We start from the raw sequence: 60,948 nt of genomic DNA on the forward strand, positions 1-60,948 counted from the left end.
GTCGCACTCCTTCGCGCTCCACTGACTGACAGAAAAAATAAGACCCGGAGATCGGGGAACCCAGAAACTCGAAGAGCTCGCTTTTGTCGCAGTCCAACTATCATTTCTGAAGTCTATTCTATGCACTGAGAGAAATATATGTTGGCATGTTTGAAATAATATCGTAACTATTGATATATCAATAATATTTGACAAGGCATTACAGTGAAGCATGAATACGACTGTAATGTGTACCAAATACTACTATTTTTAAACAACTATTTGTAGATGTTCAGTGTAGTGGTGGTTTCAGTTCCATAACGCCAGAGATCACGGCGCGTTGGCGACATTCGCCATTCGGCGAGTCCAAAAAGTGTACGTCATGCACATTTAGACATTTCCTAGGCAAAGGGCCACCACCTTGCCCAGCCCAGCTCAGCTCCATCTAAACTGGGCTCTTATTCTGGATTCTCCTGGATGGCAGAAGGCATGCGGCACAAGGTAGATGACACCATCTGGATCTGGGGTTGCAACGCTCTTGGCGCTTTACCGGCGTGAAATTGGTTTAACCCACTGGTCACAATTGCACGCACAGCCACAAAACAGATAGCCGAGAATACTTTGGAGCACATTAACATTAACTGAGCCGCGAAAGCGACAAGGGGCAGTCAGCCCAAACCGACCAGGCCAAGACCGAAGCTCCAACCCTCCTCCCCCCCCCACTCTACCTTCTCCTCAATTTAGTGTTATCTCTGTCTCGGTATCTAAACATGTGTGTGTGTTTGCTCTCGGCCCGGCCAAAACAACTTGGCGGCAACTGTCCAGGTACCACTGTACGTACATACGTACATACGTACATACATACGTATATGTACACCTAGATGACAAAACTCAAGTGCGAGTGCCTAGTCGCATTTAAGTGGAGTCGCGGAAGTCATTGCACTTGCAATTAGCCCTACCTTGCCCACACCCCCACATCTAAAAGTTTGTTCAAGACCCCATCCCCCAATAAAAATTAGATGGTGCAGTCATCATACTCGTATGACTGAAACCTCGAACAATCGCGCTCTGAAATCTGGAAAGTCCGATGAGTGGGCCAAATAATACTTGACTGACTTTGAAGATTTTTCGAAAGGGGTGGGTCTGATTTTCCCTAATTACATCTAAAACGCTCCACATATGCTGGTGGTCTGTATAATTTGAAAGCAATTATATTTGTTGTACTAACTGACCCAGAAGTATGAACTAGAGTTTGACGGAAGAAGCAATTCATTTAAAAAGGGTTTTCAATAAAATGAAATATTACAAATCTGCAACCTATGTGTGTGAAGCACTAATGTAAAAGTCAATTGTTATTTTACTAAACCATGGCAGTAATGGCAGTGAAATCAGCATAATTAAGCCAACACTTGGCGAGTGTGTGGTTGGGCTTAAGATCACCTAGATATTAGCCTGACATTTTGTTTGGGCTTTCGCCGCGTAAGCTTCTCGCTTTTCGCTCGATGGCCCTCGTGTATTTCTCCGTATTCCCCATTAATATGGGTAGAAAACTCGAGCCCACTTTATCGGGCCATGGGCATCTGGGCATTTCCAGTCAGCGCTTAGATGCGCTTAGCCTGGCTAGGAGTGATTTTTAATAATCGTCGTAGTCTTTTGGCATAGTCGTCGTCGCATCATCATCATCATCATCATCAAGGCTTTGGAACCGATTAAACGAGGCAGCGTCACCTGCAACTCACGCAGCACAAACAGCCCAGAGCCACAATATAAATACATATTTCTAAACAGTTAGTTACATTAAGAGCCGCAATGAAAACAGTAACTCACTTGTAAAAAAATAATTTGACTCGCACTTGGACTTTAATTTGCCGCAGAAGCCAAAGTCACACATGGAAAAAATCATTGTCAGAAAGTTGCAACCTTTTGAAATTGTAAAACGAAGGCATTTTGGCTGAAAGTATTGTTGTGTATAAAAAACCATTCAAATTGTTTTCACTGCACTAGAGCTTTTCATTTTCTTGTTGTTGTGAGGAGTGTGGGTACAGGGCATAACGCTCTGCTTTCCAGGGGCGTGGGCAAAGGGGGAGGAAAAGGTGGCTTCCAGTCCAATGGCGGGGGAGGTGGTGGTGCTAGTGGCGACTTGGGGCTTGGAGAGGCGACAGTCAGCGAAGCGATGGAGCTACAACAAAGCTCGCCTAGGCAGCCACTCACACGAGAAGCGTCTTCGCTTTTGTCTCTCCGCTCAGTTCCGATCTTTTGATGATAATCAGCGGCTGTCCTCAGGTCCCCCAACTGCCAGCCACCATGGAGTAACCAACAGTAACCATCAGCAGCCAGCAGTTGAGCGCCCCTCTGCACCACCACCAGCACCACCGACACCACTGAACAAACATTTGCTTTTGGCTTTTCGGTGGGCAGCGAGCGTGGAAACAGTTTTGGGAAATCACATGCGACATTTGCTCAGGAAGAGGAGCAGGCAGCAGCCGGCAATCTTCCGCAGATACAGATACAGATGCTCCGCTGGGCGAGCACGATTCCCCGGGGGCCCCAAAAAGAGAAGCTCCCTTCTTCCTCCGCCGGGCATAACATCAACCACCCGCCCTGTGGGCCCCGTTACATGGCAGCCATTCGGCGACAGCTCCACTGAGCTAGCTACTGAACTGCTGGATCGTTGGATTGTTGGATTACTGGCGACAATTTGCTTAAAAAATAAATCACGAAGAACGCCAGAACAGACCACGACGATCTGGGCAATAAAATGCCCAGTCATATTAATAATGGCCAGGCCAATTGCCGCCGATCCTGGCCAGATTGGGTTCACTTTTCAGTTTATAGCGAGTGTTAGTGTGCAATTGAATTGGAAATATATATCTTTCGTTGAACAATGACTGCCGGGCAGTCAAGCAAGCATGTTTTTCAATTAAAAGTAAATGCAAATTATAAATAAGCTTGTTTCATATTTATATTCCCTGCCATCTAAAAATCCAATTTTGTATCCCATAAAGCTTTTGTGATAATTAATTAATTGCTAACCCGTAGTCTCGTTAGCCATCCATTGTCCGCCGCCCACTGATTTTAACTCTGGGAAATGTGGAGTGAAGGAAAACCTATGCCAATGCGGAGGTGTTAACCCCTTCTGCCCCCCGCCGCTCCTGGAAACAGTAGCACCTGGAGGAAAAGTACAAAAAAAAGAAATGGGGGTCTGGGAGACGTGGCACATAACGTCTGCGGAATTGTCAAATGATTTACATCCGACATATGTATGCTAAACTCACGAATCTATCTGCGGCACGATTAGGACACAAGCTCACAGGCTCGGGCTCTCCGATTTTAGATGGTGGTGCAGCATGCTCGTGTCGCACCACCGACTTTTCGATAGTTTCTTCTGGTGGCCATATATGTATAGTATGTAGCTCTAGAAAGAAGTATGTAGCCACGAGAAGAAATAAAACGAAAAAATTGTAATCGTGGTTATGACTAATTTCGATGCACCACTCGTGGAGTCAGTCAGTCTGGCAGTCAGTCAGTCTGTCAGTCGGACGCCGACGATATGGGTGCTTCACTGTACCGCCGCCACGGCTATCCTCACCCTCACATCCTCCATCCCCTGCCGAACCCCCTCTAAGTAATTGGGACCTTTCTCACTTTCACGCGCACAAATTATACGGTCGCGCAATTTTTGGTGTCTGCCCGAAATAATGTACGAACTTTCTTATTTCAGTTGCTTAACGTCGCAGGCCCCCCGCCCCAAATAACAGGAAAAAAAAAGAAATAAGAAATAATTCCCTGGCCCCCGATTAGGCCCTAGCTCATCCAAAATACCCCCATACCCATCCCCATCTCATCGCTTCGTGTTTGGCTAGTCATGACTTCCGCTCTGCACTTTGGCACACATCCAGCCAGCCGGCGATGATGCCCCATTATGTGGCATGTAGAGCGATGCAGTCACATGCACAGCAAAACAATTATAAATCAGCAGTCAGGGATTTTTTTGAAAATCCTTATAAGATCTAACCAAAAATATACCTTAAGTAGTTTTTGGAAAAAAAGGGATATTAAACGCTTGATTAATTACAAAATAATTCATGCCTAATATTCCCCTAAACTTAAATTCTGAAGCTTGGTAAATAGCAATGTAATAAACATATTATGTATCATATTTATTTCCTAAATGTGTAGAATTTCTCTCGGTGTAACGATTGTTGCTGCCACAGTGGCAGTTGCAATGTTCTGCTGCCCACACAACAATCGCAGCTAGACAAACGCGATGCCATCGAATCCCGCCTCGATTGAAGTCCGTTCGAGTGATTAAAAATTCCCTCCACAGCCGCCCAAAAATGAGTGAGGAAACCACCCACTCCCTCACACTCATCACCCACAGCTCACAAACGTATCTCATCTGCGAAGGAGAGTCCGGCATTAATATTTCATACGGGGCCAGGTCGTCTTGGCCACCAGGTCATCGTTATCTGGCCCCCAGCTCGCTGCTTTCTTTTCACCTTCTTTTCAAACTGGCCAAATTAAAAGTTTTGTTTGCGTTCGCATAACTTTTCAAAGACTCTTTGAATGTGGGCTAAAATGCTATGCTGGGTTGGGTGGTTGTGTTCTGGTCATGTGTGTGTGTGTGTGGTGCGTGTCCTCCCTTTAAATTTCCTTTCGGTTCAGGGCGAAACTTTTCAATTCTTTTCCTGTGTGTGTGCTCTGTTTTTTTTCGTATTTATTTATTCCTGTTGTGCTTTTGCCTTGACAAAGGAAAAGAATGCAGGAAGGCTTATCAGTTGGACAGGCTGTATTTTAATTGTGGGCACTCGAGTGGAAACCACATGAAAACCCGGCGTCAGGTACAGCGACCCGCACAAATGGCCAGCAGAAAAATCCTCCCTCTAAGCCCCCAAAAGTTGGATTTTTCAATGGCCAACAGAGAGAGGAAATTTGGGAACTCGAAAACTAATGGCTTATGCTGACCATATGCATTACAAGTTAAGCTTTTTAGAATTTATTTTTGTGTAGACATGCGTTTTGCAAAAAAATATGTGTAGCTCATGTTTGTCTATAAAATTAGCAAATTGCATACAATTTGCTCGCAGTGCATAGCTATTGTGGGTTATCTGTGGCATTTGGTGTTTAATCGTCATGTGACTCCCTATCCGCAAAACCCAAAATTGAGTTTGCACAACAAGTGGACATCGAGTCCATTAGCTAATGGAGTACAACTTGAGAAATGTGAGTCCGCACAGAAGCTGTGTCAGATGGCCAATCTCTTACGGCGAAATCTCGGCGACAATCTGTGTGTGTGGCTCTTCCTTTAAGGTTTTTGGTCTTTTTGTTTTTTGTTTTTTAGTTTCGAGTTTTTCATTTTTGAGTTTCTTTAGCTGTGACTGCTCCCATCCGCCTGTGGCCTGCATTTTGTGGGTGCGGTTCACATTGGCTTTGGATTTGGAGAACTCAGTGCCACCCACTCGCATTTGCATGTGCGGCAATTGCCAAGCCCAGACCGGTGGTCAGCTAGCCTTTATTGATGACTTTTAGCAGCCAAAGCAGCGTCGTTTAAATAATGAGCCCATGGGTCGAGGCCACCAACCGGCAACATCATCATCTCTCTATTTCTAGCCACATGCCCACACCTCCGCATCCATCTGTCAGGGCAAGTCATCAATGGTTCGTTTTGGATCGGATTGGGTCGGCTTGGCCGGGGTTGACTTGGCTGGCTTTGCTGGCTTGGCTTGGCTTGCCTTGCATCGATCCATCTCCACGGGTCCTCCTCCTCCGAGATCAGCTGTCACATTGGGCAATTGCTGTTGTCCGTTCCGTTGCCCAATCTGTGCCTCTGCCATGACTAATCTAGAATTCTCAGCTAGTTACAATGCAAAGTGCCGCGTCATCCGAAGTTCGGCAGTTCGGCAGTTCGTAGGTTCAATCTCAATGTCCAGCTGATTTTGGCCTGGATTCATTATCGATTTTGCGCTGGCCGCTGGCATTTCGTTTGTCAACGCCGCTCAAGCGCGAAATTGCCACAAAAATTTAAAAGTAAGGCAGCTGAAATCGCAGAGGTGCTCAAAATCATAAGTTTGAGGTCCGACTTTTGTGGGAAATTGGGTGAACACGCGAAAAAAAACCTATTTACAATTGCAAGCTGGAAAATTACGATTACTGGGACATATATTGCAATAAACCGTTTTAAAATAATTTTTCAAGGCATTGAATACAAAAAAAATAAGATCATTTATAACAAATGTACATATTTCTCCAAGTGAAGCTCCACTTGGATCGCCGGCGATGAGTTCACGCATATTGGTGCCATATGATTAGTGGAGCGTCGCCGATGCATGACAATCCATCAGATGGCGATGGCGATGGCTATGTGTACCCACACCAGCTCCGATTCCTCGATTCCGACTAAATCTTGGCCCAGGCCTGCCACCAAGCGAAATAACATCATCATCGTCGTCGTCGTCGTCGTTTTTTCTTGGGCTTGTGCCATTGATGACCAGGAAAGCTGGGCGTGGCCGGCATGCCCCGTCAATTGCCCAACTTGGGCAGGGTTTTTTCTTCTTCTTTTCCTTTTTGCTGAGGTGCAGAGGGGCAGGCGCACCCAAAAAAAGAAAGAGAGAAAAAAAACACAAAAATAAAAAAAATAATAATAATAAACCAAAACCAAAAAGTGCGATCGCTTACAAGTACAAAATTGTCCCAGCCTACGCTTTTGGGCACCCCAATAGCCCCATCTCTGTTAGCTATATCTTTATCTTCCTATGGATATCTCGCTCTAGTGCGTGCAGACGCAGCAGCTGCGATATCTGGCCAAATGGGAGCAAGACATAAGACCTGGTATCCCGATTCCGATCCCGATCCCGAGCCCAAGCCCGAGACCGATTCGAGTAGGCCCACAAACTCATTTCATATTCATCGATGTGGGGCACGGCCAAGAGATCTGTGTAGGATCAAATCCAGCAGGAAGTGGGCCCAAAAGCTGGGGGAACCAACCACCACCACCAGCATCACCACCCCTGGATATATATTTAATCATCTCCGGCTAAATAGTTGGACTTGGCCCAGTAGTTGTGCGGCGGTGTCATGCGCCACCTTAACAGCATTTGCCAGCCAGTCAGCCAGCCATTTGTCATTGGAGTCGGGCTAGGCCGCAAGTAGAAAAAATAGTAATAAAATAGCAGGCCCAAAGATTAAACACCGAAAAAAAGGTATTTAATTTTGGGCGTCTTTGTGCTATAAAAACATTAAAAATAGCTCAAATTTGGAATATTGTACTTCGTTGAGCTTGTAATTGCATTCCTAATCAATTTGCATTCGAGTTTGGCCATTTTAATTTTTTGTTATTTTTTGCAAATTTTTATGATGTTACCCCTTATAAAAAATGCGAAAAAATTTGGGTAAATTTTATTTCTTCAGATCATCTCAAAAGTGATAGGGTTTTTTTGTTTAGGTTTTTAGCATCATAAAACTGTATGTCTCTAAGTGATGCGTCTAATTTTAACGAAGATATACCTAAAATACCAACTCAAAGTTACGTAAAAATTGTATATCTTGTTAATGCTAATTTTAAGTTAAAAAAACCGAGTATTTTGTCCATAACTTCGAAAATAGTGACCCAAACATGAAATGTCATACATCGTTTAATTTGTGGTTTCATTTTCTTTCAATTTGTTTTTAAAATTTTCAAATCGGACAAATAAAAATTTTTGGCATTTTTTTCTGTTAATCTTAATGAAAAAAATGAGAAAATTTGTTAAAAAATTTAATTTTTCAAGATCGTCTAAAACAGTGATATGGATTGTTAATTGAGATTGTAAGCTACCCAAAACAGTAAGCAATTTAGTTATACGCCCTTTTTCAGCTGAGTTACGGCCGATATCCTTAAAAAAAACATGTTTTATTGTTATATTGAGTAATTTATGCCGTTGCTCCTTTTTTTTCTGTGTATAGACCAGGGACCGATTCATTCATTATGTGGAAGATCTGGTCGGGGCAAGTCATTCGAATTCATAGCGCAGACTGCGTGGGTTGTCGTCGCTTAAAAGCTAAAGAGCAAGGCGAAACAAAAGATTTTTGAGTTAATAAGCTTCAGGTGAACTGTGCATACCCTAACCTGCTCTGTTGGGGAGATCGCAGCTCATTTGTCATATCCGTCCATCATTTAGGAGGCGGCTACACACCCACAACTGAGATCGCAGTGACCCGACGACAGATCCAGAGATACCAAATATGTATATACTATAGCCCGCTCTATGCCCCGCCGATAAATTCGCATTGTGTGCACGCAGATTGCCATCGGGAGATATCCCAGCGATATTGCAATTAAGATAAGCCGACTTTTGGCTAGAGAAACCCAAAAAGCTAAAGCAAACCAATGCAGACCAGGCCAAAAGAGCCGCTCCCCCTTCGTTCGTGACTGTGTCTGCGGTTGTCTACGGTCTACAGCCTGCCGTCTCCAGTCTACAGTCTTCAGTCCCCCAGTCTACAGTCTGCTGTCCCCCAGCTCAATCCTCGTTCCCAACTCACGCAACAAAAAGCCAGGGAATGAGCCAGCTTCCGGAATTGACCAGCCAGACTTAAACACACTCCTGAGATTTATGTCTGATTAGGTCTAATAGTGACATTAAACAAAGCTCAAGTAGAAAGATACACTATTTCGTATTTTCAGAATGATAAATCTTTTTAAGATTAGTATTATGAATAAGCCCAGGCAACTACGTAACGTCCTTCTAAAAAGTCATTGAGGTTCAGATTATGAAGAAGTTCCTATTCTCTGACTTCCACAACAAGCCGTTGCATCCCTGGGACTATAAATAATAAATGTGAAAATGTATATAAATATCTCTTGCGCATAACGGCGAGATTTTCAAGTTCACCCCCTGCTATGAATATGTTCTGATGTTCCCGATGCGTCTATCTGTCCGATTTCTCCCCGCCTGGATTCTTGAGTTCTGGAGGGGCTGGTCAAATGTGGAGCGCTGAGTCGCGAGAGTCTCTAAAACTGAAACTGAACCGAACCGAGCCGAAACCAAAAACCATTTCGTTATCCATTGCCATTCCAATGTCGGTGTCAAGCCAGCCAACTGACAGTGTTCCATCCAGCATATCCAGTGTATTGCATATGTATAAGTAGCAGCATCCCAACCCCAAGTCCCCCGTATATACCACATCCCCGAGATCTGTGATCTACACGGCGGCGTGGCTTAAAATAACAATACGCGGGGTCTTTAGATCGGAGATCGGAGACCCGGGTCCGTTGTTTGGCCTGAGTTGAGTTCGGCTGCTCACATGTGTCTGCCATATGTTTGTCCGTGGGACAAACGGCCAGAGTGGCCGTGGGGCTGTACTATATGTTATATGGCTATATGGCTATATGACTATATGCTGTATGCTGTATGTGAGCATCTCCCCGAATCCCCACCGATCTCCCAATATCTCCCCCACTCTGCTGCCCAAGATGGCTGCCTTTGTCAATGTTCCATTTGTGGACACACTTGAGATTCCATTAATTCCCAAATATTTTCATTTTGTCGAAAATTTCAAGAAGGCAGCCAAATCAAACTACATCACATATCAAGTGCTGTTGTTGTCACGGGGTTTTATTTATGGCCAAGCGCTACTGTTTCGAATCCCTACCCAAAAAAAAATGTCACTTGGACAGTGATCGCATCATCGCAGCGGGAAAAACGAGACGGAGACAATGACACTTGAATGCAAAAGAGTAAACCCCTGATTCACATACACTTGTGGTCAAAATAGTAGTATTCATAGGAAATTTTAATGTATTTGTCAAGTTAAATGGTATCAAGTTAGCTCTGCAAAACAATAATAGATTATCTAACTTATATACGTGGTTAAATTACTTGAATTCGTTGACATAACATTTCTAATTCTGAGTTAATGCAATACATATTTATCTTCTCATCCAAAAATGTTATCTATTGCATGGAATAGATATATTTTCCAAAATTGTTGGTACCAATTTTGAAGTGGGTGATTGATTGCGACTTCGCCGACGTTTTGGTTAACCGCATTGAAAATGGAAACTGAATGTAGACCGAGCAACCGTTTTCCAAAAAGATCAGATTGAAAAGGTATCGGGTCTCGAGTGGAATCTCCGATTACTGACAGGACTCTAGGACATCGCGGCCAGTCAGGATATTTTCTCAAGTAGGCTCAAGTGCTCATTGCACTTGTCCTGGAATTTCAATTAACCGATTTACCCAAAAGAAGTGCCGACGCTTCGAAGGGGGTAAAGTCAAGAAAGGTTCCCAGGCCTGAAAAATCCAGATGCGAACTCCTTGTAAAATTATCTTCTAAAATAAGGTATAAATCATCCCAATATAATACATTTAAAGTACTTGGAGATGTTAAGTACTTGGCCGCTGTTGATCTTTATGATATAGATTTTAATAAATCTAAATGTGACATAATTTAGGGAAGTAATGTTTAAAACGGATAGTTGTCTTCTTAGCTTAGAAAGCAGCACACTATGGGGACATTCTATGAGACTCCTCTGTTTCAATCAAAAGACAACCTCATTTCCACTGGTGTTCCTTCACCTAGTTGGCCCTACTCCTGCTCCCCGCTCCCACATTTGCATTGGGCCGAAAACAAGGTCCGCCGGGGCAACCACCGCAGGCAATGAGGACAGTCGGTGGTTTTGCGGCCCAAAAGGACGAAAGGACGTGAGGACGAGGGCGGGCCTGTTGTTAGCCTTCATGGCCATCGAATGTATAATCGATCACTTGGGTGGCCAGGACACAGGCCGAGCCGAGTTTGTTGGGTCATCTAAACAAAGCCGACTGAGGCCTTTGGGGCAGAGGAACTCTGAGACGCGGACGGAAGACTCGAAATGTGGCACTCGCTCTCTTTCTCTGGCCGATGTTGTTAAATTTGTTAAATCGATAAACTTTGTTTAGTGCGCGGAAACAAGAAGAAGTAGTCACCCAGCCAGGCGGTCGAAAGTGCGGCCAAGCGGGCGATTGTGATTGCGACCCCGTCCCAAAACCACAATCCACCAAAGGAGACCGACTCCTTAAATATCCAAGCACTGGCAGAAAATCCCCCATCACTTCAGAAACTAGTATATAAATTGATTTTGAATAGTCCAATGTTAAGTTGCTTTAACTCATATGGAAAACTACATATTCTTAATTCCTGATACAGTTTTTGCCTGTGCATATAGTAAACCCTTGAAACTTTCACCCGAAAATGCCATCAGTTCCTTGGATACGCGGCCTTCCTTGGGTTATTTTACTTCTTTTTTTCTTGCCTGGATTGCGTCAATCAACAATTTGTCAACTTGGCGAGCGGACCGCTACTTCTTCTTCTGCCTCTTGGTGTGACATTAACTCACTGCAAACCGCCCACTCCTCCATTCACCACCCACCCACCGCTCACCTTTCAGCAGGTCGTTTAATCGATCAACGGATGGCCGTTGGCATTGAGAATCGAATGGAAAATCGGTGCCACCGAATCGGGTGGCTCAGTGTGGTGAGGGTGAGCGCCTTGAGTGGGTGGTTCCAGTGGTTGACACAGCGGTAGCCAACTGGTGTGCCTGACCCCCAAATCGATCTAACAAAGCTGTTCACGCGACAATTAATAGTCGAAAAAGAATTTGGGAAAGAGATATCTTGGAATAATAATGGAGAGAGTGGCACCCCCCAAACAAAAAAAAGAAGTGGAAAGACTGATACTAAAAGAGGGAGCATAGGGATACAGGCGCTTTTGCAGCAGATAGCGGAGAATCCAGAACCGGTAGCTGTGATAATGGTCAGCCTTTGGCCAAAACAATTTATGGCCATCAAACGATGGATGATGCACTGAGAAAGGAGCTCAGGAGCTGCACAAGCAACCAATCATACATATAATCCATGACTACTTAAGTAGTTTGGATTAACTGATTTTCCTTCAGTGTAGCTAGCCACTTGGCTAGATGGCCACTTAGCCGAGCGGCAATCACGCAGCTAATGGAGCTGGCCAAGAACTAAGAAGTGGCCATTGGCCGTTGGCCAAGTGTGTGCTGGCCACGTTGATGATGGATCGCCGATTGAGCGGAGCTCTGTGGGCCAATTTGTCGACACTTCTGGTGTTTTGGTGCCCTGATGTTTTGATGTTCCGATGCTGTGATGCTCATCGGGTCCTCGGATGTTCTGGTCTTCTTTTTGGTGGTGGGGATGGCAGCCGCAGGACCTCCAGCTGACATAATGATGCAGCAGTTGTTGCTGGCGGGCTTCTGCTGCAACTTCCAGTTGCAACTGCACTTTTTCGGAGTGCACTCTAAATCTCAAGCCTCGCTTCCTCTGCGTTTACGTTGTTTTTTTTTTTTTTGCTTGCCTTACTTTCCCTCCTCGCATATGTCACATGCAATTTAAGAGAGAAAAAACCCCCCCCTGTCAGCCGAAATCGCCACCCCCTTGTAATTGTCGGCAATTCTGCAATTTTCGTTATTGTTAATGGCGGTTTTTGTGTTTTTTTTCTCAGTTTTCGTTTTTGTTTTCATTTTCAGATTTTGGTTTTGCTTTTCTGCCAAGAAATAACAAAAATGGAAGCGAAAATCTCACATCTCGCCGACAATGGATCGGATCGGGTCGGTTAGAGCAGGCGTCCATCGATAGCTGACGGAGCCGGGCCTCCATCTGCATATATTAAAGGTAAGAATATGCACTGACAGAATCGTTTATTGGACATATTTATCTAGTGTATACACGTACGCATATACACACCATTGTTATTATACAACCTATTAAGACTGGAGTTTCTCTACCTAGAAGTAACTTACTTCCGAAAGTAGATATGCAATCATTTTTCTCAGTGCATGCATATGTTATGTATGTGTAACCCCGATGATTGCGTACGATGCAATTGCGAAGGTTCCTCTCAAGCCGCGAATCGCAAGTCTGACAAATTCGCACTCGCCTTTCGTATTCGCGGGTAATTGCGCTACTCTCCAACCCCCTCTCCACACTTTGCCAACAACTCGATCCCTTTGATCTCGCCGAATCGGAATTGGAATCGGAATCTCATCCGCATAACTGCCTTTCAGGGGGCAGAGGTAGCCACCCCCACAGGGTTTTGCCTTCGGCGGCTATAGATGGAGAATGAGGTCAGTCGAGATATCGAGTGAAAAATTAGACTACAATCTGGGAAAATAGTGTAAGCGTACAGCTTTATTTAAAAGTTAAAAAACTGAGAAAACTAGCGAGATAATCTTTAAATGTCTTTAAAGTAAGATTCCGTTCCCTATTGGAAACCAAACATAAACAACTCCAAATTGTAATTTTAACAAACAAACATCCCATTTCATTCCGCCGACCGACTATTCCATGTGAGCGGTTACCGTTCGACTGATAAGAGTTATGGCGATGCCCGGCGACCCCTATTCCGCCTACCCCCTCCCCTTGGCCCACCCACTAGCCCTCACCTTGGAACTTCGTGGCACACATTGTTAGCTCCCCTCCCACTATTTCTCAGCCACCTTGGGGTGGCTCTCTCTTACCCAGCGAAATCTCTCTGTTTGAGTTGCTGCTCTCTCCCTTACCCTCTATCCCTCTCTCGCTTGCTCTCAGCTACCTGTGTGCAACCGGAGAGAGCGCGGCAGGTGGGTGGTGGGGGAATGGGGGAAGGATGGGTTAAGACCAGGGGGGTGGCGGGGGAGTGTCAAACAAATGTGCGAGAGCCAATCGATGACGAACGCGCGTGTGCGACGCCACATATGTGTGCGAAAATGCGTGCGAGTGTGTATGTTTGAATGCATGTTGATGTGTGTTTGTGTGTATGTGAGGCCAAAGCGGCAATATGTATGCAACATCCATATATGGCAGATAGAAAAACTAGGAGATCTTCGGAGACCTAATGAGGGATCAACTTTATGGGATTTAACAGAAAAGTTATCATTAGTGTCAAAAAGAAACTTAAAACATCAGGTAAATTAGCTTAATAATATAATATTTTTTATAAAAATAAAAGAAAAAACCATACTATGTATGTTAAGATAGGGCAAGTAAAGTGGGGAATACAGTTTGAAGTAAGACTCGGACCTAGCATACCCATCCCCTATTGTTAGCCCCCACACATCCCTTTCTCCCGCATCCCACAAACAAAAACAACAAAAACAATTCGCACACACATACGCTTGCAAGAACTACACATACGCACACAGACTCGCACGCATACTGGCGCACAATTGGAGCTCTCATATGTGAGAGTGCGCTGATTCTCATATCAAAGAGCCTGACATTAATGGCAACAGCGACGTCGACTGCGCCAGCGACGCCGGCAGAGCGCGTCCAGTTTTTTGTTTTCTTTGATTCTTTCTTGCGCATATGGATGAGGGGGGTCGGCGGTCCAGTGGGCAACATGTTCGATGTTGCGGTTGAAGGGGTGTGAGGATGGGGCCACTAAAAAGGGGAGAAGATCGTTCATTCAGGGATGCAGTTCGACTCATGGTTGTCACTAAGAAATACCCCCACCACCCCCGCCCATCGTGACCTTTGAGGATCTCCGAGTGCTTACAACATGTTGCAAGTTGCAAGCTCGTCGGCTCATCAGTTGGCTCAAGCGATAAGTGCGAAGCTGCTAACGGCCTCCATCAGACGCTTTTCGGCAGCCGAGCGAGAAGGTTGTGCTCCCAGAAGCGAAATGAATTTGTGGTTCGAAGCACTTACTGAGGATTAAAACAATTTAAATATATGTATATTTTACTTAAAACAGAAGTTATAGATAACATTAGTCTTTACTTTAAAGATAGCATTGATAAGACCACCATTTTTAACATAAGCTTATACTCCAGTTTAATCTTCGATTACAAACTAGAGGTTCTCTTTATTTAAGAATACAATTATCTAACTTTTTTGCAAATGGGTGTAAATAAGTTTTTCTTCACTGTTGAACTTTTCATATGCTTTTGCCTATGAGGTATCGTCACCTACGTGATCCTCTGCCGAGTTCTTTTCATTGTTTTGATTTTAAGCGGGAAAGGTGCGCGCGCGCCTTAAACGCCTGCGGACTTGTGGTTATATGTCGTTGTCCTTGTTTATGTCCTGCCGGCGAGAGGGTTGCAAATGCTGGCTTCCGCAGCAAAAGCTAAATATCTGTATGTAAATCCGGGTCCTCGTCCGTCGATTGACCAGAGTGACCAGTTTGAACGGCAAAACGGCACCACCCCTTTGCGATTCTCGCACGTGTTGTCTCGCTCTCGCGCGCTAAAGGGTGTCGGATGTCCACCCCCACATACGGACACACACACACGAACAGGACCGTAAACTCGCACACATGACCGGCGGCAAATAAACAAACGCCCGGTTGCCACCCAACAACAACCCACCACCACCGCACCACCCAAAAACACCGTTAGGAAAGGGCTGCGTTGGCGTCGGCGTTGCGTCGGCGTTGACGTCGACCGAAAATCAAATTGCCAGATTGGCATTAAAGTGCAAAAGCCTGAAATAAAATTGAATTATCTGCAGTCGCTCGCAGGACATCGTCGCGTTCGGACATGTTCGCCTAAGAAGCTCGCGTCTGGAGTTGGCACTCTCTTCTCAACACACACACACATACCACACACTCTCTCTCCCTCTCTCGCTGAGCTGTGGCGCTCTCTTCTTCCGCCGCTCGCAAGCTTTCGTCTCGCTTGCAACGCGTTCGCTCGTGTTCGTTCGCGCTCGCCAGTGTGGGCTGTGCGGCGTGCTTCAGCGTGTGCCTGCCTGTGTGTGTGCTTTGTCGCACTCTGGTTGTTGTTGCCCGCTGGACAAAAGCTGCCGCGCTGCTGCAGCGAAGTCGCCGAGAGCAGAGGCAGCGAAGACGCGCTCGCCGCTAAAACCTCGCAAGTAGTCGCGTACTTCCGCCGTTACCGTTAGCACCACACACAAAACGGAGCTGCTAACCGCTAGACTACATTACGCCGCCAAAACATACAAAACAAAAAACAAAAATAAAACATCGCTTTTTGCCGATTTACCGTTAGTCGTCGCGGTCACCGATAATACAACTAACTTGGCAACAAAAACAAATCATAATACAAATAAAAAAACCAAAACATATTTTGGTATATACTTAACAAAATCAAAAATATACCTATACACACTTTGTGCAATTTTTTTCAAGTGTCTCCGGCGTGTGTTATCAACAAAAAAAAAATACAAAATCCAATTGGTTAAACGTACAGCCTGCGAAAACCCAATTGGTTTTCCCTTCTTTTCTATACAAATGAAACCGCGTGCGTTTGTGACAACAACAACAAAACTGCCAAACAAACAAAAAAGCCTTTAAGGAAGAAATTAAAAGAGTCCCCGTGCTTAAGGTTCCTATGCTACAATTCAAATCAAAGATCACAAGAGTCTTAAAAGAAATAAAAACCAAGTGACAAGTGTACGAAGAATACGTTTTTTTTTTTTGGAAAATGGCAGCCCTAGAAAAGCCCCGAAAAACCAAGCTGAAGCTGTCTGATTAGGATACTAAAAGCTAGAGATTCCAATTGGTGAATGTGTGATTTTTTTTTTAAAACCAAAAAAACGAGGTTTGTGCAATATAAATAACTTAAGAGGAGTAGGCCTAGGAAGAAAAGAAACAATAACTAGAAAAACTTTAGAAACGTATGCCAATTGGAAGTTGGCATCCCAGTTGGAATTGGGAGATCGGCAGGACATTGCCCTTCGCTGGGTTTGTGTGCCTGTGTCTGCGAAGTTTTGAAACACCTTCGGAAACTGGAAACAAAAATGAGAATTAAAATGCCCGCGGTTCGAATTGCACAAGGTAAGTGGGATTGGGATTGCTTTCAGTTTGGGGCAAAACTTTTCCAGCTGGGATTTCCCAATTGGGCTTTTTTTTTTTATTTTCCGGCGTAGCGCAAACAGCTGACGGAAGTTTTTGTTAAGTGTTGATGCAATTTTTATGGGCTAAAGAACTTAGAAAATGGATTATTTTTAGGACGGCCTTAGAATTTATATATATGTATTTCTTTCATTCATAAAAACTCGCGCTTTTCGATTTGTACTTAAGAACCATAGAATAGATAACAGTTTTTGTAGTTAAAAGTAAGAGGAGAAAAACGTGTTTTATGTTCTATGATCTTCAGTTGGTTAATATTTATTTAACGTTTCGTTTTGAAAGCTAATACAGGAGTAAACATTCCACGTAGATATCGGTTGAATGGGCGGACATTTCTATAGAAATTGGGGCAAAACACATCCATACCTTGCCGAGAATTAGGACTTGTTAGCCATGTGCCGTGTGGTCAGGCCATATCAGTAGACCATGTCACGCCTCCGCCGTACACCCGCACCCATCTTATTTGCCATATGGAAGGTCTCCTTTAGCTCGCTTTTTTTTTTGCTTTTGCTTTTTGTATCTAGTCGAGTTATCGCTGCGATATCGCCATACCTAAATCAGAACTCGCCTAGGTGTGTTTTGCAATGATTTCTCAGATTTGAGGTGTTTTTTTTTTTTTTGCTGCTCGCTGTAGTTTCCAGCAATTACTGATTTTAAAGATTTATATTTCGCCTGGTCATTCCGTAACATTTGCTTATGGCTTTTTGTGATTTCTCGGACGTTGGTCGAGTGTGGAGAGTCGGAAAACGGCTTAGTTCAAAGGGAAATCAGGGCCGTAAAGTCATAAAGCTTGTATAGCGGGCCGCATTCATATGGCTTGGCCATATCATTGTCATAATATGGATTGTCCCGGGCCATAAAGTCATAACTTTTTTTCGCTCGTTTTTTTTTTTGGGGCCCGGTTGGCCCGTTTTTTGCACAGATTTTCCATTTGCCGAGTGAGCAAGCAGTGTTATCAATCTTATCTAGATAGCGACACAGAGCGAGTGGACAGTGACGCACTTGACTCGGCGGCCAGTTGCCCACTCCCCAGTTATATGGGTATCCACTTTTTTTTTTTTTGTTCTTCAAGAGCCCCTCTCGATCCCATCCCCATGTCGTCAAACAATTTTAATTGCTCGCAAAGTTGTTTGCTGTTCTGGGGTTTTTTTTTTTCTTCTATTCGTTTTCGGTCTATTTGTCTTACAAATCAAAATCAACAAAGCGGGGTGGCTCTGCCGCCCTTCTTTTCCAGGTAATATATGGTGATAAGAGGAGGTGGTCTAATTGCTGACGATCGGAGCTTGGACTTGTTTCCAGATGGAGAGCATCGGACTTGGAGTGGTACTACCCATCCTTATCGATATCTGCTGTCCCCAAAATTGCTGTTGTTAGGCCTCTTTTGCGCCCCCGCCCCTCCAATATCCATTCTATCATAATTAATTGCTACAATTTCAATTTCGATTCGGTCTTTTTTCTACGCCCCAAACCATTACGATACTTCTTTTTCGCTTGTTGACATTTTCCGTGGCAGTGGGAATCTTTTTGATCTCCGCAAGCAACAAAAACAACAATATGAGTTTTACAGCATTTCGTCATGCCGCCCATGGGCGGTGCTCTTCTTATCGGAAACATGGGTTAAAGGGGGTGTAGGGTGGGACAATTCTGGCCTGATGAGTAATTTCCGAGAACAAGTCGCAATGTTCATGTACAACAAGTTATTGAGAGTGCCTAAAGTGGGTGGAGAGCTGAACAAAAAAATACCAGAGGGGTGAAAAGTCGGGAGATCTTCTAAACTTGACAGTCTAATTGGACTTGGTTTCTGGGCCACGCCATAAGTGTATTCCCAATTCAAGCATGTTTATTTAAACTTAAACTAAAAGCATTGAACCCAAAAGAAAAAACCGAACTAATCAATGAATTGATGGCAATTACAATATTCGATTAAACAATAAGTTCAGCTGTCGGCCAGTTAATACCTGCATATCCTGCAGACCGTTGAGCTTGGGTGAACAAACATCCTGACGAGGCACGGGGTTCGATATGGCATTCATATATGTATGGTCAGCGGTAATCGAGCGGCACGCTTTTGGGTCTACCGATTGCACCTGCCCACGTGCCCACACTTAACCCGCTGTTAACCCTTAACCCCTCGTTGACTGACCGACCGGGGGCTTGATAATTTACTTTTCATCGATGGGTGGACATCTCACGGTCGTCCTGGCGCCTGCTCTTGTTTTCCTTGGCTCTTTTTTTCCCGTGCTAATTTTAGCTTTTGCCTTTTTTGTACCAGGGTTTTCTTTTAATTTGATTATCGACCAAACAGTGTCCATTAAATGAGCGACCGACCGACCAGGCGACCGCTGCCGCCTTTTTTGTTATCCTGCTCCTGTTTGCCATGGAAACGTCCTCCTCGCGTTTTCAGCCGTTTGCAATTGTTATAACAAATAACAGAGGTGCCCCTGCCACTGATACCCCCACCCCGGAAACCGCCCACTCCCCGAGGGTCCTGCACCCGCAGTGTCAACGTGTCGTCATGTGGACGTCAAACTTTTGTCCAGCTGCGGCCAAACAGTTTTGGATGTTGGCTCCCAAGGGGGGCGGTAGGGGGTAGGGGAAAAGGACCTCGGGCTGAATGCCAACTCTCGTATTTATGTATAATTAAACTGTTCACAGATATAGGAATGAGATATGCTGGAAACTACTGCCCAAAACTATTTGCTACCTTTAGGTTGTTTCTATAAAACAGAAGAAAGTCAGACCATAAGAATTTTGATTTTGCAGCTGGATGCATAGATGTCATATACAGTTTCTTTGGTTTTCCCCTATTTATTTTTCTTTCGGTGTAGAAAACTGCTGCATTTGAATGCTCGCGGGGGGCAAGGACATGGCGGATATAAATTGAAACTGGCCCGTTCTGGGCTGCTCAGCGGGAGAGACGCCAGCGTCGCTCACATGGTCCAGACACCAGTTCCCCCTTACCTACGTATGTATATGAAACCCCCACTGGAAACCCACGGAAAATCCCCCTGTTAAACCCCTTTGTGAGCCCTTTTCCCTACTGCCACTGGCAGCATAATCAGCCACAACAGCGCTCAGCGAGTTACTTCCGCTGCGGCGAGTCTGAGAATCAGACGGCGACTGAAACTGGAAATGGAAACTCTGATCCGCAGGACTTGGTCCAAACTGTCTCGCTAGGTGCATCCGTTTTGGCCAGCCCTGCATGTCCTGGCAAGTCCTGCGAGTCCTGTGTGTGTCCTCTCGCTGCCCTGGGAGTCCTCCCTCTTTCTGCATTCATATTTCACTGAATTGTTTTGCACCAGCCTTTGTTTTCCACTCGCTTTTCGGCTTTTGTTCGGTTTTTGTTTGCCGACTTTTTTAATTTTTAAAGTTTTTCACCGACACATAAAGCGCGCATAGAGTGAATAAGTGTGAATGCTTGGTTATTATTCGCTGACTTTTATTAACCAGCTTTACATTTCAGATTTGGGTTTTTCACTTTACAAGCAGGGAACTCATAGAGGTGTGTAAAATCTAATAGGTGAAAAGAATAGTGGCATTACTAACTAGCATTACATTTATCTTGGACTTCGTAGGACTACTGCACCATGGTAAAAAATATCGTTGAAGTAAAACACTTTTATGAAGCGAAATAATCTAAAAGCAAATATTTAAAAATAATGACATTGTTGTGCAAATCGCAGACTTTAATTCCGCCTAATTCACTTATAATTATTTTATTTGGATAGCCAACTTGGCGTATACTTAACCTTTACCAAGAGCTAACATCCAAAAAAAACCCAAGTGAAACGGGGAATCCCAGAAAATGACTTGGAACAGAAGCTAACAAGTTAATGAATCTTTTACTCTTTTGCCTGCGTTTGTTTTGACGCGCATTTTCTTCGGGGTTTTTCTCGATTTTTTGTGTGCCGGCTTTTCTTTTATTTTTTTTTTGTACTTTTTTTATGACGTCCCGCCCCGCACTTTGGCAAACTTTTCACTTTCAATGGCGAACGCAGGGTGGCTGGCTGGTGCGGCAGAACTTGGCACCTTTGTCATAGTTAAAGCGCCACCCTCCAATTTCCCCCCCTTTTTGTGTCTCTGCAAACACGATTTCTTTTTCTCGCTTTTCTTTCGTTTGCTTGTTTTTTTTGCTTTTCTTTTATTTAACGCGTAGCCGGCGAGCAAAACAAACCGCAAAATGTTCGAAGGCGAACATCTGACTGTGAGTGATGATGGGGTGGAGTATCCTGCCACGCCCCCGCCGCCCACCGCCCCCCCCTTTTCTGCCTGCGCACGCGCTACAAATTTGCCTAGGCGCGAACGAAAATTTCAATGGGTTTTCCATGGCTTGTTTTTTGTTTACTATTACCAGCACATCTGCTCTCCCATCCCCTTGAAGCACGTGCCAAAAGCGAACCGGAAATGCGGAAGATCCCCCAGCTCAAGAAAAGCGGGTAAAAACCCAAAATTATTGCCGGGTAAAAAATGAAATAATTATTTTGCATAAATTAGGCCAAGATCAAATAACTCAGCTGCGCAAAAGATGGGCGGGGCTGGGTTTGCTCGACGAAGAGAAGCTGCAGCGTGATTAGTTTCGGGCCGTGGCAGTCATTCATTAAGATCCACGGGCTTGGCAGCGCCTACGCAGTGTCAAAGAAACCCAAAGAAATCTAAAGAGATCCAAAGAAGCCTGAAGAGACCCAAAGAAATCTGAAGAAATCCAATGAAACCCGAAGACCACAGAGGAAGGAAGCGCGAAGAAGCCTCCAAAGCTCTATGTTGACGGTCTTTTGTCTTCTCCTTTCCCCCGCTCTGATAGTTTCGGCATGGGGTCTTGGTCTTCGTCGTTTCTTTGTTTTTAATTGAGCCAAGCAATTATTATTTTGCTGGCTCAGCGCACTAGCTCATTCATTGATCCGTTTGCTCATTCATTGCGTTTATAAATAGCTCGGGCGACCAAAGCGCCAAAGAGCAGATTGGAAATGCAAAGCCCACGCAATCCGTTGGATTGCCGGACCTCCAAAACCCCGAAACCTCCGATCCGATCCCCCGAGAAGTCGAACCCAGTCGGTGCACACACCCATCTATAAGTCGGGGTACAGTGCGTCCCGCAATTGTGCTTCTCGTTCAGGTTACAGTAGTAAAATATCTTGAAATTATTAAAAGTCTGCCATGTAGTTATTGTTATTGGATTTCTCATTACATGTAAATTTAAATTTAACCCAATATTTATTTAACTCGGATCACTATAAATTTCATAGCGCCACTGTAGCCCCTCGTATATTGGTAACAATTTTCGGATTTGGATTTGGGATCTCAGATTTTGGATTCTACACCGTGGGCCATGTGGGTGTTTTGGCAGCGAATTCAATAAAAACTTCACAGCCAATGAGCTGAAGATGGAGATGGAGATGCTGGCTGGGTTGCTGTTGTTTCTGGATGATTTTGGCATGTGACCAACTCCTCCTCGATGATTGCTGTCGTACTCCAGGTTGTGGGTGTGGGTGCGGCCAAAAGGCTTGGACGAATATATGTACCTCCAGATGGATGGATGGATGGATGGATGAATCTTGGCCTCTTCTCCGTCTCTCATTTCGTGTTTCGCCCCGGCATAATTTAATTCAATGATTACCGATTTAAAACGAAACCAAGATGCGAATCCCAATCCAAAATCCGTATGTGCGTTGCCCCGGCACAAATAAATAAATCAATCAAAGGCCTCTGAACGTAAAGATTGAGGTCTCTAGAGGGATTTCAAAAACGGGGGGACAACCTGAGGTTTTCGAGGGGAACCCCACCTCAAATGCATGCGATGGTTCTTTGGGTCCACGGCACTCCCCATTTCCGTTTGCCAGCGATTTATATCAGCGCTTGGATGGATGCCCCATGCCCCATTCCCCAATCCCCAATCCCGTTTCCCCCGTCATCTTTCTCTCCCTGAGCCCCACGCATCTTATCAGCATAATTATTATCATTAAGATGCCATTGTCACATTGCATTGCACACCTTAAAGTGGAGCTGGATCCAGAGTCATCGAAGGCGATATGCAGCTGGGATGGCTGCGATGCGTTGGACGATGTTGGCTGATATTCCTCCCCCGGGAATGGAAAAAATGGAAAGAACTGGCGAAGGAGGAGCCGTGGTGTATTGACTTTTTCCTGTGGGTGGAAGTGGGACATGCGGAGATTTTCACATAAAATGCTCGCCTTGATTCGGAGAAATTTAAAGCTGTAGTCTTTAGAAGTATTACATTACATTACAATTGGATTTTGTGTCAAACTTTTATATTTCACCATGTTGAAAGAAAGGAATCAGCAATAAGTGACTTAGAATCTATAATGCTTGTTTAATTGTTAATAAGCTTTATCTAATCGTTTGTCAAGAAAGTGAAATCTCTGTTTATAGATCTTTAAACTTTCAACTATTCCATTCCGTATTGCCAAATACAGCTTCTTTGAGAAGCATATAGAGTCATACATATGTCATAGCCGCCTATAGTGACTATCTGATTTTGCCCATCCCAATATATGTATAAATGCGTCTCGGTTTCATTTTCCTTAGGCACGCGTGCGTTTTGCTGCGTTTCAATTGCCTCTTTTCTCGATTCTTGATTCGCTTGCTCGCCATTCGCTGCGCTACCCCACCTCTTCCCCAACTCTTTCCCAGCCCCTTTTGCAGGCCCCCATCTACCACTTCTCCACCTTTTTCCAGCCCACTCTTTATTGGTGTGCGTAAGTGGCTCTCTGCAGTCTCCAATCAACGGTTTCTACACAGAAAACAATGTTTAAAAATTTTCAATATTACATTTGAATAGATTTATTTTTGAAAGGGGTTAACGTTATTATTGGATCTCAACGTAAAAGCAAATAAATATTTCAATTATTATTAATAATTATAGAATGAAATGCATTAATCCCAAGTGTTACATTTGCCAAATGCCATCTTAAGCTTAAAGTGGAAACAGGAATCTTTGTATAAAACTTTAATACTCATTTGAAAACAATCATATTTTTCACTGTAGATTCTCTCCTCGATTCCCAAAGACGCGCTCTGATCTTTATTATCCGTTCGCTGTGCTCTGCTTCGCATTGCTGGCTTTTGCTTTTGTTGACGCCTCCCCTTTATTTATTCATTCAGTTTCCAGTTACAATTCTGCTGATAACTTATTTACTCGGGGGGCTTTGGGGCTTTGGCTTTGGCTTTTTTGACCGTTTTCGTACCGGTTCGGGCCCGATTCGCCTTCGTGTCGATCGGTGGCGTCTTCGTTGGCGATCGGGTGTGTGAGCGAGCGCGTGAGAGAGATGGAGAATATCGGTTGGGGGAACAACAACCACAACAACAACAGGTTTACGAGTACCTCACCCTTTCTTGATACCCTCGAACTGCCTTATCTGCAACTGTATTACGATATTTGTTATTGTCTTGACTGAAAAAGCTAAAACTGCTTCACACCTGTCTGTTTGTCGATCGCCGCTGTCCCCGTCTCGCGCTCTCCACGTCTCCCCGTCTCTTTCGCTCACGGTATAGCCCTCTCTTTCTGGAGATCAGCCCACTCTTTCTCCATTTGGCGTGTGCGTCTGTGTCGTTGGACTTTTTGATTGGCCAGACCTTGATAAAGCCAACGTAAAATGGGAAAAAAATATAAAACTCGGGCCAAGCCCAGCGGTCTCTCGTCCTCTGTCCCACTCACACCCACTTACTGCCCGATCGCACCGTCTCTTTCTGGGCTTGGCCACAGCATCGTCATCGTCTGCGATTTTCGATTGAGATTTTGCGATTTTGCTATTGCGACTGCGCAGCTTGCTCTGCTCTGCCCTGCTCCACGCACACTGAAACAAGCTCGAAAGTCAAAACGCCATTTTGGTATGCCTACAAAAAATTCGTTTTACAACAAACAATAGAGAAAACTACATCTTTAAGTCCCAGTCACAGCTTGAAGTCCCAAAACTTGATTGGCTGAAGAAGTAAAGGGTTAAAGTGCTCGACTGGTCTAGATCGAAATTCAAAGAAATTCTGTTTGTGCCCTTTAACCCCAATGAACTTGCTTATATTAAAATTTATACATATAAAACAACCAGAAATGTGAATTTTTTAATTGTTTCTGTACATCAGCATAAATTCTATGTAATTGCTGTTCGAAAGAAGATCCTAAGACCTTAAAAAATATGAGTTGTGCTGACCTCGGGAAGTCGGAGGTTCCTAATTGAATTCCCAGTTGGACTTGGTGAACTGTTGCCAACTTAGCCGCCGGTTCTGGCCAGTTTCCAAGAGAGCTCGGGCCACAAAGTGCAAGGGCCTCTTCTTTCTGCGAAAATAGCACATGGGAAACTTCCTGCAGGACGAGAACATACACTTCTATGTGTCTGTGTGTGCGTGCGTGTGCGTATGAGTGATGTGGCTGCATATGTGGAGGGAATTTATGCATCAACAAACACACAGACAGCCATGGGTACGGCTACAGATACAGATTCAGAGAAAGATGGAAAGCCAAGGGAAGCGGAGGAGCGCAAATGATGAAGGTGGTGGATCCTTTTGGTCTCTTGGTCCTTTTACAGCCTCATTTGAGGCGGAGAAGCGGCAGAGGCGGAGGCAGAGCGCCATTGTTGGGCGCAAGTTGCGCATAATTGAAACATAAAACGCTTGGACACCAATTCACAAAAGGCCAAAAGCACCCAGGACCGCCGCCCCCTTTTTGCACCGCCCACTTTTGCATTGTGCGAGGCCAAAGAAAAGAGACAATTGTGTGTAAGAAAATGCAAGCAGAGGATCCAACTCACTCTATTTACATTTACATATGCATTTATCCCCATGTGTGCATGTGCGTGTGTATGGTTGCCCAGAATGTGTGTGATTTATGGTGTTGTTGCTGTTGTTTTGAACGATTTGTTGTAAATTGAAGAGTGCCAAACCGCACATTTGAATATGGCAGCTGTGACTGGCTTAAAAGGCAAGACCTGCTGGGGGGTTAAGTGAGAGCATGTGAGGGTTAAGGGAAAGAGTGGAGAGCAAATAGCTAATGGCTAACAAGAAGCTGGAGGAATGGAAACAAGAAAGCTTCGCTTTTCAATAACTGTTACGAAAATACCAAGAAATATAATATTGTACCGATTCAAATCATTTTTGGAGAATAATATACAAACTCCCTACCAGCAGAAGGGAATTGCCAAAGTGTATCCTTAGAAAACCAGAAGGATGTGTCAGCAGATTGGTGCGATTCATGGCTTACAGTGCTCTCTTGACCTCCAGTTTAACTGCCGAAAAAACGAAGCCCGATGATGGCAGAAGATTGAAAATAGAGGAGGTGAAGGCGGAAGTCGAAGGCATCTGAAACAGAAACTGCAACAGAAACAGGAGCAAACTAAGACCCACAGCAGAAGAACACATGTACAACCAGAGAGACACTGAGAAATATTCAGTTCTTATTTCGGGGGATTTTGTGACTTCTAATACAGACTTAATACAGTGTTAGTAGGTTCAACTAGGTGTATAGTTAAGTCGAACGAATACGCAAAGCGACAAAAATATTCGTACGAATAATCTCTGATTCTAATGAAGCCGCAAAAATCCCAATTAAAATCTGTTCATTTATTTCTTGCTGTGCAGCGGATCCGCCGCTCCAGTCGAACGTTTTCGCTACTTTCATTTGTTCGCAATTTGTGTCCTGCCCTGCGGTGTCCTGCTCCTCCCGATTCCCCTCCCCTCCCTGCCTCGCAGCCCCCTTTCAGCTGCCAGTTGCGGTTAAGTTCTCCAAATTGCAGTCAGCAGTCTGGCTATAAACCCCCTCTTTTTGGGTTGGAAATCGGTGGGGTAACATGGACAGCAAATACATAACATCCTCCTCGGCTGGGGGCCGCGGTAGAAGTCTGGTCCTGAGTCTGAGTCTGAGTCTCGGATCCTGGATCCGGGATACTGGAGACTGTCCAATAAGTGGCAAAAACGACGCGTGCTATCTAGTCATCTGCAGATGGAGTTGGGCGTTCGATGGGCGAGCTGTTTCAAAACGGGAATGGGAATGGAAATGGATGGAGTCCTGCAGTCCGGAGTCGATGTCTGTCCGCCAGACATCGTCCAAGGTCCACTTTTGTGAGGATATAAGTTTGGGTAGCAAAAGAGGAGACCCGACTCGACTCGACTCGACTCCAACACGAATCACTCAGCCGCAGCGCATAAAGTTCAAGTTGGGCGATTCCCGGAGAACCGTTGCCAGGCAGCAAGGAATGAGAACGTACAAGTATGGAGCTGTGGATATGGAGCTGTGTCCTACGTAGCTGGATACCAAAAACCTCCTAGCCGGCAAATAAAATCAACAAAATTCAAGTTTTTATTGTTGCCCTGGGGAGGAAGGATTCGAAGGACTCGCCTGCAGTTCCAAGCCAGCACATATGTATCTGTATCCTCGTGGGGGAGGGAAGGAGCGGGCCTGCAAATATATGTATGTATGTGCATCTGGAACGTGTACTATCAACGTCATCGGCCACATTTGGTCGGCGTCTGTCCCTGGCGGGTTTCTTGGTTTCACCAGCAGCAGTTGCAGAACCACCGAACCACCCTGGACCACCATCGCAAACCATCCTGAACCACCCACTTTGCCTCATCTTCATCGGCATTGCACATCGTTTAAGTGTAGCATCCGGCTGTCCGAGTTCGACTTCAACTTCCACTTGTAGTTCGAGTCCGAACGAGAGGACCTGCGCTGCTCCAATCTAGAAGCGAACACCCAACCACCCACCGAAAGCAGCCCACTGAAGAACCCCCCTACGAGCAAACATAACCCGACATTGGGGCGCTATTGATTTTGGCCGGAGTTGTGTGTTGTCCACAAGGGATGCGAATAACGCCCCCGGGGTTGGGGCCCAAAAAACCCGGGGACTAGTGGCGATTGAGTTTGAGTTTCAGATGGATGTGGAACTGGACGAATGGGCTTGAGCGGTCAGTGGGGATGTGTGGTATATATTGTATGTGTATATATTATTCGTATGTGAGTCCGGTTCGGGACTCCGCCCATTCGGCAATTTTGGTAAATGTATGTAAGCCCATGTCTTGAGTGGTTCTGCAAACGGAGTAAGGCGCTCAGGAATTAAGTATTTATTAAAAACATTTCGAACTTTACAGAAAGTGGAAATGGTATCGAAGCTATATTGAATATTTATACATAACATATGTAGTATATCTTCAAGTTGATAGAATCGATTACCATAATTACCCCGGGATGGAATATTCGTGTCGTTGGTATTCGCACTTCGCCAGATAGCAACCGCAATGCATCCTATAAATAAAGGTATACATCAGCATCCTCTCACTTGTGCCCGTGGCATCGCCCGTGCCCTGAAGCCATTTAATTGCCACCAGACGGAACTCCTGACCATTCGACCTGTGGCTGGAGGAGATTAGCTCTTCCTCGCCATCGCCATCGGCTAATAGCCAAGCCATAAAACAATACCAGAAGGCAAATCGAGGTGGGGATCGTGTAACCAGTAATGTAACTGAGACCCTGGACCACGGGCCACATTCGAGTGCATCTTACCTTATTTCTTCAATCCTCCAGAGAGCTACGAAGTTGCAATGTTGCAACTTGCAAGGGAGTTGAGACAACTTTGACTTATTGCTGCGACAGATACAATTACAAACGATTGGCTATATGCCCTGGCCTGCGGGTCTTGCGGTCAATGAATGAATGGCTGGATGGCTGGCTGGCTGGCTGGCTGGCTGCATGAATGAATGAATGAATGGTCCACGCTCCACTCCCGAGACTCATCCATATTTCCAGACAAAAGACTACAGACTTCAGACTTGAGGCTTCAGACCTCAGGGCCAAAGTTTTCTCACCTTTGTCTTTGTCTTTGCGATCGATCGGAAGCGATGCCAATCGCGATTTGTTATCACGGCTAACGATGAACTGCATAGAGCGAAAACAGATTGAGAAACCCTACATATATATACGCCACTATATATCTATATATATATATATCCATATCCGAGTTGTAGGATCATCGAACTCTTTTTCTTCTTTTTTTTTTTTTTTTGTTGTTTGCGGTGGGGATGCGGAATCTTCAGCTCTTGTCCATTGTCTCACTTGGAGTCTGGGGCTGAGCTTATTGCGGTTAACCGAAAGTTGTCTATAAATTATTAAAATTGTCTCATTATTCATATGGAATACAATAGATTTCATTTACGTTTCATTTTATTGCAACAAACAAACAAACAGCAGAGAGGCAAGAGCAACGAGAGCCGCAAGAACCGCAAAACCGGTCCCAGAGACTCAGAACTCTAAGGTGAACTAAAACTTAAGCCCAAACCCAAACCGAACCAAAGCAAACCAAAGCGATCTGAACCAGACCAGGTCCAATTGCCTTTGTTTTGCTGGGCTTGTTTTTGTTTTCTCTTTTGTTTTTGTTTTTTAGGGGCCAACTGGGGGCTTGAGATCTTGGCCAGGCGGCCACTTCAGACCTGACACTGAATGCGTGGGAGAATCTTAATGACACACACCTGAGCTTTGAGCCCTCCAGATGCCAAAGCCTTTCTCGCCCTGTGGTCCAAGTAAAAGTTTGCCCAGTTTTCAAGTTCATAGGAAGGGAGTTGTAGATATTATAAGGATGCCTAACACAAATTACATTTCCATATTTTCGGTCTAATATAAACACCCTTACTAATTGTGAAACTTCTCCCTTCTCTCTCTATTTCCAGGTGAGTTGCTCTCGTGGAGAATCTCCCTAGTTTCCCACCATTTTCGTGAATGTGGATGTGGATGTCATGGGGCTGAGTATTAAGTATATGGGGTCCTTGGCCGCGGTCGCTGTGTCAGTTGTTTTGGCATTTCAATCAGATGAGCTTGAACATGGCCCCATTACATGGGCAGCGCGTGTAATCGTCTGGTCTGGACAAACTCACTCGGCTCTTGGTCTTTTGGCCCGACTTGTTGCCTCTAATTATGTAAGTCAAAAACCCAAAAGCCAAAAGCCCGGACTCGTTAGCTTGTTGGCCGGGTCGGTGTGTTTGAATCCCGATGACATCTCAATACCATGGACGAATGGAGCAGACATGTCAAAACCTCAGAGGGCGCATTGTCAATGTCCGAGGTTGATGTCAGGTAGTTTAGTTGCTCGTGTTCCTGATTCTGATTCTGCAGCTTTTGACTTTGCTTTTGCTTTCCCCGCTGCTGGGAACCTATCGGAATTTTCGTGCAGCGAAACGCAGGATTTTCCAGAACAACTTTGATGCATCGTCGCTTAATTAGCATCGGAAAAGTTGTGGCCAGTGGGCGCGAAGGGGTATCGGATGGGTTGGAATGGGCGGAGGGTACTACACCTAATTAGTGGCCTTGACTGGCTGACTGATGGATGGCTGGGTGGATGGATAGATGGATGGACTGCATCCACGAATGGAGGAACGCGGATGGCATTCAACTTGCCCTAAAATACTTCAACCAGCAAATTGAAAGTACACCTCTCACACACACGCACAAACTTAAAGTTTTGCGCTGTAGATATAACATCTACAAATATTCAAAGTACCCAATATATCATTTTAACAACTGAAATTAATTGAAATGTTTTTTCTGTGATTGATAACGTATCAATGTGTTTTCTTATCTCAAGAATATCTGTTGCCCATTTTTCACTGTGCATTTTATTTGTCATCGGCTGACTTACACCACATTCAAGCAGCTGGAAAGTGGCGGGGAAAAGCAGTGAAACTCGGGGAAATGGGCGGGAGTTGCGGTAATGTTGCGTGCATGTCTTACACAATCCAAATCCCAGTGACGCCGTACGCAAATTTTCCAGCGACGAGGGCGAAAACTAAGTGAAACAAATCGCAGCTGCATCGCAGCTACCTGCATGCCACACACACAGCCACACACGGCACCGCCACCCACTGCACCACCCACCCAGCCATCCCCAACTTCCCCCCCAAAATTATTGGAAGGTGTCAATGCAGGGCGAGAAGCTGTCAGCCGGCTGAATGGGGGCTGTCAGGGGTTAAGCTTGTGCGGCTGGCGGTTGCGGAGTGTGGAGATTCGCAAATGTGCAAAATATATACGAGTGTGTGCCAAATTGTCGGTGGGTGTGTGTGTTCATGGGCCACAAAACCAACACCAAATCCAAAGCCCCATAAATACACACACTTCAGTTCAGGCGGCTTATTGTTGGCCAATAATTTATGCTGACTTGGCTTAGGTTTGGCTTAATATTTAATGCGTGTGCGGCTGGCCAATCCATATAAAATTCAATTATTCATAGCTTGACAATTAAGCTGTTAAGTTACTCAGTCAGATAATTTACTACATTGCTGCAGAGTCAAATATTTTAATCAGCTAATTTACAGACTTCTAGTTCGGCAAAAAGGTTACATTATTCCTCATTTCATAAGGGTACAAATAAGGTACAGGCAAATTTTCCTTAGTTAGTGTATCGATAACCACATCGAGTAATACAAAATCCCTTGCCATCCCTAATTCAAGCCTCTTTCGGTGCACAATGGACCGTGGAACTTAACCCACTCACCCTGCCATTTTAGCCATTGTCCTTTGGTCGCATTCAAAGCTCAAATCCGATTGATACCCGCGGCGAGGATGAGCCACAAACTCTTTGTCCTGTTCGTCCTGTGGGTGGGTTTGCTGGTGTGTATGAGTGTGTGTGTGTCTATCTTTCTGTGGCATGTCCAACTTGCGGCAAGTGCGTGTAAATGCAAATGTTGCCAATGCTCAGCCGAAAATTGGATTGACAGCGAGAAGGAGGCGGAGAATGTGAAGAAACTGGGAACTGGGTGCTTGGAGGCCTCCTCCTCCTCCATCCACTTCTCCTTGGACTTAGTTAAATGCGCTATGTTCGTCCAGACCGCAGACGTGTCCCTATTTGCTGTCCCTGCCCCATTCAACTGCAAATCCTTAATACAAATTGCAAAAGTAACCACGACCAGAGGGCTCAGCTTTTGGTCTGTTCAACATTGGTTGATGTTTTGCTGTTGTAGCTATTGCCTCTGCGGTTGACTCTCAAGTCGGTTGGTCGGGCATTCAATGAATTCAATTGCCGACGACCGCAGACGGCAAGAGTCGTCGCCGTTGGATGGACCTGGACCCAACCAAATGGCACTGGGTAAAAATAAAATAAAATAAAACGAAAAATAAAATAAAATAAAATAGTGGAGACCCATGGCAGCAGAGAGCGCAGCGACAAAATCGAAACAACAAACTAAACTAACACGACGCCATCCAAGCTGCACTTTCAATGTTACTCTAAGCAATCTGCCAGTTTATAGGGCACTGCAAAAAAAATATCACTTTAAATATTTGTCACAAGTAATAATAATAATTTTTAATGAAAATCTATATATGAACTTTTAAATTTAAAGACAAAGATACAAATCAAGACACATTTTCTAACAAAAATATCGATTTTATTATGGGTTTTTTAGTTGTAACTTCGCAAAAAAAAGACTCACGGATACGAAACATACAGTTTTTTCCAGCTGATAACCCAACCTAATGACCCATAACCCTTTTTAGATAATTTTGTAAAAATAATTTTTTTTCGAAATTTTCACTTTTTTATAAGGGGTTACATCACGTTTTTTTTCGAAAAATGGTAAATTTTAAAAATTTTTAGCTGGGAATGCCACTCGATAGAAAATTAAGCTACGAATTCAACAAGGTATGGCATTCCACATTTGAACTTCAATTACAAAAGTTATACGTATTATACGTAAAATTCAAATATTTTTCTTACTAAAAATCAAGACTAATTTTTTGCCAAAATTATCGATCTTTTTTATTCGTTTTTTTGTTGGAACTTCGCAAAAAAAAAGACTCACGGATACGAAACATACTGTTTTTTGTAGCTGACAACCTAACCTAACGACCCATTACCCATTTTAGAGGATTTGGTAAAACAAATTTTTTTCGAAATTTTCACTTTTTTGTAAGGGGTTACATCACGTTTTTTTTTCGAAAAACGGTAAAATTTAAAAATTTTTAGCTGGGAATGCCACGCGATAGAAAATTAAGCTACGAATTCAACAAGGTATGACATTCCACATTTGAGCTAACCTTACAAAAGTTATGGGTAAAATTATAAAATTTTTCTTAAAAATCAAGACACATTTTATGCCAAAATTATCGATATTTTTTATTGGTTTTTTAGTTGTAACTTCGCAAAAAATAGACTCACGGATACAAAACATACTGTTTTTTGCAGCTGATAACACAACCTAATGACCCATAAACCCTTTTAGATAATTTTGTAAAAATAATTTTTTTCGAAATTTTCTCTTTTTTTATAAGGGGTAACATCACGTTTTTTTCGAAAAATTGTGAATTTTAAACATTTTTAGCTGGGAATGCCACTCGATAGGAAATTAAACTACGAATTCAACAAGATATGGCATTCCACATTTGAACTAACCTTACAAAAGATATGGGTAAAATTCTAAAAATTTTCTTACTAAAAATCAAGACTCATTTTTTGCTAAAATTATTGATCTTTTTTATTGGTTTTTTAGTTGTAACTTCGCAAAAAAAAGACTCACGGATACGAAACATACAGTTTTTTCCAGCTGATAACCCAACCTAATGACCCATAACCCTTTTTAGATAATTTTGTAAAAATATTTTTTTCTCGAAATTTTCACTTTTTTATAAGGGGTTACATCACGTTTTTTTTCGAAAAATGGTAAATTTTAAAAAATTTTAGTTGGGGATGCCACTCGATAGGAAATTAAGCTACGAATTCAACAAGATATGACATTCAAACTTGTGACTTTTATTACCAAAGTTGTGGAAAAAATCCCGAAATTTTTGTTAACCAAAAATCCGTATACAAATCTTTGGAAAATTAAGTAGGAAATTATTGTTTTTTTTAGTTGTAATTTCGACAAATGTGGGCGCAAAGTATGCATTTTTTTCTACTTGAAATTTTTGCCAGTGCCCTCGATCGCTACTTTGTGTTTTGCATTGCGTCACAGGCCGACAAGCGACGCACTGGGCGACTCTGTGATGCATCTGAATCTGTATCCAAATACGAATCCGAGTTGCATCTGCACTTGTGCCTGGGCACATGATGCAGTCTCTTAATCGTGCAACTCGAGACGTCACATTTTATTTTCGGCCACATTGATATGCAAGTGACGACAGCGGCAGCGATGGTAACGGCAATGGCAACAGCAACAGAAATGTTGCTGTGGCAGCAGCAACGTCACAGCAGCAATACTGCAGCAACAGAAACAGCAACATCAACGTCGGCGGGTGGCAGCAGGTGCCCGAAGATATGCAGATGTACGAAAAGTATCTGCAACATGACTTTCAAACGTAATACAAACAGCTCATCCATATGGATGCCCTATGGCTGGCACCTAGGTCGCTTTGTCCGCTTGTCCGACAGTTTGTCCGTATGTCCGTCCGCCCGCGTGTCCTCGTGTCCGCCAGTTGTAGACCCCTTCGACAGTCGGTCGATCACGCGGAGCAGAGTGCGCATCGTTTCAAGTACGAGTATCTTTCAGTTACAAGGCTTTCGGCTCAAGTGTCGACTTCAACTTTCAACTTTGCATCCATGCGAATTTGAATTTATTTGAGTTGTTTATTTATTCCCTTTTCGGGTGTCTCAGCTCTGTACATTTTTATGATTTGTAGGTTAGACTTCTTAAGTCCGCAATAATCCGTTAGTGTGCCGCCAGATGCCAGTTGCCATTTGCCATTTGCCTGTTGCCGACTGTCCGTTGTATGTTGCATATAGCATGTTGCCCGTGGCATGTTGCAGGTTGCTCGTGGGTCGCACGTCACTTGGGCCTTTGTTTGCTGCCGTTCGAATTGAAGGAATTGAAGGCTTCAAGTGCAGCTCTTTTGGCCAGAAGCTGCACAAACACTAAAAGATGAGAGAGTGTGCCACATTTTCGATTCTCACGTTGGGTGACCTTCAGTCGGCGGTCGCCCCCTTGCCACCCGACAGGTTCCCATGACACCTGCCCTGCCCTCACACTTTCGGCTGACATTCATCAATCAGCTCACAAAAAAAGGTACAGGAGAAAAATACAAAAACAGAAACTCTGGCTTCTTTTCATTCATGGGCACAATGGCCTGCGAGTTGTCAACGGCTCGTTGTTGCTGTTGCTGCCGCTGCTGTTGATGCTGCTGCTGCTGCTGCTGCTGCCGGCTAGATGTTGCTCTTGGACTGGAGATGTTGCTGCTGGCCGAGTACCGAGTACCGTTGTCTCGCCGACTGTGGGAATCTGTTACCCTTTCTCTCAGCGCGACTAAGCAAATACGAAATGGCTTTCTGCAACAACAATGAGCGACGACCAACCACAGAGCCACAAAGCTGACATCCAAACACTTTCCAGTATGCACACTGAACAAATGATATGCTTATATTATATCTTTGATTAAGAACCTACGCTATTACTTATTTTCTGATTTACCTCAAAAGATGAATTTCCTTAACGGACTTCAAACGACTTAACTTTAAACTCAAGCTAATTAGTTTTCTAATTTCTTGCTCTACATTTTCAATTACATTTTCGCTCAGTGAGCTCCAGCCTCCGCCTCTGCCGCAGTCGACGTCGCTGCCTGGACAGAGCGACCGTCAGGTGCATTTGAGTTGAGTTTGCCATTGTTTCAGGCGGGTTTTCGAGGCGCCCCCGCACACTGTCAATGCCTTTGGCCGTCCCAAAAGGGTGAGACCCCATCACCTGCCCACCGCCCACCCGCTGGCCCACCTCCTTCGTTGCCCTATTCTCCACCCACGGCGGAATCCGCTCGAGAAACGGAGGCAGCCCGAGAAGAAAAGCCAGCAAACGAAACGAAAAGCACATGAAAAGAGAGGAAAAGCTGGTGGAAAAAAGTTTGAACGTGTTGTTCGGATTATCCGTGAGATAATTTCTTTTTCTCTTCGACTGGGTACCCACCGAAAAATAAAAGACGGAAAAAAATAGCTGTCTTGTTCGCATTTGCTGCCTGTCAACGCCTCCCTTTGATCCCCCTGTTTATTCGCCCAGTGTATAAGTACACATACATATACATATGTGTGTGTGTTTGTCATGTGCAGGCCATAGCCATTATTCCTAATTTCGCTTTAAATCAGATCTAGCTACATGCTCTCAACGAACTCTCCACCAACGCCGCCTGACATTCCCCAAAATCCCGATTGCCTGGCGCTTGCCACCAGCAACTTGCCGCCAGCAACTGGCACAACTGGCAACTGGCAACTGGCAACTTGCAACTCGCAACCAGCGCCTCGTCCCCAAAAAGTTTCGGAAGGCAGCTCTTAGGGCCATTTCATTGTCCGTTGTCCATTGTCCGATTCAATGCTGCTGCTGTGCTCTTGATGTTGCTGCTGCTGCTGCTGCTGCTACATCTGCTGCTGCTAATGTTGCTGCCGTTTCCATTTAGTATTTGTTATGGCTTTTCTCTTAATTTGAGGTCGTGAGAATCATGGCTAATTAATTGTCCAACGAACAAATACATAAGCAAAGGCACATGTGTTGCATGCCGCCGATGGACTATTGTGCTTTTGTATTGGCCAGGACTTCGCATTGACAACTTTATGAAATGGCAAAGTTTTGGTCCTTTGTGGGGCAAAGGTTTCGCCATATTGTTGCCAGTTTTAGTGTGACTTATACTGGAAGTCTTGTTTGAATGTCCTGCAAATATACCCCTGCTTAAATACGCTGATATGGCTCATTGTTGCCGCTGTGTTCCCAATGTTGCTGTTGCTTCTGCTGCTTTTGCTGTTGCTGTTGCTCATGTTGATGGCGTGTTATTTAAATATATTTAAAGCAGGTAGAGGAGCTCGACACAAAATTACAGTTAGACGAATTGGGGGAAATTCCTCAGCCGAAAGCAGCAACAACAAGGGTAAAACAAAGTAGCTAGGGTAAATGTATTGCAGTTGCTGCTGCCGCTGCTGCTGCTGCTGCTGCTGCTGCTTTTGAAGTTGCTGGTGTGCCCTTTCTGTGCTGCTGCTTCCGCATCGATTTTCACATTGGCCACTGTTGCTGCCGCTGCCACTTCTTCTGCAGCCTCTTCCTTTGGTTCATTACAATTTATTTTTATGTGTAATGCAATTATTGTTGTTGCTGCCGCTTGAATGTTTATTCGCGCTACTTTGGCGGGGGCGTTTTAGAGGGGGGATTAGCGGTGGGCGGGGCACTCCGCCGAGGTCTTTGTTACACTCTCGGACATGACAACAAAGACACGACCACGACACGTTGCGAATTTGCCATGAACATTGCAGTGGCTGCAAGTTGCTGCTGCGCTGTGCTGTTGCAGTTGCTGTTGCCGTTGCCGTTGCTGCGGGGAAGCTGCTATTTGCAGCAAGAGTGGGAGGTGGAGGCAGTGGGTGGCTGGGCGGCTGGTAGGTTGGCTGGTTGGCTGGTTGGTTGGTTGGGTGGTGTACTGACCTGGCGTTGCACTAAATACAAACACACACTTACGGACACGGACACATCTGGCGCTGAAGATCGCGCGATTTCTTAATATGAGAATATTCCCACCATTGTCTCTTTCGCTGATGAGGCTCCAGAGCTCCTCTATTTCTTCTGTCTTCTGTGTTTTTTTTCGGGGTGACTGACTTGGCTGTGGAGTGGGTTGTCCACTTCGATTGCATGCGAGGATCGGTGGTGGCTTCAAGCGGAGGAGGAGCCCTCTCCTCTTGGCCCATTTAGCACCAGCTACTATCTACCCACGAGCTGCTGTTTACCGCTGGCGCTGCTTTAATTCCAGTTATGCGAACTTCTTTTGTCTTTTCCCAAGTGCAGTGTGAAAAGATTCCGCATTTGGCATTCACATGAAATCGGTGGCGGCCCTTTACTCCAGGGGTCATTACTGGTCACCAGTTGTTTCAGTTGTTGTTCGCCGGTGGGTGAAAGAACGGTTCTTGCGTGCAACACACGTGGCAGTTCCCACCTCTCCACTAATTTATTTGCTCTGGAATCTGTTGGCCGTGTATGTGTGTACTTCTCCATCGCCATCGCCATCTCCTTCAACTTCCCTCTCCCCCCGTCACATTTTAATTAATAATTTATGCTCGGATTTTCTCTTTGCAGGTGAGTCTAACGGTAATGGCAGCACCACTGACACCACTGGCACCACCAGCACCACTTGCACCACATTGTGCGTCCACCGAATGTTCCCAGGGAACATGATCAGTCCGAAAGTTAGAGGAACCAGTGAGTAATGAGCAAGTACTGCTAATTGGCAGTGAATTAAGTAGCGGGTTGTAGAGCAGAAATCAATTGAATTAGTGTAGGAGTAATACAAAAATGTATATTAATCTGTATGATCTAAGTCTTGTTCATAAACATAAGTTTGCGATCGTTACTGGTTATGCTTTTAAAAGGCTCTGGTTCCGATAGCAAAAATAAAACCAACGATCAGCTTCGATCACTGTGGGTTACCTTAAAGGGAAACCCATTTCATTTTCCCCATCGCGCCGTCTGAGATCCTCGATGGTTGATCGCTGATCGTCGATCGGCGATCGCAATTGTGCAAATCGAGACCAGAAACCCCAGCTTAGCCCTCACACCAGCGCACCGATCTCGTTTTGCGATCGAACAATGGGGCTGCACCTGCAATCGATCGAACAATTCATCAGGCGGGGATTAACAAAGATTTTCCCACAATTTCCCAGCAAAGTACCATCGAAATGCCCAGTGGCAGGAACAAGTATAAAATTTCATTATCGCGCACTTGCAAGACGGAAAGGGAAGGGAAATTGAACAAAATACAGAGCGGGCCTTAGGCTTATCCCATTACACTAAGCGCATATGCAGGAGTCCTGTGTCTGGAGTCCAGGGGTTGGGGTATTCACTTCTGAAGGCTGGATTGGGAATTCTGGGTTCCTGTGTCCTGCATCCTGAGGCCCAAAACACTTGTTGGCCGCTTCATGTTTCAGCAGAAAACGGCGCAGACAAAGCAGCGCCGGTGGAAAATGCGAAAAGATCCTGGGACAATGTCCTTCGCGCAGCTATGCTGCCACTTGATTAGCTGCTACATGGAAAGAAAATGTGTATGCTATTCCATTAAGAAATTATATAAAATTCCAATAAATCCAAGAAGTACTCAATGCAAAGTTTGATCATCCACGAATGAAAGCCAGTTTTCTAAAAGCATTGAAAGGACGTATCTTGAAAAACTGAAGTAATGCTTCTAGCTGATCAAAAGTCAATTAAAAATGGAGTTTTTTCCAGTGGGCACGGTCCGCGAATAGCGGAAAAGTTGCAAAAATAGAACCCGAAACGCTGGCATTATTTGTCATGGGAAAGATGGGCAGGTGACTTGGCTCCTCTTGCGATTCTGTGCAGATCCTGCGAGATCGTCCTGCTTGGGGAGTTGGTAATTGAATTGATCGTGATTCGGATTTGTGGCCATTGTCGATCGATGAGGATGCAGATGTAGCCTCGATCATTATGATAGCTGGCGGCTACCTGAAGAGAAAGGCAGGGGAACAAGGACAAGGACCTCGGGATCAGAATTCAGAATATCAGGACCCCGAATTCAGAACTCAGTACAGGGGCAGTTGTAGCGAAATCGCCAGGACAATGAGTGCGCATTTTGCAGGCTGTCCAATATTTGCGACGTGTCATCGATCGAAGGATGCTTGAGAACCTTCCCGCTCTCTTTTTATTGAATGTTTTTTGGTGCGTGAGAAAAAGGATTAAGGAGGACATGCATGTATATGGCAAATGCAGGACTGTCACGTGAAAGAGGTAGAGAGAGGTGTGCAAAAATAGTGGAAAATGGCAGTGAGGGTTCTTCGGCTTTTGGCGAAATGAAGTAGAAGAAGAGAAGGGCCAGCTGGCTTGGCGACTGTGGGAATTTCTGGGAGCGAGCATCGGTGTCTGATTTTGATCCATTTCAGGCTAATCAAAGCGCTCGAGCTGAGGAGCACCCCGCGTTTTCCGCCGATTTTCCCCAGCCCCTCGATTTTCCGTCGATTTTCCTGGCCAATTTCCCGACTGTATCCCGCTGCCCACTGCGGCATTGTCTGCAAGTTCAGTTCGATAAGCATCAAGTTCTCACGAACTTTTATTGTCCTCAAGACGACGGCGAAGACGCTGGCAACCTGGAACTGCAACTGGCAAACTGCACGAGCACCACCGCCCCCTTCCATCCGCCCACCACCCGACCGCCGCCCCCTTTTTCCAGGCAGAGCGACATTTTCCAAGCAATTAATGCCAAATTTAGACAATCCTGGGCTCTTTCTTTTTAGCCAAACAAATAGCTATGATCAAAATAATAGTGGCACTTGCTTTTCGAAAGGAAAATAAAAACTCGAAGCAGATCAGAAATTTAAAAAAATTGTTTATTTCCACTTATAATTTTCCAGAATCATTGATTCCTGTTTGCGAAGATTAATATCTGCCAGTTGAGCAACGCCCATCAATCCAAAGGCTGCGGCCAAGGATTTGACTCCAAGAGGATAGCTTTTCGATCATTTTAATATTGTTGATAACTAGGATTTGGACTGAATTATCATAGCCTAAATGAAATCACTATTATTTTGAGCTCAACTGTAAATATCCCCTACCATTTTATTAGCATGCTTAAAGACGGTACTCCTCAACTTCATTGAGCAAGGTTTCCCGGCGAAATTTTCCACCTCAATCAGGCGTGAAATATGAGTTAAACCCGCTAAGAAAAAGGCCGGAAGTGAGTACGCCCCACTACTCACGCATGACAACAGTCTGGTTTCGTTATTTTATTTGATTTTTACTCAGTTCGTTTGGGCATACGCTAACATTTCTTTGGCTTTTTATTTTTTGAGGCTCAGTTATATTTTTCGTGGCTCCCTGACCCAATTGCCGGCCTTACCTTGACTGAATCATCCAGCCGGAGACGGCGATAAGACCCCGGACCTTCGACCAAGCCCAAAAATACTGAAAACCAAGAAACAAACAAAATTAAAGGGGGCGAGACGAGACGCATGCGCGCAACCCGTCGCTAATAAATTCACGCATATGCGGGACATGTGGAAATTCAAACTAATTAAATTGTAAAACGAAATTAGCTTAGATAATTTGTAGAGTGCGATTCGGCTTAACCCTTTTGCTATCGCCCTGGGCCCGCATAGTCGACTGACATAATAATGCATCAGATCGGCCAGGCAATTCGATATGGCATTGCACTCGATCTATAGTCGATTATCAGTTGCAAATAATTTGATTAATGATGTAGTGGGTTTCGAATCGGGTGAGATTTTTAAGGGTTATTGCAAAGTTTCAAACGAAAACGTGGGACTTCTCATTTTAAAATATGAGTTAAATGAGCCGTTAGGATGTGTAACATTTTGTGATTAGTTTCGATATTTTCTAAAAATCGTGTATTCCTATTTGTAATTGGCACTCTAGCATAGCTTAGATTTTATTTAATGCTAACAAAGCAAAAGAATATCCTTTCCATGGCGCCACTTGTCGTGGCATTATCCTACTGGCTCCTGCCTTAACCCCCTACTGCCAGGCGGCATTTGCGGTTTGATGATGGTCGACGGTGTGGTCTTAACCCTGTGCAATTTATTTATGATTACGACTCTCAGTGCGTGCCTGTTGTTTTGACTGGTGGTCACATCCTTTTATATATATGTACATCCCTGAATATACATCTGTGCTACTGCTACTGTGGGCGTTGTCCTCTTATTCTGCCGCTATTGTCCCTTTAGGACAATCCTGAAATGGTCAGCCAACTCGCCAGGTTGCCTGTGTTTACTCTGAAAACATTTACTCCTGTTGTCCTCGATTTTATTGCGGATAAATCACCTCGTTGAGCAAAGGACATTTGTGGGTGTTGTAGGCAATGACACGCCCATTAGTCTATTAGAAGATGCGGCAATGTGATAAAGGATCTCACCAGGTTTCCAGATGTTGTACTTTCGTATATGAATTATTTGAATCTAATTGTTAGATGACTTTCTTGTAAGTTAAGGCAATTTTCTATATTACAATTACGTGTGCTTACTTTATATGAGAAAACATATTAAATAACTTAATAATAAAACCTATAGCGCGTTAACATTAGGCTTCCTTCGCCTCAATGACCGACTCGCCAACTTGGGCTGATTCGGGACCATCACATAAATCGAAGTCTCTGATTACTCCATAAATATCGAAATCGTAGACCATTCGCCATGGCATATAGCCACCGCATTCCTCGTTTCTTTTGGCTTTTGGCCGATGCTTTCTTTCGGTCTTTCGGCTGTGGGATATATAGTTATAGTCGTTCAATATGCGAGACACGTACGGCGGAAACAGCCGCATTGAGGCTGCGGTTCAGTCTGTAAATCCGAAATGGGGCAACAACACCTACGGCTGCAAGCCATTCAGTTTAAGGCCCCTTTTGACCAGGTCCAAAAGTCGAGGCCAAAAGATGGGCACGTCCACGTCCATGTTCACCGGCGACCAAGAGATCTCCGTTCGCTGATGGAGATGTCACTTGAGTAATTGTCGTCATACGCTCGCCGCTCAGCTTATTTTCCTATTTTCATTACCTGCCACACAAAAGCCGTCAGCGAAGAAAGTTTTCAATGTATGAGTTTACAGAGAGAGAAAATACCGCAACTCTATAGATGAAAATACAGTTTCCCTTTCACAATAATTAATAATTTTCCAGCCAGAATTATTTGAATTTTGTTATTGCATTTTGATATTTTTCATTATATTCGACTTGATATTCTTTTTTCTGTGTATTTCCACCCTGGACCTTGGACATTGGATGGCCTGAAATGCGCCTTTGTAGTTGCACAATCTGCGTGTCAATGATGACGCTACTCCCCAGAGAAACCCCAAGTTCCAGTTCCTCCACCTCCCTCTTCTTCTTCATCTCCTCCTCCTCCGATCTCCAATCGTTTGGCATGTCCAAGATGCAAGTCTGTCCAACGTGCAGCTATTTAGTGGCTTTGTCCCTCGCCCCCGCAATTCCATATCTCGGCATTCGCATCTGGGCAGCGCCTTTGTGTATCCGTATCTGTATCTGTAACGCTGCGTGTTTTGTATCTGATGCCCCTTGCTATACCAGATATATCTACCATGTGTGTGCGTGTGTCTGTGTGTCTGTGTGTGTGTGTGTGTGAGGGTCTGAGCGGTCTTTTGGGACCGAAGCGACCTGTGTCCACGTCCGCCGACAACATTTCATCATCGTGATGATCGTGAAAGGAGCACCTCGAACAATAATTGTCACTGGTACAAAAGTAATCATAATTTCGGAGTTTCTCCCTCACACTCTTTCACCTTTTTTGGGTCCATTATGCAGAGTGACGTGTTTCACCTTACTTTTGAGAATTAGCAAATGTCTCCCAGGTCCACTCAACCGTTTCCCAAACAAAGGTCGAAAATATTGGAAAATATATATACACGAAGATGCCGGGTAGCTGATTGATTTGACCGACCAACATGATGCGTGAAGATGACAAATCCAATCACAACAACAAAGAAGTCCTGTGAGTTTCTCAAGGAGGACATCAGCAGGTTGAGGGTCAAGAACAGATAACGAACGGTTGCACCCGAAACTGATCAAAGAAACTGGATTTGGGTACAAGAAAGTGCAAGTTTTCTGGGAATTCGAATTCATTTCAGGAAATCCAATAAACTAAAATTCGTTCATTTCTTTTTTAATATCCTAAATCAAATGAGATTATACAAAATTAAAAAAGTATGAGTATCTGGTTGCAAAAGAACTTTCCCAGGAAAGTGTGTGATAACACCATAAAAGACAAACAAGTTTTCTTTTAAAACATATTTTTTGTTGAATTATAATTATGTTCTCTAGCTTTTTGCATTTTTCGAAGTTTTTTAGCTGATCCGCTACTAAAACCGTTACAAACCGATCAAATTTCCATATTCATTCCACGCTTTTTTGCTAGAAAAAAAAGCCAAGTCCTTGCCGCAGGATTTCTATCTGCAACACGCAGAAACCAGCCAACCCAGAAAACCAAAAAATCTGACAAAAACTGAAAGAGGAGCAAAGCCCCGAAAACCGGTCACCCTTCCTATATGCCATAAATTTTCCGTTAAAAACGAATGCATTTCCAGTGAGATTTGCTCATTTAAACCGAAGCTGCTGGTCCAGGAAAACGTGAATATCAAGGGAAAATTATCAAAAAGAATGCCAGCCAAGAGTAAGAAAAAATGCAAAGGTAAAAAATCCAACATCCGAGGAGGGGAGACGACAATTGCCCGTCTTAGGGTGAGAGACCCACGAAACCCAAGACCATCTTCCTTTTTATCATTGTTTGAATTGAATTAAAAAAGCGACGGTAATCAATGCGAAGCTGCGCCGGCTGCTTCGTCCTTGTCCTCGTCCAGGACCCTCTATCTAAATCAGGCGAAAAAAAACCTTTGCCTGCCTCACATGTGACACAAACGCCACCCCACCCCTCGCGATTCATATCTTGGGAAAATCTTGGCCACCACCCAAAAAAAAAAAAACGGAAAAAGGAAACCCAAGGCGCGCACACACACACCCAAAATCGGGAGGACGAGAAAAAAAACAATAAGGACACGCACGAGGGGCATAAAAAATTAATATCGGGGAAGGAAAAAAAATTTGCATAGAACAAAAAATGCCGTTACACACACACGACGCACACAGTGAGGCTACCTGGACTCGGGCAGGACTCACCGAATTCGCAACTCTCCGCAGATCCTTAGGGGGTTGCAAAACAGAACGAACGGTAGGGAAAAAAATCACACTACCCCGGGACAAAGGAAATCGAAAGAAACACAAAAGGAAACTTTGAGGAAAGCAGGCGGCGATCGGTAAAAATTGCATAAAAAATAATTGCAAGGCGACAGGACGCGGGCTGGATGTCCTGTGCCTGGATGTCCTCCCCTCCGCCCCTTTGCGTTTGATTAAAGCGCACAAAGGACAGGGACCAGTTTTTTTTTTTTTTGCCTTCTTCTTAGCGTTCCAGGACATTAGCAGCATCCTTTTACAAGGCAGCTCGCATCTGCGCAGGCGCCGCCGCGTCTTAGTCCTGCCGAGGGGTAAATCAAAAGCGCGCGCAAAAAAACCAGGGTTCGTTATGCCCGTGGTATGGTTTAGTAAAAAAAAAACAAAAAACAACACACATGAGGAACAAAAAAATTCGTTTACCCTCGTGACAAAGGGAAAGGATTAAGCAACGAGGCAGAAGAAGAGAATCTTAGAGAATGTTACGCATCCGCCTGGCCATCTCCATCTTCATCTCCTTCCCCGAATCCCCTCTATTATTAGATATATGTATTCAGGGGGAAGGGGGTTATGAGATCGGGGCTGGTCGCCACACTTATTGCGCAGCTTCCGCGATCTGAACTCCAGAGAGAACTGCGCACATCCCATGCTGGGATAAACGATGCCGAGATTTGGAGAAAGAGAGTGGGAATAGGAGAGAGTTCAAGGAACTCCGACGTTTCCAGGATCTGTGGAGCATTGTCTCCATAAATAGCTCACTCAACTGAAACGGAACTCGACCATCCCCCTTGCTACAACAATGTCCATGCTTTATGAACGAACTAAATCTGATCCCCTGCTAAACTCGATATCCAAGAACTATAAACTATCTAAAACTGACAACTTCATAGTATGATATTACAGAACTCCATCTGCCCACTAAACTAATTTCAAACACTTCGTACTGAATTTAATAGCAGACCATTGTCTTCATCAATAAACAGTATAGCCAATAAGAAGTAATTTCTTTTCGAGATACGAAAATTATTTCTAGCCTTGACTTCAATATGACAAACCTAAGCCAAATCTTTGTCATAACCTTTTATGACCTCTACGGATTAGGATATTTATTGAATTTATTCATTTAATTTGACCAAAGAATTACTTTTGCAGAAAAGTAATATAAATTTGAAAAAATGTTCCTGCTGTTTTTGAAGGAGTGTTTAGTTAATTCTTCAACAACTGATTTTACTGTGGCATTTTCTAAGCCTATCTTTAGTTACGATCCCAAGTGAGACCCTGTCATTGGTCAGTTGTTCGCTGCCCGACAACCCGTTCGCTCTATCAACACACCTCCTGCTGCTTCCCCCCCGCTCCAATCCTTATGCTCATGACTTATAGTTACACTCCTTCGCCGGCGTTTTTAACCCTCTGCTGTGCGTAACAGCTCAATTTGGGCAGCGATTAGCGGCGGACAGTCGATAGTTTTCCTTTATCCATGTGAGTAGACAGATTTTTCCTGAAGAGGGGGGGTTACGGGGGAGCAGTCGTAGTCGCCGTCGCTGCCTCGGTCGGCGTAGACGCTGGCAGCAACGGACAGTCGTCCAGAGATGAATTCATCCCCCTATTTCCCATATATTTCGCCTTTGGTCCACTCGCAACTCGAACATGTGCGAGGGAGAGGTACAGAGGGCAAGAGTGAGAGAGGGAGACGGGCCAGCAACCCCTGCACGCGCGTGTGTGTGTGTAGTGGTGACTACACACGTTTTTTTCCTATATGGTTTTTTTTAGCCCCGACCCTCGAGGGTCAAAGGGAATGAAGAGCGGTGTGTGTGCGCTGTGTGTGAGTAAAAAACGCTGTCTCTGCCGACGTCGACGGCGACGGCACAGCCTCAGCGGCAGGATTGAACGTTCGACGACCGTCGACCCTCGAGCGTCCCAGGAAGCCAACTAGTTGTCAGTCCACGTGAAGCCTCCGAGGGGTCAACAACACACTGCTCACGACCTCAAATCAGATTTAGATCCTTCGGCCGACAAACACGTCGATTTACCAAACATTACCTCGCATTCCCCACAATCACTCGAAACGGTTTAACCGATACGCAACCGATACCCAGCCGTTACCGTTACTGTTACCGCTTCGTGTCTTGTGAAAGTGCTGAAATATAAGAAAAACACAAGAAAAAACAAACATTATAGGACAACCACACGCAGGACAATTGGATTACCTACGATCGTGTGTGTCTGTCACTACAATCTTTTTGTGCCTTTCACTTTTTTTTTTAAATGCAAAAACTATTTTTTTTAATCTAAAAACGACAAAAACAACAATAACTTGTGATGTGTTAAATGTTTAAAACGTAAAACAAAACAAGAAAAAACAAAACACAAGACACCACAATATTTTTTTTTATACAAAAATCAAGATGTACAACAAAATGCTGTCGATCAGTGAGGATCATGGATTCCGTTCGCTGAGCCGTAAGTTCAAAATTAAAAGCAAAATAAAGCTCATTAGTTTAATATGTGGTATGCCTTGAGTGACCAAACCCTAAAATCGTTGTTATATCATAATCAAGAGCACCCAAAACATTTCCCAATAAGCAATTGCCCAGAGGCGTGTATCTTGGACGGAGATAACCGCAGCATTTCTTGGAACTTCCCAGAAATTCCTATAACAGCTCTTCCTGTTCTGTTCAGTTCTGCTGCGGTACTTCTTTTTACCATGGTGTTCATGGGTGTCTCTTTAATCATTCGCCGTTGTCGCTCTATGTTGTCCCCCAAATAGATACAAAAAACAACAAAAAAACAGGCAAATGTGCGGACAATTTTTGATAAGCGCGTTATACTGGGAAGAACAACCAGAACAACAATAAGCCAACGCCCGCACCCACACCAGCACACACCCAGCGGTATAGTGAGTATAGAGGGGGCAACCTACTTACCTACCTATATGGATCGCGCAGCTATATTTACATATGTCCGTCGTGACTGTCGTTGACTTTCGGGAAATAAAACAAACTTCTCTATATCGCCTCTCTGCACCTTGCTCACAATACAAATACAAATATTTTAGCGACAAAAAACGAAAAAAAAAAAACAGAGCAGGGTAAAAAACAACGACCTGAAAATGAAAAGTAAAACTTACAAGCCACATATGTCTTATCAAAAGAAGTGAGCAGAGAGCAACAATGGGAACATTTCATTGGCTCTAAGCAAATAGAGCGGGTCTTCTTTTGCCATCGGTCCACCTCAAACTTACATTTCGATTACAAACGGATGTTCAAACAGCGCGCGACTTCAAAAGACCAATTGGATTGCAGCTAACCGGAAGTACAGTTGCACTTAATCGCTTCTTAGCGAGATACTTAGAATAAAACTAGATAATCTGCTCAAACCTGGAATAGTTGAAAGGAAATTGACTATATTTTTAATATACACCTATACCTTATCTGGTTTGTTATGTGAGGCATTAACTAGGCTTTAGTTTCCTTAAATAAAAAAGTTCGAAGCAAAAACACGGGGAACTGTTTAAATTAAAACGTATTTACTATTATACATTTAAGTTTTCACCTGGCTACATTTAAACATTAATTGCTATGTATTTGTATTGGACTTTCGGTTGAATGCTCTTTTATTATTTAGTGTGGTTGTTGTGCCCATACCTTGTGCCCATTTCCTTTGGCTTATCAGTCGCCATGTGTGTCCAGCTTTAACACACAGACAGACGCACACGTGGACTATATGTTAATGCCCGATTCCAGGCCGCGACCATATTTGCATGTGGCTCATTCACTCAACCTGGCGGGGTAACTGTGGGCTCGTACCGTCCGCTTGTCCGTCCGTCCGTCTACGGGTCTGCGGTCTCCGGTTTTACGGTCGGGGTTCCATTTGTTTGCTCATTTGTTTGTCCAGATATCCAGTCGCTTACCTTGCCGCCATATGCGGGTGTTATCAGCAGTCAGCGCTAGCTTTTGGCTAACCGCTTCTTCTCCTCGTTTTTTTTTTTCCCAAAACCCCGTGAACCCCCCGAGCCACCATGAAACGAGCTCTATTGGGGGACAGTAGGCAAATAAAACCAAATTTTGTATGCTAAAACACTTTGCGAAGGCGACCGGTGTGATAAGGCTTCGGGGCTTCGATACTCGTATTGTTGCGCCCCCGCACAACAGAAATCATTGTAATTCCAGGCGGCACAATATATGTATATAATATAAAACACTATGTGCATGTGTACGACATACCGCGCTCTGTTTGTTATAGTTTCAGCTGCTAAACACCTTTCCACGTATCCGTATCGCTATGTTATCCACACATAATTTGTTTAAACAAATTAAGTCGGGGGCCGCTTGACTCCAGTTGATTTTCAGTTTTTCAGCTGCTGACGTCGCTTTGTCACTGTCAGCCAAAAAAAAAATAAAATTCAACCGCCTGTTGGACACAACACTTACATATTTATATATATACTTACTACTACTACGCCCACGCCGACTGTTATCGCCTGCCACAGAATTTTGAATTTGTTTAACCCTTTTTTGTTGTTAAACTTTTAAATGAGTTGGCCAAAAAACAATACAACAAGTCGAAATAACAAAAAAATAAAGAGCGTTGTCTTTAAATATTTACTCAGCATTTTCGGGGCGTTCGTTATTATTATTTCTACTCTGTTTTTTATTTAACAACCCGTCAACGAAGTGGAGCACTTGGAGTCATTATAACTGGATAACCATTCAGCTGTCTTTAGTTTTCGATTTTGCAGCATGGAGGGAAAAGTGATTGAAAACGAATATATTTATACTTACTGTCTTTTTCCTTACCCAATTTTCTACTTTAATATTAATAACAACTGTGATTGCTTAAAGTGGCACAAGTTTCGCTATTTTCCACCATTTTGCTCTCAGATAGTTGGTCCAGTTTTTCGTGGCTGACGCCATTTTTCATCGGGGTCCTGTGTCCTTCGTCCTGCGTCCTGCGAAAGCGAGCACCTAAAAACAGCCGACGAGGACGACCGTGTGGCGCTCTCTGCCTGGTTTTTATGGCATCCCCACAGATAGAGCAGCCACCCATAACCTTTGGGCCATAAAACCGAATCCTTCGAATCCTTCGAATCCTTCGCGACTCCTTGGCCCTGCACATGTGTGTGTTTCTGCCAGGATGGGGGCATAAATTAGCACAATCAACGTATTGTTTTCGCCCTGCCACGCCCCCATCCCTGGGCAGTCAATAACACGAGAACGTTATAAATAACAAAAATACAAGGAGCCGAACGAATTTCATATTTTCTTGTCCTGATAATTTGCGCAAAACTTCTATTAATATGTTAATTCTTAATTGTCCTACTTGGCTTACCCCTAGAGATACATCCTATATATAAATATATACTATTGTCTGGGGGGATATTAATGGCCGCAGGCTTGCATTAAATGGCCAGGAGTGCTTTGGGCCAAAGTCGCAGCTCGTAAATATTTGACTTAAGCTGCGCGGTTAACAAATCGACGCACTTCAATTTATTTTCTTGGGCTTTTTTCCTTCTGTTACTGCGGGGAGAAAACGTCTGAATTAATTACGCATATATGCAAGAGGGTAAAAGATGCCAATGACATCACACCAGCTAATAAATTCTGATTCCCGCAGCCAGCAAAAATGTGGCACTTTATCAGGAGATCGGAAATGCATGGCAAATTACTCGGTAATTGGGTAGGAGAGTAGTCAATCTTCTAGACTTCGTTTATGAAAATAAAGTATCAAATATTAATAGAATAATCCAGTCCTTTGTCTACCCATATAGTATATATTGACTATTTGATCTGCTTAAATCGCATTCGATTTGGTCACTGCCCGAAAGGGTTAATGCAATTTATGACTTTACGGTCTCGGTAAGCTGGCACTTTTATGAAATCTATTTGGCAAGGACTCTGTTGACACTTGTCAGGCGGACTGACACATTTGACAGCTTCACACCCTTTCACCTTTTTCTCCTGTTCTCTTTTTTTTTTTTTGTTCAGCCCCCTGGCTCCTAAGCATTATTAACCCTCTTCAGCTGGCGCAATATTGTGCACGCTGTCAATAAGTTTTCCTTTTCATAAATAATCGTAAGTTGCAGTCTGTGTCTGCTGTCTTTGCTAATCTGTGAGCAAACATCTAATCTAATCGCTTAGGCAAATATCATCGGGCAACGCCCCCGGCCATTTCTTTTGCTCGACCACGCCCCTTTTGCCGCGAGACAGCAGGTAAAAGAGCAGCTCACCTTTGCACTTACCTGTTCCCCGTTTCTTTTTTGGGCCTGGCCAATGGCATGCCGGCCAATCAATAAATAAAACACTAATAATCAGCCGGAAAATGCCCGGACAAAAAAAAAGGTCAAACAGGTCGGAGGGTGGAGAGAAAAACATATTTTTTTTGGGAAGGAAAATAGCATATATGAACAAAAAATAAAAGCGAAAATTGAGCGTAGCCCACCCAGGCAATCAGCAGAAATTAGAGGCTACATCGTGTGTTCACATGTGTGTACATATCACCCTCGCCCTAGTCCTCGTCGCAGGACAATCAATTGATAAAAAAGCGTAGCTCCTGGCAGGACAATTGGAAGGGCGGGCAAAATATCCCCGCTTAGGGCGCATTAGTTATTGTTGTTTGGACCCGGGCAAACCACAAATTGTTCGAACTGCCCCCGGAATGGACATAAAAAACATATATAGAAAACAAGTGGCAAAGCGACAGGGAGTCAATAATTCATAGATCTATTTCCTAATTGACAACCGTGGGTGTGGAATGGGGCGGAGATGTCCTGTAATTGAGGATGATGTCTTCGATTAAAGTCAGCTATTCCAATTGGATGGACAAAAAATAGGGAAAATGTGCGATATAAAAAATATTATTAGTGTTCTGATTATAGTTTCTGATAAGGTATAAAAAGAAGAGTAATACTTGTGTGATTATAGTTGGTGAAGGGATGCCAAATAAAACAAAAAAACAAAAAAGTTTAGCTTGACCGAAAACTTGTGCATTTTCGATTTCAACTTTTTCCCCCGAGTGTCCTGCGGCGACAAAGAGTCCCCTTGCGTTTTTTCGCTCCATATTTCTTCCATATCTCCCCACGCCACCACAAAACCTTTCTGGTCAATCAAGTCCTGTCGATGGAATCGAAAACAAAAGTTTAACTGCCTTCGGGGCGCTTAAGTTTCTATGCTGGCTGTGTTCTATATATGCACTGGTGTTGCTAATTTCTGGGCCAGATAAGCCATGACAACCGCAGAACCTTTACTATGTGTATGTGTGGCAAAAAGCAGTCGAATTAATTGCAGAGCTACTGGAATTTATGGTCATGCACACAATCAATCCACCACCACCACCACCGCCGCCGCCACCGTCACCACCAAAAACCAAAGCCAAAGTCCTAAATTCAGAGCTGGGAATCGGAATCTCCTTTTCCACACCCATATATGCAAATACTGGCGGTTTGGGGGCGGTTGTTGGGCTATTTTTATTGTTCCCTGGCATTTGGCAAATAAATTAAAGTGCACAGAGATTGGCATTCGCGGCATGGGCCTCACTCCTCCGGAACGAGCATATTTGCTTATCTGTCCAAATGTAAATAGGGGATTTTCACTTGCACTGAGAACAATTAATGAAGCCGTTCGGCATGCCGAACTGAGCCAACTTAATGGGCTAAATAAAGAGGAGGGAATGTTTATAAACCCAACTTAGCTAAACCAAACTGTTCGCTTTTTTCATGCAGATTCCGACTCCACAGAGAACGATGCCGTGGCCACACAGGACATCCTCACGTGCGGCGCCTGCCAGAAGGCGTTCGCCCTCTCGGACATTGTCAAGTTCATCCAGCACAAGGTGCTGCAGTGCAACAAGGAGAACTATGGCCAGTGCGCCACCCAGAATCCGCAGATGGATCGCGACGCGGAGGAAGGTCGCCCGCTCAGCCTTGTCAACCGCCGCCCCTCGATCTCCGCCCCCATATCCGGCCGCAAATCCGCTCCAGCGTCGGCGGCAGCAGCAGTTGCAGCGGCAGCAGCGGCGGCAGCAGCGGCGGCGGCGGCCAGCAGTACGGCCAGCGGATCTAGGATACACACACCACCACCGAGTCCGGCGGACCTTTTGGCCGACGGAGCCAGCAGCACACCCAAACGCTTAGTAGACGGTGAGTTGTCTATCAACAGTTTAACAAGACAGTTTTTTAGCTCTGCTCTCCATTTACGAGTAGTAGTTATATGTATTGGTTTCTCTCAGTGTACTAATAAGCTGACCCCTTCAATGCTTCTTTCAGAGAACGACAATACCACGCCCAAGGACAGCGAGACGGGCGCCACCACCCTCGATTCAAATGCCGCCCCCTCCAGTCCAGCGGCCATTGAGCGCCAATCCTCCGGCGACAGCAGCTGCGAAATGGATGAGCAGCAGGATCGGCAGGATAAGCAGCCGCAACAGAAGCAGGCGAAGGTCAAGCAGGAACCCTACGATGAGGAGGGCGTCAACCATCATCAAAATCAGGATGATGATGACGATGAGGAGATGGAGGAGCGCTCGCTGGCCAAGCGGCCCAAAATGGAGCTGGTCGATGCCGAGGCCAACACAGTCCACACAGGTGAGTCCACCCAACTCCGGTCCAGGGGAGGTCATACTTACCCATCCTGCCAAAATAGCATGGCGCATATTTGGGTGGCAAAATTAAAATTCCCTCCAAAGCAAAAGCAGCGTCGAATAAAAAATGTGTTTGATGTGATGATCGGGCCGCGGGCCCTCGGCGATAAGCTGCAGCTGCATTAAATCAAAAAAAAAACCGAACGAAACCAAACCGAAAACCGAACCATGGCAAACTCAAACCCCTGGTTCATCTTCAGGGGCAATGGGCTAAGAAAAAAGTACACATAAATAATAATACGGGGAAAAAAGCGCGGACACTGCGGGCTGTGGACTATGGACAACGGAATATGGAGTCCGGACAGCGGACTGCGGACAGCGGACTTCAAAGCGCAGCTCTCAATGCTGATAAACTGCAGCGGCTGTGGCAGTGGCAGCAGGACGAAAAAGGACACTCGGACAGCGCGACAATCGAAGCCCCGACTCTACTTCTCTCTCTGTGTCGTTCTCTTTCCCTGGCCTTTGACTTTGACATTTCAATGCAAATGATGATGAAAAGCCAAAGACAGCAATACAAAAAACAAGCAGGACTATGGCAACGGTTAAGGGTAACCAGGCAGGACAATAAAGCCGCAGCTCTGAAGCTCGGAAGCTGCCCTCGAGGGTAATTTGAATGCCTCAAAAACAGCAGCTAAGGAATGCCAAAGGGGGTGAAAGGCCACTTGACTGGACAAAGGACATCGCACTGGACTTGACACACGCACAAAAGCGGGCCAAAACAACAAGGGATATTTAAAGGAATAAAAAACAAAATAAAATAAATATAAGTACGAGAATTCCCTCTACTTGAACTCACTGAGAGAGGTGCCCTGTTGTTGTGTTTACTGCCCAAGAGAGGTCAGCATATGAAATCAACGCGAAGGTCGCGTGTCAGCCGAAAAGCGATTGACTCACAACATCAAATTGGCCTTAAAAATTGGGATGGATATATCCCGATATATAGATACACAGAAACAATAGAAAGCTAGGGGAAAGGCACAAGCTACACATACGCCATTTAACCCTTGAACTTTTGCGCTTTTGACACGAACGGCGAACAACAAAAGTCACTGACAATACGGCAAAAAGTTGTTTGACTCTGACAACGCCAACTGACAAGTCACACAGATGCACAGATATATAGATACAGATCCAGATACATCTGGCAATACAGATACACAGATACATCTCGCACAGAGCTGCGTTAATTACGCATTGTTCTGCCTTTTTTCTCTTTTTTTTCATTTTTTGTTTTTTGTTTTTTGTTTTTTTTCTGTTCTGTTCTGTACTTTACTTTACTGGGCTGTCCAACCTAACTCCTTCCTTTTGGGCCATTGTTGGCCATTTGGTAATTATAAATACGCCATGGCAACCAACCAGGCAGCCAGTGCTCGTTGAATAAAAGAAAGCCAACTGTCAACAAAATGGATATTTGTTGCAAAAATGTAAATGCAACATGTCCTTGCCACAGGACTTTTCACCTGTCAGCGCGCCGTGTTAATTATCAATTTCGAGGCTCAGCATGTCGCGACCGCAGCGACAATGAAACCCCATCAAGGGTTAAGGGTTACGGGGTTAAGGGTCACAGCTCAGGTGGGGCGGGGGGTTATGGCTCAGACCGCAATTATTGACTCATGCTGGCACTGAGCCAAAAAGAAAAAAAAAGTTGAGAAGTGAAGAGAAAGCAGAGTGTAAAAAACACCAGCGAATGGTCGAGTGGTCGAAATCAATGGCTAATGCCTTCGGTTCATGCAACTCCACGTCCTGCGGAGGATTAGAAGTCGCCCGGTGGTGTCCCGCGTCCTTTTTGTCCTTTGTGCGGAAAAAGCCGGAAAAGGATTCGCACAGACCGACTGGCTGGCTTAGGATGCTGACAGTTGGCGAAGCTGCAACAATTATCCCATTACGCGCGCAACCCTTTTATTCTGATCGCCACCCGCTGGCAAAATCGCTCATACGCACTGTGAGACGACTGCACTTCCTGGCGGTCAATTTGCCATTTCCGGTGCCGGGATATCCGCTCTTTGTCTGCGAGAAGTGCAGAGTGAAAAATAGTAAACATTTTGGAAAGGAATATTAATTAAATAATTTTGATGCAGAAAAAAAGGATATTGAAAAAGCAGCTGAAAATTTTACGCACATGACATGAATATATTATTGTTTTGAAATTTTCTCGGCCTAATAACCTTATTTCTGCTTTAATAATGAAACCTTTTCCCATTTTTTTTTTTGTTGCCAAAGAGTAAATAATATTTAAATTTATTTTCCGTGTCGAAACTTCCCGCATTCGACAGCTGACAGAATCAGAACGTGCCAAACCCGCGCCTTTTGTGTTTTACCCGCTCTTCTCTTCCTTTTTTTATCTATATGATTATATTGAAGCGCGTGCGCATCACGAGCTGTGCGATCAAGGATCAGACAAATAATGCCTGATGTTTTTCGACAACTTTTACCTCTTTTTTTGGTGGCTCGGCGATCGCACAACCCTTTCCGCTGGCAGGATTCAAGGGTTGCTCCTTGCGTTTTTCACGGGGATGAGGCATTGAAAACGTATTATCTGTCAGATTCATTTGCATTTCCTGTGGCATGCGGGCCAGCGATCCCTGATCTCAGGATCCCGATCCTGATCCCGCTGCCAAAGGGTCGCGGCGAAATCATGTTAAACACGACTCACCTTTGACAGCGCCAGGAAGCTGTTTCGGTTCTCTGCCCCCTGCCAGCACAAGTTTAATGTGGATTCCCATAAAAAATTGTACAAGAAAAAAAAGGAAAAGTGTGGAGAATGCGTGTCCTGTCTCGTGCCTTTCCATTTCCATTCATTTTTATGGATAATTTTCGGAAAATGTTCATTCTGTGCGCTTTAAAGGCGTCATTTAAATGCAGAGTGCGTCCTCATCACGGGGGTAGTTCGTTCGCCATAGTTTCGATGGCATTAACACCTTGTTGTCCTCGGTGGCGACATGTGGCCAGATCCTTAGCCCTCTTCGCCTTGGCTTTCAATTTTTATTTATTAGAAATTTTCGTTTTTAGTGGCGACGCAAACAAAAAAAAAAAAAACGGGAAAAACGAACAGGAAAAGTGTCTTCTTTGCACATTTTTCATAAATTTTCCAATTTTACATCTGTTGCGCGAGGCGGCACATGTGTCGCAGGACATGGGACACAGGACGCAGGACATTTGGTGGGTGGTTTTTAGGGCTGCCATTTCCGCCATGGCAAATTAACAAATGTCGCGACAAAACCGCAGCAAACTAAAGGACACACATGTGTGCGCCAGTATATGTGTGCTCTTGCATGGGGCAATATCCTACGCTATATTGGCAATCTCCGTCCCGGGTTTCATGCGTGTCCTGGCGCATTTTGGCATGCCAACCGCGCGCGCTGCAAAATCAATAAATAAATAAATACTGGCTAGGATCCGCGCCTCCGCAAAATGCTCATTAATAATTAATAACGAAATTGCCAGGCAACCAAAATGTGCGCGGCCAAACTTCTAGCTAAGCTGGTAATGCAATTTAAAGTGCTCGGAAATTAAAGCTTCTACCAGGCACTAGGCTAGTTTATTAATTTACTCTAACTATGTACTGCGTACTAAACGTCATTCTCCTTTTGTTGTATTTGCAGAACCCAGCAACTATACGTGCTCCACGTGCAAAACCCGCTACACCTCCGCCTGGCGTCTCATCCAGCACGTCCAGCACTCGCACGGCGTCAAGATCTACGTGGAGAGTCCCGGAGGAGGAGCCACATTGACGGTGGCCACGCCCGCCGCCCTCAACAACAGTGCTCTGGCCTTGGCCGCCGCCGCTGCAGCAGCATCCGCTTCCGGTCTGGCGAGTCCACAGCCAGCGGTCAGTCCCAATCCAGCAGTTACATCGGCGGCCAAGAGGAGCAGTCCGCTGGGAGCAGCAGGATCGGCCATTCTGTCCACCTCCGTTAGCTCCACCTGCTCCAATTCGCTGGTGAACACCAGCGGTGGCAGCATTAGCAACACCAGCAGCATTGGCTCTCCGCAACAGCAGCAATTGCAGCTGCAGCAGCAGCAGGCACAGCAGCAACAGCAGCGCGTGCAGCAGCAACAGAGGGAAAATCTTGCTTCGGCCATGGCCGCTGGCATGCGTCATCATCCCCTGCTGCCGCCGCCAGAGGCTATGCACGCCAATCCCTTCCAGCTGCTGCGCATGCCACTGCCACCAGCTTTGGCCCAGGCCGGAAATGTAGTTCCTACGGTGGCGCCGCTCTTCGGACGCCCCTCGCCCGCCGATCACTACCGCATGGAGCAGTTGGTAAGCGAGCAGTTCCGCCACCATGGCTTCAACCTGGCCGCCGCCGCTGCCGCCGCTCAGGCGCAGTTCAATGCCAATGGTCAGGTGGTGGGTGGCGTGGTCTCCGGATCGGGTGAGCCACGTCCTCCGTCGTCGAGCAGCAGTGGCAGCCAGAGGGGATCGGTGCCCCCGGCTGCCCTGCCACCACCATCCCTGAGCTCCCAGCAGCAGCAGCAACAGCAGCAGGCGGTGCAGCAGCAGCAACAACAAGGCGCCCAGCAGCAACTCCAGACCGCACAGCAGCAACAGCAGTCCCAGCAGCAATCCCAACAGCAACAGCAGATCACACCCGGTCTAGTGGGTGGAGCTGGTGGCTCCCTGAAATTGGAACCCCAGCAGATGGATTTTTACTCGCAGCGATTGCGTCAGCTTGCGGGCACAACAAGCCCTGGAGCTGGCAGCACTGTTAACTCGAGCTCGCCGAGTCCTCGACAGAAGCAATCGCCGCATTTCGCGAGCCCCTCGCCCTCGCAGCAGCAGCAACAGCAACTGGCCACAATCCCGCGACCCCATTCTCTCACTCCTCCCGAGAAGCTGGGCGATGCCAGCTCTGAAAATGGCAGCTTGGGACTAATCTTGGCCAGCACCCCGCGTTCCGCGAGCACGCCACCCTCGAAAACGGGAGATGTGTCCTTGCAGGAACCACTTGCCCACTGCTACTCCTGCAGCTACTGCGACAAAAAGTTCCGCTTCGAGAACAATCTGATCATCCACCAGAGGACCCACACCGGCGAGAAGCCGTACAAGTGCACTGCCTGCGACTTTGAGTGCTCCCACATCCAGAAGCTGATGAAGCACATGCGGGTGCACCGCAGTCCGGCGGATGATCAGGACAACCAGGATAACCATGACGATGGCAGCAATGCCGATTCGCTGGAAACGAATGAGGCCGACAACGACGAGGATCCCAATCCCGACGAGTCGGAAGAAGAGTTGGGCGACGGGGATAACGATCCCGATGGCGATGGTGACCTCGATGGCGAGGATGAAGACGAGGATGAGCTGGAAGAGTGCGAGGACATGGACTACAAGGCAGAGGACCTCAGTGTTAGCAATCGTATCGATGGCAAGAGCCAGAGTCCCAAGACGACGAGTTCAGGAGCCACTTCGCTGGTTGGTGAATTGATGGACAAGTTCGGTCTGTCCAACATTGCCCAGTACAGTGAGGCCTACAAGCAGGCGCTCCAGGAGTCGGGACGCAAGGAGGCAGCGGCCGCCGCTGCAGCAGCTGCTGCAGCAGCAGACAACAACAATCGCGGCGGAGCGGGTGCTCCGTTGAGCGACAAGCTGAATGGTCTGCCTGTGGCCGCTCTGCGTCTGCGGGATGAGTTCGCCAAGAACTGCAACATGTTCCAGCAGCCGCAGGATGGCGGTGCTCCCTCCCAAGTACCGCTCTTCAATCCCTTCCCCAATCCCTTCGAGCTGAGCAAGCGGATGAAGATGGACGGTGGAGATTGGTGGGGCATGTCGCAGGCTCTCCACCGGAATGAGGCTCTGTTCGAAAACCTGAAGCTAAAGCCTCTGGGCCTGGGTGGAGCCAACTCGCTGATCCAGGGTCCTCTGCTCAAGAAGGAGAGTCGCCAGCGCAACGACACTTGCGAGTTCTGCGGAAAGGTGTTCAAGAACTGCTCGAATCTGACGGTTCACCGCAGAAGTCACACCGGCGAGAAGCCGTACAAGTGCGAACTCTGCTCCTACGCCTGCGCCCAGAGCTCCAAGCTGACGCGCCACATGAAGACACACGGACGGACCGGCAAGGATGTGTACCGCTGCCGCTTCTGCGACATGCCCTTCAGCGTGCCCTCGACGCTGGAGAAGCACATGCGCAAGTGCGTTGTCAACCAGGGCAAGGCAGCGGCGGCTGCAAATGCGGTGGCCGCCGCCCAGGCGGCACAGGCTGCAGCGCAGCACATCCAGGCCGCTGCCCAGCAGGCCCAGGCGGTACAAGCTCAGGCGGTACAGGCTCAGGCGGCGCAGCAGTCGCAACAGCAGCCGCAGCAACTGTCGCCCATGGGCGTCGTTGGCTATCCGCCGCAGTTCGTCAGCGGTCACAATCTCTCACTGCCGGGCAGCGTGAGCGGCGACAATGACTCGAATGCCTCCTCCAGCTTGACCGGCGTCCATCCCATATCGCTCAAGGAGGAGGCATGACTTTTCAGTGGTTTTCCCGTGCCGCTGGCACCACCACCGCCACTGCAACAGCATCAGCCGCATCTGCAGCAGCCGCAGCAGCAACAGACCAGTCGCAGTCGCATCATGTCGCGCATCTTCTAAAGGTGTTAAAACGATTTAGAAAGCAAAAATATACCAAGCCCCCTGTAAATATGACTTTTTTGAAAAAAGCCCCCATCCAGCTCCTTCCAGGCGACGAAAAAAAAACGACCAGAGGCATTTAATACCAAAGCAATAACCGTTATGTAATATAATTTTAAAGATTCGAACCTTTTTTTTACGAAAACAAAACCACACCACATTTTTTTCCACCACTTTTTTTTCGTGCTTGTAATTTATATATATATAGTATATAAATATACGTAAATGTAATAATATAATCAATTAGTGAGTACTTGTGTGGACACACATTTTCCAGTGTATTTTCTAGGACTAAGTAAGAAAAAGAGAAAGGATTTGTATAAAATGAAAAAGAAACCTACTAATTCTAAACGTAAAAAAAATATGCAAAAATTCTGCTCCCAGTGAGCCACAAAAATAAGCAAAATTATACTCTAAACTTAAAGGCATTACTATATGAATATTACCGATATGGGCGAGTGAATGAATGAATATTTTTTTCATCGATGTACATTTTTTAGTAAATCTAGACCCCTAGCACTAAAGACGAACACTTGTAAAAATCCTAAATCTAATTCTAATCATGATTACGTATATGTATTCGTTTTATTCGAGTTCCCCTTGATTTTATTTCCTTTCCTCTCCTTCCCTATTTTTTTTGCCTAGACATAATTCTATTATTAAATGTAATTTAAATGAAAAAACGAAAAATAATCAAATTTTTTTACATACATAAATAAATATAAATGTAAAACACAAATTTTTTTTAAACAATTTTAGTCTAAGCTGACAAGGAGAATCATGCATAAATTTTGAAGCAGCAGCAAATTGAAAAAAAGATGAAGATGCAAATTTGTACGTAAAACTTCAAGTGAATTATAAGAAATAGAAGAAAGCAATTAACGAGAAAATACCGAAACAACAACAAACAAACAAAACGACAACAACTAGATTTAGAAGACTGAAGAACTGAGAACGAAAATTGTTTTCTTGCTAACAAAAAAAAAAGACAGAAATAAAGTAAAAGACGAAAGAGAGCTGGAAAACGGACAATGAAAAGGCGGAAAAAAAGGACACGATAAAGTGCATTTTTTTTATAAATTGTTTTTTGCTGTTGATTTTCGTTATTTGATTGAAACTAAAAAAGATTGAGATCCAAAATTTTGATTAATATTTAATTGTTTGTTTTTGTAGTAAAAATACATTTTTGTGAGCAAAATTCAAAGGCGCAACATTAGTTTAAACCTTGTTTTGTTTCGAGTCCCCTAAAATCCCACCTGGAAATCCCCCT

The 60,948-nt window shown here is 44.9% G+C and overlaps 1 protein-coding gene across 3 annotated transcripts; it reads left to right on the forward strand.

Moving 5' to 3' along the window:
• The first annotated feature begins 15,447 nt into the window (after positions 1 to 15,447).
• On the forward strand, positions 15,448 to 60,096 carry LOC117146963 (B-cell lymphoma/leukemia 11A). Of its 3 annotated transcripts, none has more exons than XM_033313628.1 (4): positions 15,448 to 16,725; positions 52,146 to 52,562; positions 52,689 to 53,006; positions 56,665 to 60,096. In XM_033313628.1, exons 1-4 carry the CDS (start codon positions 16,689 to 16,691, stop codon positions 59,514 to 59,516), a joined length of 3,624 nt encoding a protein of 1,207 aa, XP_033169519.1. In that variant the 5' UTR covers positions 15,448 to 16,688; the 3' UTR covers positions 59,517 to 60,096. The 3 variants fall into 3 exon arrangements, with proteins under 3 accessions (XP_033169519.1, XP_033169518.1, XP_033169517.1); XM_033313627.1 differs by lacking the exon at positions 15,448 to 16,725 and adding an exon at positions 37,812 to 37,935; XM_033313626.1 differs by lacking the exon at positions 15,448 to 16,725 and adding an exon at positions 46,834 to 46,888.
• Positions 60,097 to 60,948: the final 852 nt, after the last annotated feature.

The sequence above is a fragment of the Drosophila mauritiana genome, chromosome X (assembly GCF_004382145.1).
Source record: "Drosophila mauritiana strain mau12 chromosome X, ASM438214v1, whole genome shotgun sequence".
Lineage (NCBI taxonomy): Eukaryota > Metazoa > Arthropoda > Insecta > Diptera > Drosophilidae > Drosophila > Drosophila mauritiana.

What these genes read in the sequence shown, in the direction of transcription:
- LOC117146963 (XM_033313626.1), top strand. Translation starts at nt 46,834, where the DNA reads ATGTACAACAAAATGCTGTCGATCAGTGAGGATCATGGATTCCGTTCG. An exon ending in TGGATTCCGTTCGCTGAGCC is followed by an intron (nt 46,889 to 52,145) that starts GTAAGTTCAAAA and finishes TTTTTCATGCAG; the next exon opens with ATTCCGACTCCACAGAGAAC. An exon ending in ACCCAAACGCTTAGTAGACG is followed by an intron (nt 52,563 to 52,688) that starts GTGAGTTGTCTA and finishes TGCTTCTTTCAG; the next exon opens with AGAACGACAATACCACGCCC.